At 39.9% G+C, this 60,948-nt stretch overlaps 2 protein-coding genes and 1 long non-coding RNA gene across 4 annotated transcripts; all 3 read right to left on the bottom strand.

Moving 5' to 3' along the window:
- Window positions 1-11,789: 11,789 nt before the first annotated feature.
- lrrc18b (leucine rich repeat containing 18b) lies at window positions 11,790-15,763 on the bottom strand. The gene is made up of 3 exons (XM_038735003.1): window positions 15,302-15,763; window positions 14,539-14,926; window positions 11,790-13,652 (listed from the first exon to the last, which is right to left on the bottom strand). Exons 2-3 carry the CDS (start codon window positions 14,797-14,799, stop codon window positions 13,176-13,178), a joined length of 738 nt encoding a protein of 245 aa, XP_038590931.1. The 5' UTR covers window positions 14,800-14,926; window positions 15,302-15,763; the 3' UTR covers window positions 11,790-13,175.
- A 15,563-nt stretch (window positions 15,764-31,326) lies between these two features.
- On the bottom strand, window positions 31,327-49,290 carry vstm4b (V-set and transmembrane domain containing 4b). The gene is given in 9 exon segments (XM_038736572.1): window positions 31,327-31,624; window positions 32,563-32,627; window positions 33,839-33,963; window positions 34,068-34,101; window positions 34,359-34,466; window positions 34,692-34,745; window positions 46,141-46,518; window positions 46,521-46,547; window positions 49,239-49,290. Coding segments are annotated over 9 exon segments (969 nt in total). The 3' UTR covers window positions 31,327-31,498.
- A 2,901-nt stretch (window positions 49,291-52,191) lies between these two features.
- On the bottom strand, window positions 52,192-56,475 carry LOC119915482. Of its 2 annotated transcripts, none has more exons than XR_005446953.1 (5): window positions 56,117-56,475; window positions 54,280-54,333; window positions 52,961-53,067; window positions 52,730-52,755; window positions 52,192-52,584 (listed from the first exon to the last, which is right to left on the bottom strand). It is a non-coding gene; the product is annotated as an uncharacterized LOC119915482 (long non-coding RNA). The 2 variants fall into 2 exon arrangements; XR_005446952.1 differs by having other exon boundaries at window positions 52,192-52,449.
- Window positions 56,476-60,948: the final 4,473 nt, after the last annotated feature.

Below are 60,948 nucleotides of genomic sequence, written 5' to 3'. Positions count from 1 at the left end.
TTTTTAGAAAGCAGCATCAGACCTGGTGTTAGCAGCTGTGCTACAGCAGCCTTCCCTCCTCCTCCAATACAGAGGATAATAGCCTTAAGTCCTGCACTGCAATTGAATCAGAGCTGGCCTCACGTCAACCACAGCTGCTCTTATTACAGAGCAAAGACACAGAGGGGGTAGAGGGGTGTGTATGTGTGTGTGTGCGTGCGTGTGTGTGTGTGTGCCCTCACATAACATACATGCACATATAAACACACACGAGTCAACAAGCAGTTCAAATGAAGCAGCAAAAGCAAAGATTGATTTACCGTGCACAAAAGCATAGAGTAAACCAAAAAGAGGCTGACAGGAACATAGATAGGGGTCACACAAGCTGAAATGAAACAGAGAAAGGACACACACACACTGACACACACTGACAAGAAACCAAGATATAGCAGTGCGAGGGAGGAGTGATATACACATACACAATCACTACAAGAAGCCAGAATGAGACAGCAATAAAAAGCCTTCAGTGGCAGTGTTTGGTTTAAGACTGAGGTTGGGTGAAAGCGATGTGGACACAAAATGCTGGGTGTGGCTCTGGATGCTGTTTCCCTCTGAATGTATGACCCAAATCCTTTTTTCTCTCTTTTGTTCTGTTATCACACAGTAGGATGTTGGACAAACCTTCGAAGTATTTTTGTTCATGTACATGTGTGGTGAATATATGTCAACATGGTGGCAACACAACTTGAATTATTTTGCTGCTTTATTTTTGTATGAACATACACATATACATTATGACTTTATTACCATGGACACAGATATCTTCTTCTAAAATAAACATAATGGGTTCTCTGATTATCGGAAAGCTCACAAACAAAGTTAGGCATATAACTGTGTATGTTAGGCAGATACAAATCTTCACACCTTCACATTACTTTGTACACATTTTTGCTGACTTGGGCTTCCTTATAATGCAATTTCATTCACATTTTATGTTTCACTCATGTGAGTAATATTTAAGGTAAAACAACAGACTGTATATAAGCTGTGGACGTAGCCATCGTGACATCACCCGTTGGTTTGTGGACTGCCATTTTGAGGCCTCGAGTTTGGCTGTCGAGTCGGGTTAACGGGCGTTTATGCACTCAGCTAGCTTGCTTAGCTAGGTGCATCTGTAATTCGCCTTAAGTGTCATTTTAACAGGGCTGATAACTTTGTCTAGCGTACAACAGTCTTAAAACTAAATGTACTCACCAGAGAAAGTGAACAGCCAACTCCTAATAAGCTTTTTCAACGGCGCTGGTTAAATTTACACAGTGCCGTGCGTACCAGTCACTCTAGCCTGATTGACAGGTCGCCATGGTAACGACTTGTCAATCATAGATAATCCCGCCCTGAAGCATACTCTGTGTTATGGTCTATTTTAAAATAAATGGGACCATAATTTACTAAATGAACATCATTTTGTATTGAAGAAGACTTGAAACTAGCGACTGAGACCATAAACTCATTATGAAAGTGTTTACTGAGGTAATTATTCAGCTGAGAGGTAGCCTCATTTTACCATTATTTCTAATGGAGCCGGACTTCTTTTTGCAACCAGAAAAGTCGCCCCCTGCTGGCTGTTCGATAGAATGCAGGTTTAAGGGGCGCGTTCGCATCAGATCGCTGACCAGAAGCTTCCCACTTGGGTAAAACAGAAAATCCTAGACAGCATTAAGGATTCACCTGTTAGGCTGTTCATCTTCTCAGAAGTCTGCTGTTGCTCCCGACAACAGGCACAACATGAAAACTTCAGGAGACCATGTCACCGTGCAAATCCATGAATATCAAAATGTTTTGATAAGTATGAAAAGTGTAAAGTGAAAAGTGTATATACACAGTGTTACACAAATTTTTTTTGTCAGTGAACCAGAATTTTTTTAACTCAACTGTTTGCTTTGGTTACGGATCTAGGATGTCAGTTGTCTGGTAAGTTGTATTATATAGCAACTGATTTGTCTTTATTTATTGTGGCATAAACATAAAATCCTATCTGTCTCCTCAAAAGTATCAAACTACGTTTACAAAAAGGTAAAGTCTCCCAGATTAGAAATTTGTAGGAATATGTTTAGGAAGACATGAAAACAGGGGATTAAAAATCAATAACAATACTGGCAGAGTACATACTGTACATGAAATTACATAAAACCCCTCCTTGTTTGTCTAGTGCCACAAGGTAGAGGCTTACCGTGGAGAGGACATCATTTGGTTTTGTCCTTAAATGTTTGTCTCTCCTCAAAAATCATTAAATTGCCCTGTGTTGTATTTTATTCTTTGCCACAATGTATTGTCACCAAAGTATCCCATGTAGTCCCACTTTGGATCGGATTCTTTGTTGAGTTTAAATTGAATGGAAATAATAGACTCTCTGTACGTAGTTACCTGTGTCCTCACAAGAATGTGTCTGTTAGGTCACAGTCAAAGTAAATCTGTTGGTTACAGCTCTCGCCCACTTGGAGACAATTAGAAGTGTACATGCAGACCTGAAATTAGGAAATATAATTATTGTAGAGCACCACTACCAGCCACTAAAAGTCAAACCCATAGACTCCAGTGTGGCCTGTCGTGTTTCTGCTGCTGAGCCTGGTATATGTGTATGAAGCATCTTCAGTGACATTTCCCTGGTCAAATATGGGTTAGAGAGGGTAAATCGAATCTAATGTTTTGCTTTTCTGTCTCTGCAGAGAGCTCCAGAGATCCTGCTGCAGATTCCCTTCACAGGGGCCATTAATATGTGGTCTTTGTGGGTTGTATTGCTACACAGTTGGCGGATGGTTACACACTCTATCCTGGGGAGCATGAGTATGACATGGAGAAGAGGTTTTTTTTGACAAGTGCAACATTGGTTCCTGGATGGACTGACAATAAATCTTTCAAGGAAAATAATAGTATGTACTTCAGGTGTGACTTGGCATTGTGTTTGAGTGATGAAATTTATTGTGAAATGATCAAGGTACCTGCAGTCAGCCACGTTTAATCCATTCATCCTTACTTCCTCCAGTCAGGGTTAATTAATCTTTGCAGACCCCTGAAGCAATAGCACATAAGACTGGACTTTATTTTGGGTTTTGACTTTTTGTCTTTATATGTGATCTGGTGACAGTAAACTTGGTACACGGCGACCAGCAGCTGTTTTTGGAGCTGAAAGAGGCAGGCAAACAGCCTGGTTAGGTGGCCTGAAGTGCTCACGGGCTCATTGTGTTTATAGTTTTACAGATTTACAAGCTTCTTTGTCATTTTCAGAAGTCAGTTCTCATATTAACAAGGAGAGCTGGTTCTTACTACAGGACTGTGTAGGCGATGGATGAACACACAACAGTTTGACTAACTGAATCCTTCATATTGTTTATCATCTATTATTCATCTCCTATCAATAAATCAACTTCACTTCATTTGAGTTTCCCCACTGCTATTGTTGTTTATTTCCAGCAAGTCACATAAAATGCAAAGCTCTCTGTAGATGTCTTGCATTTTGACTAATGAGCAAGTCAGTTTTTGCGAAAAATGCATGTGGTCTCGATGCAGAGTGCACGCTGTAACGTGTGATCCTGTGATAATGATTTCTGTGTTCGACATATCACACCACATGCAGCACTGTATGTGGATTTTTTGACACCCCAGCGTGTATAAAGGATAAATGGCATTGACTCAAATACTAAGTTATTCTACCATTTTATGTCTACAACAGACTCCTTTTGCTTTCACAAACCTTCCCAACGTACCCAAGGCAAATTATACATGTACTCACATAAAAGGGATTGACTGTATTTGAAGAAAATCATTATTTATTTTTAACTGCAGATTGTCAACAGTGTCCTTGAGTACACAGAGTTGCAGAAGGCTGGCTTCATTTCCAAGATGATGATTTTCAGAGGTTCAAAAATGTATGCTGATGCCCGGCATAAACACATCAGTTGCAGAAATAATAGAAACAGGGTGTCCTGTTTCCCCCTAAGACCAATCACCAAAAGAATTTGAAGGGACAATGTGTGACTTTAAGAAAGTCCATGGCTGCCACACTTGTTGAACAGTGTGACCGCTCCAAACTGAAAATGTTGAGACTTCACTTTCGCACAAGGTCTCAAATTTCAGTGGGATCAATGCACAGGTACCGTATTGTCAGCCGACTGCATGCTGTGGTTGTAATGTAATATACTGTAACTGTTGTAGCGCTAGCAGGTGCTGGAGGTTAATGTCTCGCCCTAATTAAAATGCTCAGATCAAAGTATTGTTAAGCTTGGCATTATGTAGCCGGAGCCTGTGAGCCTCGGCTCAGGCGGAAGAAAACCTTGGACTACAGCCAGATCACAACACACGTTTGCAGGGCCCATGTGAGCAAAAACTTAAAAATCTGTCTGTGAAAAGATTTTGTGTTCATGTCAGTCACGTCCCTGAAATATGATTCAAAAGATTCATAATGAATAGCGAACGTCAGACTGCCCTGCCGTGTCTAGATCCAGACAAATGCAATAATGCAGGGTGGAACAGCTTTTTCGTCCACAAAGAATGTTTTAGTCTGGACTTTGGACTGCTTGACCTGTGAGAGTTCATGGAGAAACCTGTGTTCCCCATTAAAGCGCCTTAGTATGCAGTATTTTCTTCTTAGCAGTTTTTATGCCAATGTGTTGGCACAGAGCTAGCCACTGTAGTCCCACTTTTGCAACATTGTCACTGAAACAAAACTGAACGGAAAATAAGTTTACTAAGTTTACTTCACCGATTGTTTCCTAACAAGTTTAAATATCTATATCTGTTGGCCGCAATCTTGCTCACTTGGAGATGTTTGAAATTACACAAGCAAATGTAACACCAGAAAATATAATGATGGTGGACCACCAGCAGCAGCCATTGAGAGTTGACCTGATTGACTTGGGACTGGCCCATCATGTGTCTACTGCTAATCCTAGTGTTTAGACTACTGGGTAATTGTAGCGCTCTGAATGTACCAGGTTTAATGTTGGTTGAAGACTGACAGCATGAGAGGTGTGATTTAGCCGTCACACCTGAAGGTATTTTGTCTCTCTCAGAGCTGGGTATAAACACGGGGCACTGGCGTGATCAGTGATGTGGACCTCGTGCAGGACATGTTGCAGCTGGATGCTGACCTGCAAATTAAACCCACTGACATTCTGCAACATCCCTTCTTTACAGGCGGCCTCCCTCACAGCTTCCAGTTAATGTGTGCTCAGGTCATATGTGTTTTTCCTGCAAGTCTCCAGCTCTTGACAAAACTCTTCCAGGTTTCTTCATGGTAAGTACTATTTTCTCACAAAGGGTACACTTATTTTATTTTATAAAATATGCTCGCAGACTGCCATTGGACAGTTTGAAGAGACACAGTTCATTTTGAGTCGGTTGAGTATATACAATAAGTTTTCTTTTTTTTCTTGCTAATGTAGTATACATCCAGGCATTTCTTACATAAACAAAACCACCAGGAAAATTATTATTTTACTCATTATCATGAGAACTGCATAAAAAATCTCTTACTAAAGTTTCTTAAAATTACAAAGATTTCTGACATCTACTGATTATTTTCTTGATGACGCTGCTTATTTAGCTTCCAAAAACATGTTCTCCTACTATTCTCTGCTCAGCTGCTCTCATAATATCTCCTCTCCTGTCCAGTAACAATAAACACATGGATCGTCAAATAATCAAGATAAACGTTACAAAGGAGAGGATATTACAAAGTGAACCACCACCATCTATTCTGATGAGTTTTTCGACAGCTTCAGGGACTTTGATTGAGGTTTTCAACGTAATGAGTCCCCAGAACCCACGGGGGGATCATTTGAGTGGGTCCCAGGGAAATTTGGTTTGTCCCCATGAAAATGTGTTTTTAATTGTAGCTGTTAGGGATGGGATCGTTAGATCGTTGTCGATAATACTACTCTTATCAGTTCAATTGTTTATCAATACGCTTATTGGTTCTTTTTACTTTATAAAAGTATTTTTTTTGATTTAATGGGCATTTTGAAGTATCGCATTAGAAAAAGTTGATGGAAATGGCAAAATTTGAAAAATCATTAATTCCACAAAAACACGTTGGCTTGAGGTGGTTTTTGCCTTTGTTGAAAAAGAGTGAATGTGCTAAATGGAAGATGGAAACACGAATAAGTTCTGACACACACGAACAAACTGCACCTGTGTCACTTTGGTGTGGTTTAAGTTTGTCAAACATTTTCTGCTGTCATATTGCCTGAAAAACCTCTAAATGCCATCGCATAGTCATTGTTCGGTGAAAGAAAGCACAACAATAAATGGAATTTGTGCATGCTGTTGATGAAAATGCATGATGGTTAATAATAATTGTGTTTATCCTTCCCCCTGTCACCATTGAGGTTAAAAAAAATGTCACTGAGGACGAACCATGCTCAGGTTCCAGTGTTCAGAAAACCTTTTAAAATATTGATACTGAGGATGATTAAAATTTCATATTGGCTGGGATGGGACGTGCTAAAACCTACCAGTGGGAGTCTGTTGAAGGTGTGACTGTTGACTTATCATTATTTATTGATTTCCACTGACCAACTGTGAAAGGCCTCATCTGCAGCAACGAGGGGTTGTGTCAACATTAACACTGCCTTTTCAAATAATTATATTAAAATCAGATTTCATTTCCATCACAACACTTTATATCAATAATACAAGGGCTGGTCGATATATACCTGAAGGTTATTTTGTTGACTTTGATTTTTCCATACATATATATAGATTTATGTTGATGATTATATGAATTATGCATTAATGTGATTCTTTTAGATTTATCAGGTACTTCCTACCTTATTGTATATATTAACATTTCCTCGAGAAATGTTCAAGAAAACCGACTATACAGTGTATAGATATTTATCAATATTACAACAGAAAACTGCAGATATTGTGATAGACGTTTTTAATCTTTTTGCCCAGTCCTGATAAACTCAAACTAGTTCACGGTTGTGAATACATTTAAAAACAATATTTTGTCAATAAAGACATATTAAAAAGTACATCTCAAAAGAAATGCATAAGGAAGTTTTTATTTATACTTGGCGATGTTATCAAGAGAAGCTTATAGGGCTGTCCCGAGCCCGTCCTCCACAGATAAGCGACCATATATGTCGTTTAAGCGTTTATTCGCTTATCACGTTGTGTGTATAGCACAGTGTATAAAAAAGAGAATGCTAACAGTAGGGTTTTTTTGTACTTACATCTTAAAGCCTCTGGGGAATTTTAATAGTGCTATGGCTGATAAAACCCTGCAGTAGGAGTACCAGTCAAAGTGTTTTGCACATTTTTGTCATTAAGATCCTCTAATAAGTAACACTCCAGGGGCTGAAGTTCTCATCACACATCCTTTAATTAGAAGAAAGAAAATGAAATTGGTGCTCCTTGAGAGAGTAGTGTGACCGACTGAAGAGACAGGTGTTTTCCCATGAGGTCTGTCTGCTTTCTCATTTGTCTGTCTGCGCCCCCCACACCCTCCCTCACTACTCTGTCACTGACAATTAGCACAGGGCCATGACTTCATCTGCTAATGTTACGAGAGAAGCAGACTGTAGCGCATGCAATATGGATGGAAGCCTTCTGCCTGTCTGTGTCTGTCAGAATGTTCTTACAAGAGCCCGACCGATATGAGATTTTTAAGTCCGATACCGATTTCGATATTTGAGGATTTTAAAATCCGATAGCCGATATATCGGCATGTATTTTTTTCCCCCTTACTTTAAGAAACGCAGAACATAAACTAACATTATCCCTAACCTTTGTTATGTTGACACCTCACCAAGATACCACAACATAATGCAGTTTAAAAATAAACTGGTATTGTTAGAAATAGTACGTTGAACAAAAAAGTACAACAAAATATATTAAAGTTTTGATAAATACTACTACTAATAATAAACATTAAATAGTGTATGTATTGTGGGGGCCAGCAAAACAGAAACTATAAAAAAGAACCGATACAGTACTACTACTAAAAATAATAATACCATATATCATCTCTCATGGGATAGAAAATAATTATATATATTTTGTGTCATGCAGTAGTTATTACCTTACATATAATCTGCCACAATGACTACTTTCTACATCTAGTTTATAACCTTCACTCTGTTAATCCTATCCAATGCTACAGAAACGATTTCCTAACAACCCTCTGGCTCTATGATACAGTGAGGCAGTGGCCAGCTGCTGTTCCACTTGCTTCTAGTAGGGCTGGGCAATATGGCCAAAAAGTCATATCCCGGTACTGTTAAGCAGAATTCCGGCAAAAAATATATTTTGGTATTTTCTGCTAAGCGGGCTGGGGAAGCGGGGGGGGGGCAGTTTTAGCGGGCATGTTTTTACTATTTTTAGTAACTTAGCTTGTTTCTTATTTCACCGTTTTAATTATACTTCATTCTCCATCTTAAGTATCACTCACTTATTGAATTTGCCTCCTTCAGTTCTTTTCACACTCACAGATCTGACGTACCTCTGCTGCAAAGACGCCATTACTAGTACCAGCTCAACTCGCCTCGACTTGACTCGGTTTGGCCATTTTCCATTGCATAGTACCCAGAGATGGCACCCGTCAATGTAGCTGGTCGTCATAGTGATGCCACACACAACTGCTGCGACGTAATGTTCAATGCGACACACACACCAGCAACCCACAAACAGCTGTCTCTTGATTTAAGTGAAAACGTTTCAACATTACTCAATATGTAAAGACAGATAAGATGGAGGTGATATGAAAACCTGGCAGTGGTAGCAGGTACAAGTACAACTTTTACACAATGGAAAACCAAATAAAGGCGAGGCGAGTTGAGCTGGTACCGTGCCATCTCTCTCTCCTTGTATGTCCGCTGCGGTGACTTTCTCCATCAGTAGTAGGCTAAGCTGTATAAAGTCACTGAAAAAACTTTTCCTCCGTCATTCCGTTCACAGCAGCAGCTGAGCTGCATGTTGAGGAGGCGTGTTGACGATGTAGCCTATCATAACAAAACCAACTTGGTAGCTACCGAACGACATCTGACTGGTGTGTTCACTGTTGCTTTACCTGGTCCGCGCTTGTAAAATATCCACACTGTCGCGACTTGTAACGTAATCACTGTGTTTCTTCGATAAATGCTACAATGACTCGCATAACCTTTTGGCTTTTTCCCTTTTGGCTTTTCTACTTTATTGAGTAATGTATCTTTTTTGTGCATGTAATAGCTTTGCAAAGTGAAAAAGCCCAAAGTCCAGCCCAAATGGAAGAAAACTCTGCTCTGAAATGTCTGAAAACAGCTCGTTTGTAGTCCAGCCTATCCTTCCACTTTCTTGTGATGTAACAAGAAAATATGTGTCATAATGCTCGCCGAGCTACTAGTCTGACTCGCCCTCAAAACACTGAAAAACACTGAGCTGGAGCACACACCTCTCCTCTCACTTCCAAACACCATCTACCCTCCAAGCAGTCAGTGGACATGAAGTTGTTACTGTGATGTAGAGACAGAGCTCAGTTAAAACTTTATGGATGAAAGACACTTTTGTTACAGATTAATAACTCACCACTCTGAAACTCTTGCTCCAGTCCATATTGCCAACCTGGTCGGCAACATGTAGCCTACAGCTGAATCGAAGCTTTCTCTGCTTCTGATTGGCTAGTAGTCCTTAACTAGGAACTGCGCATGTGCAACAAGATTTAGCATATTAAAGCTCATTGTTTTGGTTTTACAGCTCACAATTTTACTGTTACGATTCAGTCACTGCTCTCATCAACCTGGTTTGCGTACGCAGAAGGCAGCTGTTTCCACCAAATAAGCTCTGATAAGCTCTATGTACACTCCCTGCCCAGCACCAAATCGGCAGACACTAGCTGTTGAACATAGTGGAGCATTTAGCCACTAAAAAGATGGAGACCAAAAACTGGAGCTGGCAGCCCAATTACGGCTATATTTACAGTTTGTGGCGCTGCCCTCAAGTGGAAAACAAATTACTAAATGCAGGTTTAAGTAATTTGCATTATTATAATGTCAATTGGACAATGCAGGGAAAAAGCAAAATGTAAATGGTGGAACAACATTAGGGCTGCAACAAATGACTATTTTGCTAGTTGATTAATCTGTGGATTAATGAAACGAATAATTGACTATTCGGATTATGAATCGCAAAACGACACAATGCCTCTCATTTAGCTATTAGCCTTTAAATTAAACCTGAGGTTGTTTTAGGCATGTGCTAATTAACAGTCAAGACAATAAAATAAATACTGCTTTCAAAAATGCATCTTTTAATGAACATTTCTGCTGCAGCAACAGAAAGTTCCACTGAAATCACGTCCTGATAAGCAACTGATCTCCTGTTTAGTGACGGATCAGCTTTTGCGCCAGTACTAAAACACTCCAGGACAAACTGACACTGTATACAAAGAAAGGAATAACGTCACGCATTACATTAGCCGTATTTAAACATTTATATAGTTTCCCCTAACTCAACAACTCAAAAAACTCCACAGACAGGAGAACTGTTTTCTCTTCTTAGTATGAAATTGTCCGGTGTTGCCTAATCTTGCGCACTCGGCAGCAACACGTTCTCCAGCTGGGAACGTTGCCATGAGCGATGCATCGTTTATGATTGTAAAGTCAGGGCTAATCTGGAATGTGAACGCGGCCATTGTGTATCATAATTATGTGCTACTCACAGCATCATTACTGTAACAATCAATCAAACTGACCAACTGTATAGAAAACGATTCAGATCATAACGTGAAGTAACACACCTTAAACGTGAAGCTAGCTCGCTAACTAGATTACCGAGACGAGTCTTCATCATCCACAAACAAGACAAAATGTTTCGCGCCTCCTCTTCAGATGCTCCGGTGTTTCCAGCAGAGCTCAGCTTTGCTGCAGTTCACGACCTTTCTGGCTGAGTAAAGAGTGAAATGCTGCCACACTCTGGAGGATTTAGTTTGTGAAGGTGCTACTGCAGCGCTGATGTTGATTTAGTAACATTACTGTTCACATCACTTTACTCTGTTAAGCTGACTTTGTCACTATGGCCGATGACGTCATGAATGAATCAATTATTAAATTTTGTTGGCAAAGAATTTAATAATCAATTTTTGTCGACTATGTCGATTAGTTGTTGCACCCCTAAATAACACTGAGCTAGTGGAGGGCCCTGTGATGCCTTTTTGAATTCCTGGTTTCATTCCTTTTAATGTAACAAAGTCCAAGTGCCCTCCATCTCGGCAAGTGAAGGAGCTGAGGCCATGCAATCTAAATTAATTAGATTCTATTTGTGGCCACATTGCTTCGCCTCTACAGCAATTCTGTTCCATTCATTCTGCCTGCCTGTGTGTGTTGGTGTGACTGATGGAATGGCTAAGGGAAATAAAGCAGGGAGAAGAGGAAGAAAAAGACAGCACATCTATATGTGTGCAAATTGATTTTCAATACCACTGACAGTGTTCATGTGTCCGGGAGCGTTGCCCAAAGAGCATTAGACTCTTCAGCTGTAACGGACCTCCCGCCGCAGCTGCACCCTCACAAGCCAACCGATCAAGCATTTAAAAATACTTAAAAATGAATAAACAGATAGAAATACAATCGTTTCACCTCTGGTTGTTGAGGAAGGATAAAGTTGAAATTTTTGTGGTTGTGTCCTTCTTATTACCATTAGCCATGCTGAATAGATTTTAGTTTTTTAATGGATGAGAGGTAAAGATGAGAACAGAGAAATAAGTCAAGGATTTTAAATGTTAAACTTGGGAACAAAGAAGGATTCATGAAGCTGCAATAATTTGGTGTAAACATTTATTTAACTGTGACAGACGAACCAGAAGATTCCATAAGATTGACACTGTACAACTATAGCAACCAATAACAGTAACACCTTTTCAGATAGGAGAACAAATTAGTCATGAACATCTGCAGCCAGGTCACCAGGTCAATACCAGGCGTCTTACTTATTAATAAGTCTATCTGGTGGAATCTTAATCCAGTCTACTCAGCACTCTTCCGCCCAGCGATGTGTAAAAAAACTGGACGACACGAGCCTCTGAGGTTATTCGATGTTTTCAGATTCTATTGACTGTTTATGTTGACATAGTGAGGACACTGAAAATGAGGTGTGAAAGAGAATTGATCTTAATCTGGTAATAAGATAGAGAGGGATAAACGGAGGACAGGAGCTATTGTCCCCATCCGCTTGAAACAATGTTTTCCAATTTGACCCCTAATATGTCCTGAAAAGTGACTCATGGTGAAAGCAGAGGACTGTGTGAGTGAAATACAGAATGATTTGAAATTACTCTTTTTTTTAAGCACAGTCATGCTTGTAGCCTGTAGTAGTACAATTAATCCTGCTAATTAAATTGAAACAAGAAAATAAATGTGGTTATTTAAAAGGAAATAATAGTAATATAAAAAGGCATCTTTTAGGATTATAATGGATAAATGATGCTTACTAAGTTAATATACTTAATTTCCCACAATGAAGACAAAGTGCAATGTGCAGAAATCAGCACTGCATTTATTCAAGACCTTTCAAATAAACACATTAGCATTTGTGATGGTGCCTACAGTGTATTGATAGAAAACCTTTACTGGGATTAGTCACATAATTTATTGCCTGTTAAAACATGCAGAATCAATGACAGCAAGGTGCAGTAAAGGGTTGGTACAGAGTGAGTATTCGTGGCATCTGGTAACCTTTGCTGCCCTCTAGGCCAAAGGGATTGTCAACACATGCAGTACATTGTATTTACTGTACCCCATCTGCATGCGGGTCACAGTTAAGCAACCGGGATCCCAGCTTACAATTGGATTTATGCTGTTTGAGAATATTTTTACTCAGTGTCCTACCATAAACCATAACTGAGAAAATCACAAAATTGAAACCAGTTTAGGTTTCCCTCATCAAAGAAGCCCATTGAATATTAAGCCAATTTATTTTAACAACTGAAACTTTATTTTGAAAAACGTTTGAAGGCTGAGATGGCCTGCTGGTTAAAAATGCTGTTGAACCCGAAAACAAGAGTTTAAAAAAGCATCCATATCCCTGACATTCAATGTCAACAATCAATGACAGCTCCATAAATGTCACCACGCTTGTGCATCATGAACATGTAGTGGGTGTTTGAGTACGCTCCCTACTTGTCCCTACTTGGACTGTACTTTTTAAAGTGAAACCTATCTCTACATCTCCCTGTCGTCCTGGGTCTCCAAGGTGGGTACATGGAGTAATGTGGGCTCGGTCTTGTCTGCAACATCCCCCAGCTTCTTCTTACCGATTTGACACTTACTCAGGCAGTCGTCACACAGGATGCTCTCCTTAACCAGGTAAAGCCTCTCTGCTATCATGAGTGACTCAAGGCCGAGGTCCTGCTCAGTGAGGATGGGGTTCCTGTCCAGGTTGACCCGCTCCAGGTTGTTCAGCCTCACGAGGCATCCAGGGAAGCGAGTGAACCGGTTGTCAGAGAGGCCGATGTGGCGGAGCTCCTTCAATGTACCAATGGAGGTGGGGAGAGCGTCCAGCTGGTTGAGACCCAGGTTGAGCGTGTGCAGTTTCTTCAGTAGGCCGAGCTCAGCAGGGAGGCTGGTCAGCTGGTTGTTACACAGGTTCAAAACCTGCAGATTCTGGAGACGGCCGATAGTCACAGGGAGCTCCTCCAGCTGCAACAAAAACATTAACACGTTCTGTAGTAGTGTGATTCCACACAGTTTACTAATCAAAATACTGTTATATATCTTCTCTTCTTGTTCTCATGAGCCCAATATCTCAAACCAGCTGCATCGTCACATCGTCAAAAAAAAAACAAATACAGATAAAGCTGTATAAAAAGGAGTTTTTATCACTTTTTTTGCTTGCTAAATTACATGTCAAATGTAACCTTAACACAGACACAGTCACAAACAAAGCTCGATTACCAACTGGGCACCAGACCCTCAGGGGCCTCCATTTGCATCGAGATTTCTTAATTTGATAAATTGCACATTTGTTCTTTTATTGTGTAACTTAGAGCACAACAAGCATGGTATGAACAGAAATCAAAGGGGCCTTTAAAATGACACCAGCATTATTAGATATTTCTGTGGCCATGAGTTAAAATCAAATTTTAGATTGCAAATATTTCTAATAAAATATATGTCCACTACCTGATCACTAACTAATGCACACACCCCTATAGGTGGTTAATCCAGCCCTGCATAAAACATACAGTGGCACACAAACACTAAATATACAAATATGTGACTGTAGAGAGACACATTGTGTGGTTCACCTCCAAAACCACTGGAATTTACACTTCCCATAATGCAAATTAAAACCTTCCTTACATGGTAAACACAATCTCAGTGGTGAGTGCAAGGATTGGTGCAATGCTCCTTTACTTAAAATCCTGACAGCTGGCTTTTATGTACTTCATTTGTGAGCTGAAGTAAAAAAAACAAAAAGACAATTGAGTTTCAGTTGGCATGTATGTGAATTTGTGTTTTTCAGTTAAATAAACCAGAGACGCTTTGTTGAAGCATCTATTCCTTAACTTTCTGTCCTACTCACATAGTTGCTGTGCAGATCTAGGAAACTGATGTTGATGAAATGGTCAATAAAGTCCGGGAGCTTTTTGATCAGGTTCCTGCTCAGGTCTAGTTCATCCATGTCATACAGCTTCTGGATACACTTTGGCACTGTGGCGATCTCCTTGAAACTGAGATCCAGACGCTTCCGCTTACCGTCCAGGGACACCTCCACGCAGTTCTGAGCCATTTTCAAGGTGAATGTCTTACTTTTAGCCCGTCCGGTTTTCTTTCCCTTGGCCATTCTGCTGCAAGGAGACGCAGGAGCGTGGCGGTTGCTGTAGTTAACAGTACTCAGTAATGCGCTGTGACACAGGAGTTGACAGTGGAACTGGCCTGCGAGATTATCTTACCCAACACAGTCCAGCCAGCTGAAACAGTAGATAGTAGATCTCCTTAGATAAAAGACCTGTAACATTATCACCCATTGCTCCATGACAAAGCAAATTAACTAACATTTGCACTGGCTTTATTCTAGTATATTTACAACGTGTAATCACTGAACAAATGTCAGATTGTGTTTGTTCAGAAGATTGACTGCATTGACTGGCACTAAATAACTGTGGGATTTTGACTGCATCAGAACAAAAGTAAAGGAGAAGAGGAAGTGCTTAAAACAGATTTATGATCATTAGTAGTGCAAGATAAGCGATTAACAAGAAGACACTAAGAGACATGACAAGGCGATCAACAGGAGGTACCTGAGTACATTTTAAATTTCACATTTAGAATCTTTGATTTCTTACCAGCATTAGCGAGTCCACTTCCTTGGATCCGGCACACTGACTACCAGGAAAGAGACAAAAGGGACTCCAGACACGTCACTTGAGTGTCTCTTTCTCCAGCCTGAGAATTACACTCTACATCAAGATGCCATTGAAGAGAGTTGTAAATAAAAACTGGTCAGATTGTTGTAGTTGTGGCTGTCTGTCAGGTGGTTTGCAGCTCCACCGTGGACTCACTTGGCCACACATTGTTTTCCTTTGTTCCCAGGCAACTGCTTTGGTCTCAGCAGACTTTATGGCTGCGAGCAGCTACAGCAGGACAGTTTGTTCTCATGGTGTCTGTAGTTGGAAGACAGTTTTAAAAAATGACGGTAACTGTTTCTAGGATTGTTCTGTTTTCAAATAACAATCACACACGATTGTATAAGGAAGTGAATGCCTTTAGGGTTGCCATGTCTCCAAAAAAATAAAAAATAAAATAAAAGCAGTGAGACTGAAATGCTGATCACAAATAGGTTATTTTGATGAGCACCAGTGGAAAGTATCAGAGGAAAAAATCCAACATGGTCCAAAAGAGCAAAATTATGCAGTGGATTTTGTATCCTGGTTATTTATTTTTTACTGCTTCCAAACGGCATGGCAAAACATTAACTATTACAGTTCTACTCTAAGAATAGTTTTCAAATCTCCAGACATATTGTCTTTCAAAGACCTAACTGAAAACTATAAGAAATATTGCAGTTTACATTTTACAGTATTAGTAAAAAAAAAAATTTCCAAACAAAGACATTTATGTAGCAATCTTTTATGTAAAAATGTAAATTGGGAGTCTTTGCTATTGGCCTATAAATTCTGCCTATCATAAGGCAAAGTCTTACTATTATAACAACAACAAAAAAAAGGCCATTCCTTGTTTTATGTCTCAAAATGAAGCAATAGAATTAAGCAATGGATATTTTAACCTATTATAATTGGTCCAAAAATGTCCCTCATGCTCACTCATTTCTGAATGCTTGTTTATGATGGAAAAATATATTTTTTTAAATACTAAACATTTACAATTTGTAAACAATTAAAAAAATGTCATGTCCAGAAATTTGGTTTGCTTACAAATGAAATGCACATGGAAAAAATATATACAGTAAATAGAAATATTACAGAGTACAGTATACTGAGCTGCTTAACTGTGCTGTGTTGTTAAATAGTTTCCTGTCTGACCCTTTCCCCAAGCTATGATACCATACATCAGTTACACAGCTGCGTTGAGCTCTCTCTCTCACACACACACACACAGACTTCTGTCAGCTGTAAGTATAATGTATCACATACTGTAGTCGCATCTTAGATGTTACTCAGCTGTGACCTGTCTAAATTTAGTCTGGTTGGTGCACTTCATATGATGCACTTTCACTTGACGTCAATGCCACACAGTACATCCTACATGCCAGTAGGGGGTGCTGTCTTTGTACAAATTCACACAGTATCAGGACGTGTAGACATCCATGCTGCCGGGTGAAACATCTCTGCCATTAGATTTCATTCTGTTGTTTGGGAAAATTAGAAATCTGTTCAGCTGTAACGGACCTTCCGCTGCAGCTGCATGCTAGCAAGCCAACCAATGAGCAAGCATTTAAAAATACTTCAAAATGAATAAACAGATAGAAATACAATCATAGAGAAATTATAAATAAGCAGATGAATTTTGATGTTTGCGATATAAAACAGCGCTGGAAGTCATGTAACCAGGCCCTATTCAAGGTCTGATAAAGGGACCAAGTGTCTCCAGATGTACCAGGAAGGCATCCAGTCCATGATATCCGGATAAACAGACACAGACAGGCAAACAAAGACAAAGACAAAGATCTAAAATAGGTTCCTGAGATAGCATAACTAGGTTAGTTAACTTACATATAGGTGTATGTGCAAACAAATGTGGATTTTTCTGCAATAAGACCATTGTCACCACTAACTGTACCTCCAAAATATCCATAATGGACAATCAGAGAACAGAAAGCGAGAGGCAGAATCTGCGTTGTGTTTAAAGGTTTGACATGTCACAGAGTAGGAAAAGATAAGGATGAAATGCCAAAATAATAAAATGATTTACACCAGCTGGGTGTTCATGTTTAAAGATGTGAGAGGAAAACTTGCACGTCACAGGTCTTATTGTTCTGGTTGTGCTGCAAATGGAGCCTGCATAAAACCAGGTCAGCCCACTGTGTGTGTTTTTGTTGTTTAAGCTATAGAATAGCATCACTAGTGCTGACGCCGAGTTCCTTGGAAGCTCTGCAAGGCACCAAGATTGCTTAGATGGCATATTCTTAAAGTTAAAGCAGCGCAGTACCTGATTAATTGTGAATCCTAACCATGTTTCTTATCATCAGAATTTTTGTCTAAGATATTATTTTGACCTGTTAGTATTTTTATGTCTGCATGCACCAACCAGGTCAGAGCAAAAGCAGCCATATTGTAGAGTGCAGAAAAGTAGCATACTCTAAGCCTGAGTCATTTCCCTCAAAGTGTGAAACACAGGTCAGGATATATGCAGGTCACACCAGAGGAAGTGGCGCTGACCTAATTGGTTGAGGTAGTGTTCAGATATAGCCTGACAAACATTTTAATCACGTGTGCACTACAGGCCACACACAAGTCAGGTTAAATTTTGTTCCCTTTTTTGTCTGATTTGATTTTTATTAGTCAGACTATATGAACTAAGAATGTTTGCTCTATTAACAGAGGGGTCAGAGATGTTGATTACATTCAGCTTTATTACAGATAGTTTTCATGTATACAACTATGGTAGTCTACAATATGAATGTATTCTTTAAGCATCATAAAGTGATGTGAATCTGGAACAAGCTTGTTGTAAGCCCCCCAAAATGGTAAGCTAATGACAGAATTAAACATCAAACAGCGACAGAAATAGCAGCAGCTAATCAGGAAATATAGAAATAATAATAAAGACAGACCCAGCATGTCATCTATGAACATATTTGTTATTGCTAATTTATACTGTACAGAGTCATAATTTACGGTGGCTCCGAAAGCTCACAAGAGGATTGTTTTTTGAGGACTACTTTTGCAGTACCTTGCCATACTTTTGCGTTACATCGCAAAAGTAAAAGTAAAAGTGCCTTTTTCTTGCGCAAGCTGGCACTTCTCAGAAGACCCTCCCCATACTCTGTCTTGCTGACCTAGCTGGGCAGTGGATCTCTTGGTCTGTCTGTCTTGCTTGCCAGCCACTTCCAGCACTGTGAGTGTGAAATACAGCTGTTGTTTTTATAAACATGTGTTCTATATGTGTGTGCACCAAATGAAACTCAGCTTTCCAGCAGCAACCTCTGTGGTAACCAGTCAAGATACTCATTTTTAGTAAGGATGGACTGATATTGATTATTGATTAGTTCAAGATCGTTTATTGTCATTCATCCACATACCAAGTAATGAACAAAATGCTCACGGTCCAATGTGCTAAAAACAAAGACACAATAGCCTAATTCAAATTACAAACAAGACACAAAACAAAAATTAGACATGCTGGCCAGCCAAAAGAAAGAATTGTTTAATATGCAGCCCCTATCTGACGTATGTTCACCTCATAGCCTATGTATAGCCTATTTAAATAATAGCAGCATCAGAAGTAGGGTACTTAACATTAGCGAAGGCCTGATGGCTACTTAAATAATAAGCTTCTGAAATATAAGCCAGTAGGAAATGCTCGGTTCAAAGTAAAATTAAATAAGCTGATCCGTACTGGAGTGTTGCACTGAGAGCAGCTATGGCTCAGAATTAACGGAAGAAGGAAAGTATTGTGAGGGAACGCAATCCATAGTACATTTTGAGGTAGTCCTCAAAAAAGAATCCTCTTGTGAGCTTTCAGAGCCACCATAATAATTACTCTCCCTAAGGTTTCCTGCCCAAAAGTTGGGCATGTTTTACCCACAGTAAACACTTTCCTAATGAGTTTATGGTCTCAGTCGTTAGTTTCAAATCTTCTTCATTACAGCATGTTGTTCATTTGCGAAACAATGGTCCCATTTAGAGGAAAATAGATGACAAAGCAGGATATGCTTTAAGGCGGGACTACCTTGTGATTGACAAGTCACTACCATGGCGACCTGTCAATCAGGCTAGAGCTAGAGGTGAATCGTATCCACTGTGCTATGTAAAGTTAACCAGCGCTGTTGAAAAAGCTTATTAAGCGTCGGCTGTTCATTTTTTACAGTACATTTTGTTTTACGCCTGTTTTTTGTTTATTAAATGAGCATTCTGGTTAAAATTGAATTACTGATGCACCTTGCACTTGACACTACTGTCAGAATATTCCGAAAAAGGTAAATATTTTAGAGTAAACAGCTTTTTAATGTGTTGTTTTAAACGCTATGGATGGATTTAACACATCACTTTGTAAATGATACTGTGATTGGTGATATTACTGTTTTTTGGTAAAATCTATTTTCACTGCATACTACTGGCAAAAACAAATAATTTGATTATGTGGAAAATTGTGGATGTCAGCTGTGTAGAAGTCCAATCTGGCCTCATTCCCAGGTCATCAAATACCTGCATTTTGTCACACCCCTCGACATCTCATACAGACTTTCACCCAGAAGACTGGGGTTAGGGTCCTGTGTGAAACCATTGACCTTATTTAAGGGTTCAGTTAGGTTTTAGTGGTATCTAATGGTGTGCATAGTAAATTGCAACCTGATTGCAACCAAAGGCTTTCTCACTGTTCACCCCTCCCTTTCCAAGCGCAGAGGAGAAGCTATGGTGGGTGACAGGCTCTGTCGGCTCTTGTGACAGATAATATGTGTGGTCCTTCATTTGTCCAAATTTCACTTCTTTTCTTACTTCTAACAAACCATACAACCACTGATACTACTACTTCTTCTTCTTCTTCTTCTAGTCCTTCTTCTTCTTGTGCCTAGTCTTCTTCTTCAACGTAGTTTTGAAACGTGCTCCAAAAAGCAGTGTGTCCGTTTGGGCTACTGTAGAAACATGGCAGCGCAACATGGCGACTTCACTGTAAGGGTGTATGTAGATAGAAATGGCTCATTCTAAGGTAATAAAAACGGTTCATTATGTAAGGTCTTCATACACAGCTGAAACAGAGTTATGTATGATATATTGCGTTTCTGTCAATAGATCCTCCTAAATATTACACACTGAACCTTTAAAGTTATGTATGTGATGTAAGTCACTACTATTTATTGCAACTCAAACAATGATTCTTTCCTAAATCTAACCAAGTAGTTTTGGTGCCTAAATCTAACCAAACTGGACCGTTTCACAACGTTAACAACGTGTTAAGGCTAAATGGTTGTGCGACGTGGGGAGCGCCCAGGTGTCAACACATGTAACTACTGTATATGAATTGTGTGAATTGCAAAAGAAGTGATGTATTTCACACTATGTCAACATTTACAGGATACAGACAGTTTGAAAAGGAACACATAAATGGTGCCAGAAGGATGTGGCCCATTCAGGATCAGACACCAACCACCGGCGACTTTGTGATTCTTCCTTTCAAGCTTGCATGCATACTTTGTCTTCTCTATGAACTATTGTTTAGGCTTCTAACCTGAAACAAGACGTAAAGCTGCTTTTGTGCAGAGAGATGAGTGAGAGCTTGCTGGACATGTTTAGGAAAGCTGGCACCGCGGGGGCAGCGGCATTCGTGTGTTTATTTAAGCTCTGAATGGATGTGGCTTTCCTTTCCTCTCAACTACGTGACTGTTGTGTTGTCTTTGCTTCAGGGCTGCAAGTTCAAAGGGCTGCTTTCCTTTTTGTAAAAGTTTGTCCGTGTTTCATTCAGGAAAGCTTAACATGGACTTGACATAAGATTCACTAGGCATTTAAGAAAGTGTTTTTGGGTGGGTGAATTAGTCATATGGTGGTTGTTTTCATTTGATGAACATAATGACTGGGTTGGGATTAGTTTGTTGGCACTGTGTCTTCAGAAAAGTCTTTAACTGTTTCAAAGCCTAAACTAGAAGCCATAAAGCTATCAGTCATTACTCATGAGTGCACCAAATAATCTTCACTAACTTGCCATTAGAAAATGGTCTCAAAGTGTGACCTAGGACACACATTATTCCCAGGAATGAGAACTGTCATTTGGGATAGGCCAAAATCTCAGAAAATAGGTGCTTTAATACAGTACAGTTCATAGTAAGAGGTGTAATTAATAATGATTTGTTCCTTTGTTCGTGCATGTTCTGAAAACCTCTATCACATATACTGAAAAACAATTTTTATTAACAAAATCTTAGCATAGGTTCTCTAGCACTAATACACCTATATTTGCCCTCGTCAATGGATGCCTAGTTTTCCTGTTGTTAGATATACTGTTTTAGTGATACTTCACTTGTTTTATTAAATTATGAATAATGATATTTGGAAATATTAATCATAAGCTCTCGTTTGGGGCATCACCTGAATCGCCGTCCACCCAAGGCCTTCAGGACTCCTTGGGTATAGCTAACAATTATGACTAGTGATCAGTTAGTTGATTGTAACGCTATAGTTTTATTTAGCTAAGGTTACTCTGGGATTGAGAGTCTGGGGGAAGCGTTGATTTACAGTAGTTTAAACTGTCATTGATTGCATTACATTTTACATCTTGGTGCTCTGTGAAAAACTGATCATGTAACGCTACACTTTTATTTAGTTAACATTTCTTTTTTTGTGTTGCAGTTGATTGGCTAAATATTTCCCTGTTTTATTTCTATATTGGAAGTTCTCACATTTTAGTTGTTGGATTAGAAATCAAGTTTTTTAAATTATGTATTGTCAAGTTGGGTTTTGAGGTTATTAAGTTCTTTTTTTATTTGTTCTGTGGGGTTATTGGAGAGAAGGTTTGCAAGTTGTTTAATCCTTTGTTCTAAATTGTTTTCCAGTTGTTGTTGTTGTTTTTTCTTATATAAAGAATTGATGTAATTTCCCCCGATTACTGGTTTTGCCAGTTTCCCATAGTAATGATGGTGATATTTCTGTATAGTCGTTCATCTCCATAAAGGATGGCCATTCTGAGGTTATTAAGGTGTTAAGTCAGAGTCTTGAAGTAAGGATGCATTGAAACGCCATCTTGGAGGAGGTCTGGTACATGATTGAATATTTATAATTAGAGGGACGGGAGCATGATTGCTGAAGGTGATGGGAGTTAATTGTGGTTTCATGGATATTAGGGATTAATGAATTGCTTACTAAGAAAAGATCAATTCGGGAGGAAGACTGGTGAAAGGGTGAAAAATAGGAGTATTCTTGTGATAAAGGATTTTTCATTCTCCAAGCATCGGCAAGTCCATAATCATGTATTATTTAATTATTTCAGTAGAGTGCCAATTCCTTGTACTGAGGTACTTGAGCGATCAATTGTGGAACAATAATGACTAAACAACCAGATTGCAATCAATCGGAGGTAGAACAGAAGTAAAACGCTTCAATGTGAATTTAGTTTGGCTCTTGTGAAAAGGATATAACTAAAGGAATAAGGGACAAATGGATGCAAGTTATATTAAGATAACTAAGTTCAATTGGCTTATGAGTTTCAGGCTAAAGGACTAAAGGCTAAAGGACACCAACTCAGCCACAGAATGTGGTTTATTTTGCCTTACTGCTTGTTGTTTCCCCCACCGTCCGTTGTTCGGAGGCTCACAATTGGCTGGCTCTTTTCGTTGCTTTCACGGCCTCTCAGCAGGCTGGCACGCTGCACAGGCAGCTCGAGATGGGCCTTGCCAACGGGGATGCCCTGGAGTCCTTCTGGTTGGTGGTTGCGGGAAACTCTTGCAGTAAATGGGCCGTTAGTCCTGGCTTGGCTCTCTGAGTTAGGTAGGCTACTGGTGTCGTTCTCAACTCAGTTGACTATCCTCGTTGGGAGTAGGCTAGTGAAAGTTGATTCAAATATTTTGTATAAAACTTAAAACACAGGCAGGGAATGAAATTAAGACTTAACTTTCCAAATGATTCTTTTAGCTTTTCAACATAGTTGCTAAACAATAATGACATGGTAATAGACTACTCAAAATTGAAGAGGCAAGGGCCACTAAGTAACTTTTAAAGATTATTTAACTAAACAGAACAACAAAACAGCCCCCATGCATTGGCATGGGATGTGCACGACCGGAGGTCTCTGCAGCGGGTGATTGAAACTGCTCAGGAGGTCATTGGTACCAATCTCCAGAGCATCAGTGATATCAGTGAGGTGAGGTGCCTACACAGAGCCCAAAGGATACTAAAGGACAGTACTCACCCAGCCACAGCATGTTCACCCTGCTGCCTTCTGGGAAGAGATATAGAAGTTTCTGCTGCCACACCACCAGACTGCAGAGCAGCTTTTTTCACCCCAAGCTATCAGACTTTTAAAACTCAGTATCTCCCAATCTCTGGCTAAACTATTTTAAAATGGCGGGTTTGTTCAGGACACCCCGTCTGGCGCATGCAATGATGATGCAGTGAATAGTAAGGATTCTCTCTGACCCATCAGTAGTAGCAGTTTTCACATCACCTTCTGGTATCACCTCAACTTGCTTGGAACCTCGACAGAGGTGATGCCAAAAAAGCTACCAGGTACCAGATTTGTCCAGTGGAAAACAAAACTTAAATCCTATTTTCACTCACCTTTTAACTGTGTTTTTCTCTCAGCCAACTGCTTCAGTCTGCACTTGCTGAATTCTCCACTATGTTGACCAGCTAGGTGCTAACGTCTAACATCTGTCTGCAGTTTGGTGCTGGGTAGGTAGTGTACAGTGGGTTTATCAGATATTTTTGCAGAAAACTGCTGCCGCTGCAGCTGAAAATACGGTGATGAGAGTGGTGAGAATGAATCACAACAGTAAAGTTGTGGCTGTAAAATCACAACAGTGATTTTAGAGAAGCTCAAAAGCTTGGTAAAGCTGAGAGGAACTGCAGAGCTGAGTGATAATTCGTAATTTCTAAGAACATCTTTCACATTACATGTAGTCATTTGATACATTCATATCAAAATATTAATTAGAGCTTTTAGAAAAGTACAATTACAAGTTGATTTATAGTCACTCAAATGTTTCAAAGAAACACTAGATGACAGGTAACAAAGCAAAGCACTCCAGCTCCATTGTCACGGGAAATCCTCATTCTGACTTCATCGGCTTCATCATTTACAAGTTTGCACCCGCACCACTGTTCTCACTGTCTGTTAACAAGCTTGAAAGCCATTGTGGTATGATGTCATCGTTTCGGGAACCCAAACGGGTGAAAGATAGCCAGCCGGTGAGCCTGAGACGGGCTGTTTCTCATTAGTTTCGCTTGGCCTGCAGTAACAGCAGAGTGAGTCATCGCACAGAGCGATGGTGCTCTTACTGCAGACTAATACATCTTGTAGTGAAAATGCTAGTAATCAGTTACTGTGTGTCTGTCAAAGAAACCAAAGTGTGAGACAAATATAGAAAAGCTGTTGGATTCAATGGAAAATGGGCATCATCCACCACTATTTTTAGTAATTATAGTCACTAGTCAAGACAAGATATTACAGTATATTATAGCTAGGCTGGCTTGCAAAGAGGCAAACCATCTTCCCATCCCATTTTCATAGCTTTGTTGTTTATTATCATCCAATAACCTGACCTGTCAGCCTGGCATATTCCTCTAAGAACTTGACCGGACTTAGTTTATTAAGTTTATTTATTAAGTAACTTAAAAATAAGTAACTTATTAGTGATATGTTTTATATTTTTAAACTCAATAGACTTTTTTAAATAGTTGCAGGCTCAGTTAATTGCTTCCTCAAAGGATGCAGTTTGTTCTAAGCTGCCTGTGTGTTCCATAGTGTTTACATGAAGACTGGAAACCCATTGGGTTCTGAGGCTCATGGGCAACGTCCAAGTGGGCCTGGCTGAAGACCTTAACAGTATGGTTTGTGTGGACCTTAGAGTAGTGCTGTATATTTACAGAAGGGATCAAAGAGGAAGAGGTCACTGGACATGGATTGACCGTTCAACACTGGATTTTGGATCAGAGTTGCTTCCAGGACATACAGTTCCGAGCCTTAATTTAATTCCTACTTCCTGTGATTTCCACTTGCTGAAGTCTTTCATTATGATCTTTTTTGCCTCGAGGCTGTGCAGGGTAGCTATGCATTACTGTAACCACACAGGACATGATGTTTGTAGACTGTGGTTACTATGCATTGTATTTCTATGGGCTGAGATGATGGTATGCATAGCACAGAGCGAGCACAGACACACGCAAGGGTTTCAGCTTTAACAATAGGTTTTGTTTGGCAGTTTGGCAGTTACTGGTGACATCAGTTATTTATTTTTTAGGGAGTGTCTGAGAAAGCCTGCTGTTTTGTGCTCAGACAGAAAGCTAGCGTCAGTCTGTCCTACACCTTCAACTCTATCTGCCTTTCTTTCCCATACAATTATGGAATTTCTTGCACCTCTTTCTCCCTATTTAATCCCTCAAATCCTCCTTACAATTCCTTCCCTATCCTTTTCAACAATCCCACCCATTTAAACAATTTTATTTACCTTACTGATCATATTTTATTGCTATTGGACGACTTCCCTCCAAACCAAGTCACCTACTGACCTGTCAGCTGCATGTGTTTTATTTGTGGGTGAGACATTTTTACAAGACCTCTGGGGATCCTTTTGTCCCACGCACACACGTGAGTTTCCTCTCTCTTTTCCTTTCCAAAATAATGTGGAGGTTGCAAGTAAATTCAACCTAACATTTAAATCTCCCCCTCTCTCATTACAGCGCCTCCACCACCACAAGAGCAGCTGACACCCATCCAGGCTGCTAACGGCTGCACCTCTTTTGTGTTGCCTCTTTGTGTCAACATGGAAGTGAAAAATAACTGGAGCAGGGGAATATGAGCTACGATCACAGTATAGATATTGCTTTTATTGATGACAGTGAACACATACGTGGAAGCTTGAAGGTTTGTTGAATTTCTTGCTTTAGAGTTCAGGGCCCTTAGTGCAAATATGCTTTTAACCGATCCATTAGATCAGTCAAAATATTTTCAGTTGATCTAGGATCATACATCTTTCATGGAGTTAATGGGGCAAGGTATTAGCAGTGTCCAAACAATATAACTTTAAAACAACAATAGTGTATCAGCTTTCTTTGGCCAAGAGAAGAGCTTTTTAAAGCAACTAGAGATGAAGAGAATCAGCTTTGTGTGATTGTAGCACAGCAATGCTTCATTTATATTAGTATCTTGTGACACATTTAACTTTAACAAAAAAATTGGGATATTGTACTTTTCCATATTGTGATGTAATATTTTGATTAATTCTTCAGCCCTTCAATCCATCTATTAGGTCTTCAGTTATTTCACATAACAAAGGACACATTTTGACCTGGGACCTGGGCTTACCAAAAATGGGGTATTCATCCTATGAGGGACATACATGTCCCTATAAAATATTAATGACAATACATTTATTAATTTTTGTGGAGATTGACCAAAGTGATGGACAAACAGACAGACCTACAACCCCCTGCCGCTAGCATGACTAAACACACCTCTCTGACAGCATACTGCTCACATACACTTTTATATTTATTTCACTTACTGATACACACTTTACAGATGAAATAAAACAAAATGAACAAGAGCAGAAATGCTGGAATGTTAATGAATGCAGAGGTCAGTGGTGGGCAGAGAGAGGGATATGAGAGAGGGAGACAGCAGAGAGACACAATTCACACACATGGTTCTAGTTAGCGGACTCCCATTAAGGACAATGTGGTCTGGAAGAGACTTTACATTTCACAGTTTAAGGGCATTTTTACGATACTTTTGCCCGCCACTGAAAGGTCACTTTCAGTCGATTTTCATGTGGATAATACACACTGTGCAACCGAAATATACATAAGACAACAACAATGGAAAATTGAAATGGTGAAATGGAGGTCAATAGTGGTTTGAAATGAAATGTAATATATAAGCAGGGAAACAAAGAATGTTAAAGTCCAAAGCCACCAGTTTGCTGTAAATATGGGTTATACATTTGCGGTGATAGCTAGAAATCTCTGTGCTATACTGTATTTGTTGGGATTTTCAAGTGACGCCATATTGGAATTCAGCCTTTGGGCTACAACTGCTGATTGAGACACAACCATACAACCTGACTTTATAAAAATTTTCAAACAAAGATACATAACTTTTGTCTTTTTGTGACCTGGGACTCTTTTATGACACCATTCCAATACATTTCATGTGTATATCAGCTGTTAGCAAGTGAACCGTAGTTGCTACATAGTTGTTACATACTAAATTAAATATCATTTATAAGTTAATTCTTAAATGCTATACAAAAGAGTCAAATCATTTAGTCAAGTGACCAAATACTCTCTCACTATTTCTACTATTAGGTACTGGTTATCAGAGAAAAGGCTGGTTTAGCTAATGTTTGACGAAAGGTGTGCAAAACATGGACATCAGCATTCAGTGGAAAGTGAGGCTTGAGTATTTTGAGGGGCTCTGTCTCATTGGTAGAAAGTAACTAAGTATGTTCACCAAGTACTGTACTTAAGTAGCATTTTGAGGCACTTACACTTAGACTATTTCAATTTTCTGCTACTTTACACTTCTACTCCACTGCATGTCAGAGGGAAATATTGTCATTTTTACTGCTACTGTTACTTTACGGATTCAGATTTTAGAAACATTAAATAAACTGATGAATCATGACACATAATTAAAGAAAAAAACAGAGGTTCCCAAATATTTTTGTTTGTGATCCCTTAGAAAAACTCAGGTCAGGGCCCCTCAGATTTATCTGGTGTCCCTTTGGAGGGGCCCAACCCCTATATTAGAATCCACTGTTGCATCAGTAACAATAACGAATAATATAATAATATAATATATAATAATATAACACTCACAGGGGCCATTTCCCTGTGGAACGAGTACTTTTACTTTCACCTTTTAAGTACATTGTATACTGTACTTTTACTTTTAAGTAGGATTTTAAAGGCAGGACTTTTAACTGTAATGGGGTTCTTTAATATTGTTGTGTTGGAATCTTTGGAAGTAAAAGATCTGAGTACTTCTTTCACCACTGCTCCATCTCCGTGGATAACTCTACATTAAGATAGTGGATGTCTTGGAGGAAGGGAGGGACCCGGTGCCTTTGTGTCTGGGTTTCAAGTTCACTGTTTAAAAAACTCTCCTTTGCTTTTCCATGCATGAATCCAGAGGATCATTAAATGGAAAAAGAGGCATAAGCACTTTCACACTCCGATTCATGCAAAGTGAGAAAGCAAGGAGACCATACAAAGGTATGTGTGATTACAGCTGATAGGGCTTCTAGCTCTTATCTCATCTCAAACAACAAAATCACCTTTTAGATTTGTAGTTTTAGATTTGAAGTAAACTATAACCTAAATTTAAATAATGAAATTGTCCAAAAACAGGTCTCAGCTTGCCCCTGTTTGTAGATCAGGTGTCACATTATTTGCAGTTTTTTGGATTTATAGTATGTGTGTTTGAACCTAGAAGGGCATTTAACCTACATGTAACTCCATCCTTGTATGTATGTATATGTTTGTGTGTATGTGTCGCTAACAGCCTGTTATGTTGATGTTGGCACCAGATGAAAGGGCTTGCACGGTCTCACATGCCTGTAAGAGGGAGGTCGGGGGTCTAATCACTACTTAAATATCAACTCTGTGGAGTTGTGGTCATTATAAACTGCAGCCTGACACACAAAAACAGAGTGAACACAGATGTTGTGAGGCAGACAATGCTGGGAACACACTAGAAGTTAATCACATTTGAAAATGCATTGATTCACATCCATAACAACGGATGTCTTTAATTTACTTTTTTCCTGCCTTCATAAATCTACTTACCTTAGAGTGATTTCTGTAAGTGAGACTTAAGAAATTTCACAGGAACCAATTTCACATGACATTTTGTTGCTCCATAGAGTCTCTGTGTTTTTCCATTTATTAAAGTATATCCAGAATAATGTGCATTTATGAATTCAAAGGAAGGGCGCAAAATTTTTGGAAATAGCTTACATGAGAAGATCAATATCTCTCTCATGTCTGTACATTAGGTTTGAAGCTACAGCCAGATACAGCAACTAGCTTAGCTTGGGAAAGTCTGAAAGAGAGGAAGGAAGGGTAAGCTGGTTTTCTCCAAAGTTTAAAAATACACTTGCCAACACTTCTAAAGCTCACCAATTTACTGACTGTATCTTGTTTGTTTGATCCACACACATGCTGAAATGTCACAGTGTGGTTTTAGACAACCCGTTCTCATTCCCCGACTCATCACATATGGACGAATGGTCAACACCCATCAGCGTCGGTTTGTAACGCAGATCCCTATAGTGTCATAGTTCAACGCAGTGGAGGGCCACAACCCGGACTTTGAACCAGGAGACTGGGGTTCGTGTCCCATGTGAATTAAAAAGTCAACATTTGTTTGTATTTAAGTTACGCGAGTTACCTAAATTGCATATGTTTCGTTAGTTACATTACATGTTAACTAACGTATGTAGTTATTTTAACCCAAACCATGATCTTTTCCTAACTGTTACCAAGTACTTTTTGTGCCTAAACCTAACCAAATTACAACGTTTCACAACTTTAATAGTGTGCCGTTTCAAAATGCTGATGTTTTGAAACGCTATTTTGACTTATTTTGAAAGTCTAACCGACGTTGCATGTTTATTGTTTCTAACTTTACCGGACGTTGCATATTTGTTGTTGCTAAAGATTGCTAACTTGACAGCAGAGCCTTATGCCGCATTCAGACAAACTGCAAATTTTCGCCTCACGACGCTTTCCTCACGTTAGTACATTCGCAGTAAGTGTTCACACACAGCGCGAGAAGGTGATTTTAACGCGATAAGGTGAATAAACACAACTCGCCATTACTACAACTGTATGAACCCGAAGTAAACATTTTGCTGTGATTAAATAGCAATAAACGGATCAAACTAATGCCGAAATAACTACAACATGATGCAGATTTGTTAAACATATGAATTCATGCTTTGTTAGGTCTGCCAGCAAGACAGCAGGACAACAACTTCTAAAATCTTTATTTTCTGAATGGAGTTTGGATCGATCAGGGCTATGCTAACTTGGTCACAGTAAAGTACAATGATAGCTGGAATAAAGTTACAGACACGTTTTCTGAACTCACCAGGTAGGTCAACCTCCTCGCTTTCTTTTCTCCCAGCAATGTCCAGTTTTGTCCGGTTTTTATATAAATATGAAGTCGTACGACGCTAACAACATTGGAACCGGATGTGCACGGAAGCTAGCTACTGAGAAGCTCCAGTGAAGATAAATCAACGTAGAAATCCCAAAAACAAAAGTAAAAAGATAATTTAATAAAAGCAGTTAACTCTGCGCTCCTCCCGCGAGTAAAAGGCGTAGTTGTCAGAGCAGAATCCGACAGGTTTCGGGTGTTATTTCTCCAATGGTTGCAGCGCTGCTTCCTACTCCTCTCCCCCAAAATCACGGCTCTAAGTGTCTTTGCATTGACTTTGTATGTAAACTCACCGCCCCCAACGCTCGCTTCGCTTTTGGTCTGAAAGCACCGTTGAAACGTCTAAAAACGACGCTAAAGAGGTACCCAGGGCGTTAAAATGCTACACCACAGGACCAAGCGTCCATATGTGATGAGTCAGGAGTGAGAATGTGTTGTTTTAGAGGGGCCTCAACTGCCTTTTATAACTTTTCTGCAATAAAGCAAATAAGCATTCCCTACATTTTTTCCCCTTTAAAATAAACCACAAACAAATAGCAGCATTATTCTTATAAAGCAATAGCTCACTTCACATGCTCCAGAGCAAACTCATCTGTCACTGGCTATAATAACCAAAAACCACAGGACATTAACCTGCTGATATTGATTGATATGAATGGGGAGGCTCAGATTAACTTGTTAAAATCTCCAGTCTCCCCTCCGACTGACATGATGGACATATCTGGTTTAAATCAGCACCATAGTCTTCTATTGTGTTCCCAGTTTAAGCTACACAGGATTCAAACATGGGTGCAAAAGAAACATTCTACATGAAAAATACTCCAGTATACAAAACATCTCTTTTTGCATCTTGGTCTCATAAAAGGAACTTATATCAAAGAACATATGCAATTTTCCCCTTCACAAACCATTTTGAATAAAAAATAATACAGACTATAAATAGACAATACTTTTTACACAAGGCACAGTTACTAGTGGTGTGTAAGTTTCTCTCATAGCTGCTGCTCCTCAAACAGAATCTGAGCGTACACCGTGCCGCTACATGTTGCCTTGGTTTCCGGAATTGGCTTCAAAAGATCCAGCTCTGCGTAGGTCAGATTCTCCTCCAGTATCTTCGGCTGGAGATGTGGAGATTGAGAAGAAAGAGGGCAGGGGGAAATAATGTTGGAGGAGAGGGAGGTGACAAGGCAGGGAAGTGGCATTGGTGATTAGAAAATGAGCAAGGAGGTTGAGAGAGATTTTTATGTCAAACTCTATCATTAATCTTAAGCTTCTTGAATATATATATGAATAGAGTTAACTAACTAGTTAAACTAGTTTAACTGAGTTAAAACTGAATCCTAAACAGCAGTTAGCATATATTTTATGCAGAGAAAGCTAGAAAATCCTAAAAGTTAGATGTTTTCCTCTCTCCTCTCCTTTCACTCCATTTCATTCTGCTTTATAACTATCACCTTACACAGTTCCTGGTTGCCAAAATTCAATTACCTCTTGCCGCATTATGTGTCATTAACATTTAAAAGTTGCCACATAGCCACTTTCCAGTAACAATTACAAAATTAAACCCAGGTTATGAGGCATAGTGATAATTGTAATGGTAATGGGAAACAACAATGGTAGACTGTCACTATGACAGCCTCGGTATGGTATGTTTTAGGCAAAACGTCCCAATGCAGTGTATTAATAGCAAGTCATATATGCCACACCAGCCAGTCCAGAGGTTCCTGTCCTGTGTTAAACCACATCACATCACGTCATGTCATGAAACCCAAACTATGATCTCTTCCTAAACCTAACAAAGTAGTATTGTTGCCTAAACCAAACTGCAGCTATTTCACAATGTCTTTACTACGGTCATTAACGTCACAACTGTTGCAGTTTTGGGGAACGGTCATCTATGTTGTTTTTGGAGTCATTGGCAATTGACCTATTCTGTTGTTTAGGCATGAGGACGTGTTGGCCACACACTTCATGTGTTGGTTAGACGAGAAAATGATTGCTTAGTAGATTCCTGATTATCATCAATAAAGAACGATGATTAAAGTAAACAACTCACCAACACAATTTTCCTTGGTTGTGGTTTTAGAAGTTTGGGTTTCCGTGTTTTGTCTCCAATGGGAGCTGCAGGGACAAAACAAATATTAGTGGTTTAGCAGAGATCTGTTACCTGTGATCTGTATAATATATGTATTTATGTGTGCAACAAGAACCAGACCTTGACGTGATCTCCTTCATGTAGTGTTTAGACATATTGTTGTGAGTATAATAGGGAAGGGGAGACCCTTACTGGTTCTCATATCTAAAATTCAGTAAATAAGGTTGGTGGTCGTCTGAGTGGGGCTTTGAATAATAAACAAGAACCATTCACCTCTTTGGCTTAAACTAATGTCTTTATTATTATATTAACAATAGATCAGATAACTTCTGAGTTTAACAGCATTTTTCAGCTCGTTGTTTTGGTTTTATTGCCTGCAATTTAAAGGAATTGTCTGACCATTTGGGAATCACACTTATTTAAATCCTTCCAGCAAGTTAGATGTGAAGGTACTACTCTGATGTCTGTATATAAAAACAATGTTTTTATGTGCTATGCTCTGTTGTAACTATGCTGGAGTATTTTTACTCAATAAACAGATATGTCAATTAGTGAGCTTTGAATGCTACTGAATGCTAATGTTGCTTGGTGTATGCTAGATGTGTAAAAGGCAATTGTTTGCAGACAAATACCCCATAGTTATTTTATACGCTGACATTATGTAAATGTTGTGTTGACAGGTTGCTCTGCTGCCCCCAAATGGCCAGAAATCAATTAATACTGCTTTAAAAAATTTACGTCACTTGCACAAAACAGCAACCATCAGCAAAGTCTGGCTTAAGAAGCTCCAAACAGCAGCATGTTCTTTTCAACACAGTTCCGACTAAAATTTTAAAACATCAACACTGAGTTTGGAGCTCAAAATATCTTGCGTTTTTTGCTTTCAGTTAAAAAATGATGCATTACATTCCACATGCTACCCTATTATTCAATAGGTTATATATGGAAGAGGTGGACGTGGACCTCTAATGCCAGCCCATGTTCATGTTTGGAAAGCTAAGCAGAACACAGTGAACCTCGAGTTAAACCTCAGTTTGGACTAAATCGCATGCTCAGCTGTTTCTGCTGGTGTGTAAATGAGCCATGTGCGAGTCACGTGTCTTTTGTTGACAAGGTGTGGTTCATCTGTGATTTGACAGTTTACATCTACATAAATACAAAAACAAAAATGTTTCATTTTTTCAACATGTTTTAGACAAAATTGTAAGTTTAAATGTACCCCAAGACTCTTATTTACCTTTTGCTGGTATCTCTGGCGGTATCTCCTCTTGGTAGTCTCTGCTCCTTTTCTTCCTGTACCTCCTCTCCTTCTTAGGCAGAGCAGGAGACACACTGACCACACTGGTGACTGTCTCGCCTGAGCTGGATTGAGACCAGATTACCAGAGGTTCAGTGCAGTTAAGAACATTTGAGTGTTTGTTAACTTTTTTGGCTATGTGTGAGGCTGTGTCGCCCTAAACTCTTACCTGTTCTGAGGGCTTTTGACCAAGAGGTAATTATCTGCGGAGAGGTAACACATTTAGAAATGTAATAACTGATGGTGGAGACGAAGGTTATTGTACTTGTTACTGTACCTGTTAAATGGAAACTTAAAAGCTCTATACAAAGTATGTTTTTACTTTAAAAAACATGAGGAGTTGTAGAGAAAAAAAATGGAGAAAACAAAGAAAGCAGGATAACAGAGAAAATGGAGACATCAGAACCAGATTGATAAAGGTCAAAGGTCAGTGGAGAGTTATCTTGATGTGGCTGCTAACCTTTTAACCTCTGCTTCCTCTGTATGAACTGGCAGGTTATCGTCACTGTGAACATGCACATACACAGCAGACCCACTGAGCAGATCAGCACTGCACACAGGTACACATCTGAAACACAAAAACATGTACACACATTAGTCCAACAGTGCTTCAGCCTCATGCCTGTTGCTTGAGTCTTCACACAAAAAAGAGAAAAAAAGTACATGTTTTGCTGAGCTATTTAAGGCACTGAACTATATCCTTTGGGTTAGGCTTTTTTTGCCTGCCAAGAACTATACAGTGCCAGTTCACCACAAACACACACGCACTCAAACACACTAAAATATGACTTACCTTCAAACAAGCTCCACAGGCCATCTTTGGCCTTGGTGGCCGGTAGGACATGCACTACATGGAGAAAGACAGAGAGAGAAGAGAAACGTAAAGTCCATAGTCATCACTTAGGCCTCCCTACAGCCTGATTACACGCTGGCTAGAGTTTAAATAGAGCTAATTGTAGGAAGACAATGAGCCGAGATTGGCCTCCTCCCTGCCTGATCCGGTGTCTGAATCACTGTCCAAATGGCTCAAACTTGACTTTTACTGGATGAATTGGTTTTGAGTTAGCATCATTGTAAACGTTTACCTCCATTCTCTGACTGTTACCCTCTCTTTTATCTTCATAACAAATTGCTTTGGTAGAACAACCTGTGCCCATTCTGACTAGCTATATCCACACTGTGGCTGCATGTCCCACCTCAGACTTGTTTTTGAGCATGAACATCAAAATGTTGCCAGGAACATTCAGATCCCAGTCCATTTGATCTACAGACATTTGAAAATATCGTATTTATAAGTAAAATTCATGGCCTGAGACAGATGGTGAAATATTAGCACTACAGCAGCTTAGCTAACAAGCCTTATCATGGAGAGCAACAAGACACACATTTCCAGCCTAATTGCAATTTGTGATGATGCCTCAAGCCATGCCCTTATCGATTATGCATTCCCAGCCAGGAATTTAACAGAGACTTTGTGGTTAAAGTGGTATAAACTTTAACTATTAGGCCACCAGGGTGCCCTGGGACAAGCTCGCTAGCTCATAAATGTTAGCTCCATGAGTTGGCTGGAAACTCTGTCGCTGGTTGACTTTTTAATCTCTTAGCAAACTCTTAACTGGCTCAAATAAAATTATAACACTGCAAAAGGTATTAAAAAATTATTTGACGATTACGTATGATATTTGATGAACGAGTTGTTATGGTGAACAACAGACTTAAGCTGAAGCATACAGCAAAAAAGTTTGCATCCTCACCAGTTAATGATCACAAAGTTAGCTAGCCCATGTATGATAGTCATATATGTTGTTTTTGGAGTCATTGGCAATTGACCTGTTGTTTAGGACGCGTTAGTTTATGCATTGCATTGAATGAACAATATAAATGTTTGAGGGAAGGATTTAGTGATCTGTCAGTTCAGACAAAACTTTTATGAGAAGCTCATCAAAAAAAGATGTGACTTAAATTGTCTTTTCAGCTTCACCATATCTTAGATAGGACATTCCAGCATGGAGTGGTTACTGTTACACCCCAAAACAAATCCAACATAAGAACCAATGGGGAATCAAAGGCTTGTGAATCCAGACTAAATCTGTGTAATGAATCCCAGCTACGTGCTGCTTGTTTCCAAAATAGGCAAATATGTTTCCCATACTCAACGTGAAAACTCGCACCACACACTCACTCATTTCTCCACCCCATCTGACCACAGTAGTCTTAACACCGCTGTACTCTTGCTGAGCTGGTGGTAGGAAGCTCGTGAAGTGACACCCACCAGGGCATCTTGAAATACCCCAAACCACCAGCAGCTGACGACAGGCAGGCTCGCCACGCCGGCTGGAGACTTTCCCACAGGCAGACTGACTCTGCTGTGAGCTGACTGACTGACAAACTTACTTCAGATGATTCCAAAATGTATCTACACAGAAGGAGCTAAATTAAACATCTATCTCTCATATCTACTCTGCCATGCCTTTCAGTAGATATTAGTAGTAGTAACCCAAACCTTCCTTCTGATAGCTAAAAAAAATGGGAGACTTAATACAGTACTATTTGAGCAAGTGTGCACTACAACAAATGAGAAATATACACTTCCTCCATCTGTAGGTGAATGAAAGGAGAAGGTGTTTTCTGCAGGTTATGGGCAAATAGATTTATGAAAAAGTGGATGCACACTGAAAGATAAAAACCTAAGGACACTTGAACACTTAGGATGACCTCCCAATCACAACTTTAATTATAGAAAAGATGAAATTAGGTAGTGCCATAAAGCTGTGTGGAGCAGCCTGAGCATGAATTAAACTGTCAAACATCACATAAAGCAGTGGGATATTTACTGCCAAGCCTGCAGTTCTGAAAAAAGAACGAGATTAAATCCTAGAAAAGTGTTTCTTCAAAATGCAGGATCATGCATAAACCTCTATAGTCAAAGGATAACATTTATTAAAACTTAATGTCACTACAATACCAGCAATAAACAACCCAATCTACATTTGTGTTGATATCAACCATAGAAGAGGTGAATTGTGCTTGGAGTTCCAAAAAGATCCCTCTCCTCTGTTAATTTGCTTTCAGTTATCAGGTATTTTCCAACCCTGAAAAAAGTGACTCACAATTTCACCTAGTTTGAACGCTTTCCTTAATCTTCTTAATATAAAAAAAATGTTGGTTTAAAGGCTTTTATGGACTCAACAGTCCCCAGACTGTTCTCTCTTGGGAAGATACAAGGTAGATTTATTTGTCACATTACAACAGGTTGTAAAGTGAAATTGAGTTAGTAACTCCCTTCTGATACATAGTAGACAATATACAGTAATATAAAAGCAATTACAAAATGGTGAACAGAAATAATCTATATTCAAAGATTTCTTTGGATTCAATCCCCATCTGACTGACCATATGTGAACTAAATTCTGCTGTTAGGAAACACTATCATCTTTAACGGGAAGATAGACAAAACAGAATTCAAGGCTGTGAATTCATATGTTTTTTGCAGAATATTTATATTGGAAATCTGAGTAGGTTTGTAGTTCAAATGGCAAATTATGTGGACAAAAGAAGATGAAATGCCTTTCATACTAGTTAAGTGATTTTTTTTTTACCAGTTTGGCTATCGTTTGGTCAATAGCATACTTTCAAACTGCCTAGCCTTAAAATTTCTAAACAACTCAGATATTAAAGGCAAACTGAAACTCAGTAAACACTTGGAGTAAAGTATGTGTTAGCTTCCAGAAGGTGTCTTTAGAAACGAACCTGTGGTGTGATAGGCTACATTCAGACTGCAGGCCTTAATCCTCAATACCGATTTTTTTCCCAGATCCGATTTTTTTAATTGACAGTTCACATTATTGCTTAAATGTGGCCCATATCAGACTCCAGCGTGAACTATCCATGGCCTGCAAGTGACCCGCATGCGCAGAAGAATTAAATGACATCACACACAGCACGCTGTCGTATGGAAGTAAAGAAGGAGCCACAGACGTTAGCTTCGGTTAGCTCATACGTGCTAACCCTCCTGATTTTCACAGGACACTACTGTATTTCATTGTCCTCTTAAGGTTTCCAAATGTTTCAACTTTCTGCCCTTTCCATTACATTCATTACCGTTTCTGGCACAACGCATGACATCAAAGTCGCATGAATTCTGATCAGAGTGTCCAGACTGAGGTTGAAGTTCAATAAATCCAATCTGTATCGGATTTGGACCACATGTAAAAGTAGCTCAAATCCGAACTGGAAAAAGATCGTATTCCCTGTGACTTGGCCTGTTCACACTTTGGCCTTCAGTCTGAACGCAGCCATAGTGACTTATCGGTGATCTACATCGTGCAATTTGGGTGTTATTTGCAAAGCTTGTGTGAAAAGCATTTTTTATATAACACCAACATTGTAATGTCCCCTTTTCTTGAAACCACCAGTGTATGTTATCGGAATCAGAATCAGAATCAGAAGGAGCTTTATTGCCAAATAGTGTTTTACACATACGAGGAATTTGCTGGGTTGATGAGGTTCTACACGTAGACAAACATACAGTTGACTTAAATAAATGTAGAAATATATGAATAATATGGAATGGAAGAACAACGTTGCAGATATATACATGTGCATTATTCTGGGTCTGTGCCATGCAGAAGTAACGCAACGGAAGAGAATATTGTGTACATATAAATAAACTGACAACATAAAAATATACAACAACAAAGATCAACAATCAACAACAAAGCAAATGATGCGCGGTAGCCTGCCCTTGTCCCTGTCAGTGGCAGCAGCATACCAGATGGTGATGGAGGAGGTGAGGATGGCGTTGCAGAAGTGCACCATCATTGTCTTTGGCAGGCTGAACTTCTTCAGCTGCCGCAGGAAGTACATCCTCTGCTGGGTCTTCTTGGTGAGGGAGGTGATGTTCAGTTCCCACTTGAGGTCCTGGGAGATGATGGTGGCCAGGAAGCGGTCCACAGTGGTGACTGTTAGGACATCACAGCCTCTGTAAACTCATCCAGATTGTTGGTAGCCTTCTTGAAAACATCCCTGTCAGTGCAGTCCAAACACGTCTGAAGATCCTCTATAGCTTCACTAGTCCACTTCTTTGATGTCTTCAGTATATTATTATTATTGTTATTATTATTACACTATTATAGACAGTAGTATTGGTGGTAAAACTACTGTAATACCGGTGTATGGCACAAAAAGGCCGCACAGTGAAATAGAATTTAAAACAGACTTTCTCCCGCTTGTTTGAAATGGCAGATGATTTGATTTAAAGACCTGCACTTCCTTCACAGTAAATTATTCACAGCATAAATCTTGATAACATCTATGACGTTTATGATGTGTTTTTGCCTCGGGTTCTGTGTAGCTCTGTCAGTGCAGCAGATGGAATAATCAGAAATGGGATAAATGTGGTGTACTGTATGCCATAAAACTGGCTTCTGTCCTTGTCTAGAAAAGGTCTTCTTTTTACAGCAACTTTTGAATGGCTGAAGACTGCATTGGACTACAGTGGAAACATTGAGACAAACTGCTTTTTGTTCATCAGAGCAACAGAGTTGCATTCATTTGCTGCCTGTATGTTAGATGTGTGGCTCTTTTTTGTGCCCCAACAAACCCAAAACTGTAAACATCAATACAGAGATGTGGACTGGAGTGAATAATGACCCTCTGTGTCTTCACTATCTACTGACAGCCACTGCTGTAATTTACTGGATTATAAATGACTGGAGATGAATTTAAGAACACAGCAACATTTAGTGTCTTAACAAACCTTTGAATAATCCACCCTTTTACGTACTGTTACTACTACTTTACTAGCATCTATCTATACATTTGCTCACTATGCTCACTATGACCCTATTATAGCAATCAACATAGGCCTATTTTGTTGGTTTGTTATTCATTTGTCCCACTTTTGCACCACTTTTAGTTTGCTGCCAATATAAAACCCATAGTTCTGTATTCTTACTATATTTAAAGGTACAATGTGTAAGAATTGAGGTTGCTCTCCACCTGTCGAATTCATACCAGATAAAATAAGAGGCAGTATCACATCAGGTCTGCTGCATCTGCCGTTAGCTCAATCAGCAGCCTTCACATTGTGTTGATAATGTAACTTCATTTTTTGAAAGTGTTAATTCTAAAAATCTTCCTATATCTTATATTTTGTATCTTTAAACACATGCCACATCCTTGTGCTATGTACCATTTTAGAAATACCCTTGTTAACTTGCAGTCGCCCACATGTGTTATAGGAATAAGTTTAATTAGTTTTTGCCAAGAAGAGGCTGTGTCCACTACGCTCTGCCCACATTTTTTCCACCAAGCTCTCTGACCTCTCTTGATGCGTTTATTATAGTAAGTACAGTAATGGGAGTTTGTTTGTGAGACAGATGTGGAAACACCTGGTTGCTTAATGTTATCTGTCCGCAGGAATTCCATCAGTTTGACGTCACAAACGCATACATTTGTACACACAAGGGCTCGGTCATCTGCTGCTTCTCATGTGAAGTTGGGACCAGTAGTAATGGTCCCAGAGGGACATCAGATGTGTAGCTGATGTTTATCATAGCTGTCCGCCATTGGTGTGGATACTGGCGAGTCCACTAGAAAGGAATAGTGCAGTTGTCCAGTGTTGTTAGAGCTTTGGCATATCCATTAGAATTACACAACCTAGATCCTGGGTAGTGTATTTCAAAGTGTTCATAGTGGTATTAAGAACATTCAAAGGGTGACAAAATTTAATGGGTTACCTTTGAACAGCCTATATGACGAACTGGCGGCATACCATTTTAAAGATATGGGCATTTACCAGACAGGGTTTAAAAAAAGAATGCTATTTAGTTGCATTATCATCATCATAGCGTTACAGTCTCTCACAAGTCCCCCAACGTTATAGAAGTACAATACTAAATAGAGTACACCTTTAAATTGATTTTACTTCCTCAATAAATATAAATGTAACAACCAAAAAAGTTATCATGCTTTCTGCTCCAACAGGACACCATTCACTAAATTTTTTTTCTTTCTTTTATTTTCAATAATATCTGAAAATAATTACCTGTATAGTTTAAAAATAACAAACAATTAGTTCTTTTTAAACTTTTTTGAGTGTTTTTTAATAAATAGGTTCGATTAAATGTGGAAATTGTCAGAACCAGATTCTGATGATGTTTGGGATTTGGATTAAGAAATTCAGTCCCAACTGTAATCAATCTCGAATCTTTGTTAATTCATTCAGCAAAGGGACTCATATACAGAAAGGTGGCAATAATACAGGTTACAATCAGTTCTGAAAGTAGCAAAGTAGGGTTTGAAATAGAAAATAAATCAAAATCCATATATATAACAACTGTAATATCCAAATTGCAATCGCGTTTGCAGGGAACAAGGAAGGTATTCTAGGTCTCCTCTCACTCCTCTTGTGTAATGAAAAATAAACGCTCTAGTTTTATTTTCTACATGTACTGCCATTTATATAATTGCAGTATTTTTATTAATAACTCTGAAACCACAAAGGACTGGCGCTTCCTTGGATGAAAATAGCTCCCCACATCCCTGACCACGAAAGGTTAAGAGCCAGACACGAGCCAGCTGCCCACTCCACTGTTACCGCAGACAAACATTCAGACTTCACCTTCCTCAGCACAACTATCTCTCTATTTCTGCTGAGTGTCTCTGGACTCTGTCTGATCTACATTTGGGAGGGAAACTCCTTGTCAGGGCCAATGTCAACAGCTCTTGGTAGGGACTGCGCGTCTCCCCGGGCCCAGACTTGCCTGTGCACGCCCCAAAAGTCACCGCCTGTAGGAGCGCTTCCATGGAAAATGTGGTGAGCAAGGTCTAGTGTTATTGAACACTTAGAGCACGACAGCAATGTGCTTGAAAAAGAGGATCAATCTTAGATTGTTGCAAGGATGAAACTTTGTGATGCACTCCTTTGTTAGATAAACCCCTCTCAAAGCAGCAATTTCACACAAATGCCTCGTCAAATTATTAGCCTCAACGGCCTCAATCTTTTGATGTAGCCATCAAGCGCGTTTTTAAGATCCCTTTCACAAGATTCTCATTTGAAAATGAGTCAACTGGAAACATTAGAAAGTCAGCAGGAGATGACGTCTTCATCACTCATGCAGCTAATGTTAGCTTAATTAGCTAGGTAGCTGTAGCTGATGAAATCTGCTACAGTTGTCATTTGTTGGCTGAGAAGCCTGCACTTACCTCGAGGACCAATTGTTTAAAAAATTGCACAATAATCATTGCAGAGTAATAATAATAAATAAATCTGCCTTAATTATCATTGTAACAGTAACCAAGGGGGTGAAAACGTCAATTAGCACTGCAAAAATCTGCTCATGGCTGTGAGAACTGCATTTAAAATCTGGCACATATGAAAAGTTGGAGGGGGACTTACAAAGCTTTTAAAGTGTTTGTGGTTTTATTGGCGGGTGCACGGTGACCTGCACGGTGCGTTTGCTGCCGGGCTGGGACTTGCTGCTGGTGTTTCTCTCCGCGGGCTTTCGCTGTTTTGTTCTGCCGCTCACTTTCTCTTGTCTCGCACGCGGGACTCGCAGGGGGCTGCCGGGCACTGAGTGTCGCCGTGCTCGCACAGTGCGAGCGTTGGGCTCGTCACTTGTGCATTGATGTTGATGACTATGTGGCATTTGGGCATTTTGTTTGACCGCTGTGCGGCGCTGGGGTGCTGGAGCACTGGGCTATGTTGTGTGCGCGCCGCGGTCGGTCCGGGCGCTGCTCTTCCGCGGGCTACGCCTCTTGCGTTCTGTCGGCATTGCGTTGTCAACTGGCATTTGGATGGTCATTTTTATATATATATATTTTTTTTTTGGGCGTCTGTTGGTTGGGTCAAGGTCTTCCACGTTTGCATCGCGGTGCATCTGGGAGTCTTTTTTTGATTGATTTTTTTTCTCCCACCCCTATTGGCTATTGGCTACTGGGGTTCTTGCCTGCCTGTTGCTGGGGTAGGTGTGGCACAGTCGTGGCGTCCCACTCTCACTAACAACTACATTCTTTAACAGGCTTATGCGCACACACATGTACACACATACAGACACTTTCACCCACACGCACACAGACACACACAGTCTCACACATAGACACAAACAAATTTAGGTTGTCCCTGGTAGAATTATTCCTGATGCTTTTCTTTCAGTTACTTCTTTAAATTAATTGTTATTATTCCAGCTCTCGTGGCTGTGTTGTGTTGCTTATTTAGTGTGCGGACTGTTTCTTGTTTTCATTTTTCTCTTAGTTGTCTTACTATGTCAGCTGCTTATTGCTGCTGTTTGGCTGGTTGTCTTTTACTATATATTATATTTATTGTTTGTTTGTTTGTTGTTGTTGTTTTTCTCCTCCCCAAGCCCCCCTCTCTGTTCTATTGCAGGTTTTGTTGCTTTCTGCAATTGGTGTTTCCCTCTCCTATTCCCTGTTGTCCCCACCTTCCATCCCACTCCTCTTGCAGGTATTGTCCTTTCTCTGTGCTCTCTGTTTGTACCCCCCCATCCCCATGTCTGCCCCCTGTCCGGCCCGGTGATAAATCAATACATAATTAAATAAATAATAAAACAGACAAAGGAGTATATTAATACTCTCTTGTTAAAGTAAAATATGTCTGGCACAACATGGTATCCAGCTCATCATACTCTATACCAGGCTGCTGGGCAGCACAGGTTTAAAAGAAAATAAAAAATAAAATAAATAAAGTGTGTTTGTGGTTTTATGAAAGTGAAGGGATTTCTGGGCAGTATCTGGTACCAGTGGGTTTGTCATCCGTTCCGTTGTGTGATATGTCTGATGTGCCAGCGGTGGCACTGAAACCTCGCACTCTGTCTGCTCTTTCTCCAAGATCATCTACTCAGTCAACGCCACAACTTATTGCAACGGGAGATCCTTTTATCTACAGACTTGCGCCTAACCAATAACATTTCCTCTCCCCCAAATCAAAAACAGGTCAGTGCTTTTGCTCAGTAAACCCACTTCACTGCCTCTTCAGCCAGATGAATGACATCATCCAGTTGTGGTCAGAGAAAATGCTGCTACTGGAGACACAAGACTTCTCCATTAAGATAAATAGTATCTTCAGTGTACTGTTATTACAATTTAAATTTACTTGGGGCTCCTCTTTAGGTCTTTAAGCCTATGAACAATGAATATCACCCCATTTGCAGGCATTTGACAGAATTACTAACAAAAATGTAGTGGCACAAAGAGGTGTTATGTCCATTCCATCTCCTTTAGAGCCAGTCATGTTTTTTGAGGCCTAAATTGAGATAGAGTGAGTTAAGAAGGTATCCATGCTCTTTTTCAGAAATGTCCAGCTATAGCCTCAAACAGCTTCATGTTTTTACAGCTGGGAGCTGCTCAGTAGCTGGGACACCTCTCTGCTGCTAGCCACGAGAGATCTCTGCAGACAAACCTGGCATTTGTGTCAAACGTTTTGTGGCCTTACTATTATCAAAACAGCATTTGTCATTGCTTCTGTTGTGGTTGCAGAAAATAGCTGTTAAGTCTCCGCCCTGCACCATCAAAAGCAGCAACGTCATCCTGTGAGAAACTGGGCTACCGGGTTCTCCTACCAAGAATGAATTGGAGAAGCCTAATGCAGAGCTTCCCCACCTTTTTGGCCCAAGACCCAAACTTTAGTTCTGACACCGATTTCTCTAAGTTATTTAAAACAATTGGATACTTCTCAAATGGCAGATGGGATTGTGCAGCGTAATGAAAGAACATATATAATATATTTTATTGCTTGAATTTAACTGAATGAATGAACTTAATTTCCTCTGTAAAAACATATATTTTCATGTTCCATTCTGACTCCAAGGTTGGGAAGTGATGTCAAAGAAGCTATTTAATAATACATATAAAAAGGAAAGTTATGTTAATGAACAAGTATCTACTGATTAGTTTAGAGATATCTGTGAATCTGACTAATTTTCTAAAGAACCATTCCTGATTATCTCTGATGAATATTATATTTATTAATAACTATTTTTGTGTTTCCTCAAGTAAAGTGGTACATCATTACCAAGTTGTTAATTGCCATTTTTTTTGGTTAGTATTTAGGTTAGTATTGCATTATATTTTTGCCTAAATTTGTCTAGATCGGCAAATAAGTCTGTCATCGGCCCACATTTTTTTCAAGTCATTACATGGCGGGCCGGAACATAGTCAATTGATATGATATATTCTCACATTTACTGTGTGTGATTAGCTCAGTAGGTAATGCACAGCACTCCTGTTTGGAGAGTTGTGTGTTCAATCCTAATGTTCTTAACTCGTATTTTTTTTCTTCCTTTTTCAAAAAATTTATTGTAGAGATCGTATTAGATATTACAATTAAGCGTGAGCAGGGGTGTGTACATCACAGCGATTGGTCCACATCAACTGGCTTTTTCAGTGGTGTGTCAAGTAAGCCAGAGACTCTTTAATTTTCTTCGGAACTTTTCAAAGTAAAAGCTCTCACTTAAACATGACATGAAGTACTGCTGCAAAAATGTTCTTGCGCTTTTATTTTGTAGGCACAATCACTTAAAGTGATTATGTGAGTAACTTTTGCTGTCATGACTGAGATCTGTTTAAGCACCAGTTGCTATATTTATATTTTTATATTTTTATCAAATTAATCTGGCCACGGGCCAGACATTATTGCTGGCGGCCCCACTTTGGCCCGCGAGCCGCCTATTGCCGACCACTGGTCTAGATGTTCAAACTGGTGAGAAGCCGTGGTTTGTTTGTTCACATTAGAGCACCCATGTCCTGTTCTTTCATTGGTTTGAACCACTATCCTGGCTTAGTCATTTGGCAAAATGCTGTGTGAGTGTTTGGAAAACACTGAGCATATTAGTGAACAGTGGAAAACTGGGTTTCTTTAAAAGATTTGATATTTCTGTCTCACATAAAAACATGTCGCTGATGGAAGCCATTATAACTTTACATAAATCCAAGCCGGCCATGTCCTCTGCTCTCTGTGAAGGAGCAAACTACCAACTGTTTAAAGCCCCCTTTCATGCCTAATTGTTTCACTGAAAAGATGGAGCATCCCTTTAAGAAACTCCATAAGCAATATTTTTACATTTACAGAGGTGTGTCAGCTGTTCCCTCCCTGGCTTTAGGGAGGACTCTACTAGTTCTGGCCTAAATGACTTATCTGCAGTTGAAGCTGGGTGATGTTCACGGAGAGCTTAGCTGGCAAATCTGCCAGTGATAAGAAAAGGACAGGATAAAAAAGCCCTCACCTCTGAGCTCAGTAGCAGCAGTGGAGTTTGTTGAGGCCTTCCAGCGGTTCTGGTGCTTTTTAAACTCCTGCACCCGGCACATGTAGAGCCCCCGGTCCCCCTCGGACACATTCAAGATTAACAGGTCAAAGACCTTCCCCTGTTTTACCACCGTCAGCTTCAGTTTGGGCCATGAGAAACTCTTTGTGTAGTTGCCATAGAAACGTTCCTTCCTCATGTTGATGCGAGCGATGAGGAGTTCGTCCTCTGACCGGTCTGTGCCCGCTGGCAGGAAGGTCCATTTCACCACTGGTAGAGCAGCGTTACGCCGCCTCTGAGACACAACACAGGAGAGTGTGATATTTTGACCCTCCTGGGCCACCGTGAAGGGGAAGGGGTGATAGTGACGTTGATGGCCGAACACAAATCTGAAGAAGCAAGATTTATACATTATTTCAGAATCTGTATTTGGAGCAGTATATAGTATCAAGATGTCTGGATTTGTTTGGATGACTGATTATCTCTATTGTACATTATATATATATATATATCTGATCACATCCAATCCCTTATAACCTGAAAAAGATGTCAGAGAAGTGGATGTTGGTTATGTGTTAATATTACACATGTGACTATTAAAGCCATGCTCCTCTCCAGTATTGACTGCTTGATTGAGTTGAGGCACCTCTCTAAACACATTTTCCTGTCTTTCCATTGGTTTGCTTTCCATTTGTTATGCTACAGCTGGTTTCTACATTGTAAATTGTAATGTCAATGTAAGTACTGAAACTAGTTGTACAGAATTCTTTACTTACTTTCTTTTTGATTGTTAATTAGATGTTCTAATGTAAAACTCACTAAATTAACTGAAGTTAACTGAACTGAACTGGAGTTATTCAGTCAGTTCCTCATATGACACATAATGTTAGCAGCTGCATTTAGAGCAGTATGATTTGTTCATTTTTATTGGAAATGACCCAAGAAAAGACTTTAAAGGTAAGAACACATCTTTTTCCTTTTCATTTTGGTCTGCTGTTCAGGTTAAAGCATTTGAACCTCATAATGACCGCACTGACTATATCACTGCCGCTCCCAGTATCTGCCGGATGATGGCACAAATCTGTTGCTTGCCAACCAAAAGAAAGAAAGAAAAAAAACTGTTTTTCTATTGTGTAGTTTTTTTATTGTGGACAGATGTTTCCGAAAATGACCTGAAAACACCAGTCTTTTTGACATGTAAAAGGCAAATTCAGATTCATGCACCTTAGGGTGGATGTAGCCTGACAAACATGCTTAAAGACACGTGATGCGTATGGATCAGGAAACTCTAAATAATTGAAATCTTTAAAGAAAATTTTAAAACAAATATAATTCATATGTTGTGGTATAACTTCTTATCTTCATTTGACATATTAATTGAACAGTCAGTGGCACATTCATTTAGCTCATTAATTTAAGCCTCAAAGCTTGAACATAGATGGTTTTAAATGTGATTATTTGTAATTTTAAAGTGATTCAACTATTATTAATTAATTGATTTATTTATAGTATTTGTCTAAGGTAAACAGCATCATAGCAAAACTCAGTTTAAACAGGTCAGTGATTCTTGACCTTCAAAACAGCAGTTGACCAAAAATTCACCACTCAAGGTCCACTTCCTCGCTTGCCAAATGGTCACACATTTGCTCAGTTGTCATGAAACTGGAGATGTTCAAACTTGATATAATTTTCATGATCTCAGCTTTGTCAACTGCCTTTTTCACAGTCAGGAAGGACCTGTTCATTGCTACTGTTCAACTCTTTAGCCAGGAAGTCCTAACAATGCTCGGAATAAGGTCAGGTCAAAGATAGGTTGTCCTGTCATGGGATTCACTTTGGGATTCACCACACATTGATTTAAATCAGATCAGTTTAAAGGTTTCTGTATGGTGCCTGATCTGTGTCAAATGTGAGGGAAAAAATGTAATTCATGCACTCTACAAACTTTACTACAAACTTTATGCATCTTTATGACAAATTACTTTACAGTAAACAACAATGTAAGGGGAAGTTTCCTCTAACATTTTCCCTAAGATGAAAGAAGTACTCTGATTTACTGTAAAATGGGGGATGGGAGCCCTTTCATTCAACTTCCAAAATCACCATAAAGTTAAAAGATGGCATGCATTAAAAGTAATGACTGCCTGACTAACTGACTCTCTTTAACGTCTCTAGATCACTAAAGCAGCATGAAAAAACAACAACCAGCAACAGCAATAAATGTAGTGAACGCATGCTAAAATATCATATCTAAAATCCATACAGTCCACCTCTCTGGTAGCTTTGTTGTTGCTCAGCACAGCCTTCTTCCCAGTCATACTGACAGCCGTGGTTGTTTTTGGCAACGTGACGACATACGTCGGATGAATATTGAGGAACAAACTTTACTGCTGCATGTGTTGCATGACAATATATCACACGTTTTTTTTTCCCCAATGTTGGGCAATTTTACAATCCACACTTTCCATGACACGCAAGCATTTTAGTGTCACACAACTCAAATGCGTTCAGCTCAGCACGTAATTAAAATCAGTACCTTTTCTTCCACTGTTGTCTTTCATTTAGTTTTGAGTGACAGAACAAAACATGGGAAACATAAATGCCTAAAAAGTGTTTTTGTGTTGCATGTTGATTCTGAAGTCTCAAACTGGTATATTTAATCATCCATTTTGACAGAAGATCACTGAAATCACCATATATTAATGTAGGACTGAAACTGCAAGCTCTGTTTAACTTTCAAACACTCACAGGAAAAGCACCAATTTTCACTTTGCAAGTCCTGCTTATCTCTGCAAACACAGGCAACTTTGATAAACGTGTTATTTTCTTGCCAACATACCTTGCAATCTTACATGGAAGTATATATATATATTTCAGCAGAAACTGGACAGTTTTATAAGAGGTTTTAGCTAATAAAATATCTTATCCACCAAAAAGATTGTTCTCCATCACGTCACTCATCATCCCAACATCCTCTACGATTGTCAAATGTTTTCTGCAAAGCTTCTCTAAAAAATAGTGGAAAACACTTTGTCTCCACCACATCCACTTTGGTATGAAGCAAAATAAACTTTTCCTACCTCCAAGCAGTGCTCGAGTCAGGAGAGCGAATACCACAGAGGAGATGTTCATTTTCCACGGCTGCAGCCTCCATAAACTCTCAGTTAAATGCCACTGAAGAAACGAAGCCCCAGGTTTCCTCCTCCTCCTCCTCCTCCTCCTCCTCCTCCTTCCTTCTCCTCCTCGTCCTCCACCTCTTTTTTCCCCCAGCCAAGGAGTGTAATATGAAACATTGAACGCTCTGTTTCTACTCAGAACCTCCCTCCACACCCCTCCCCCCTCCCGTCACACACAGTGAAAACACATTTGGCAGGCTCACGTGCCCACACACAAACCTATACACATGCACGCAGGGCATACAGAAACAGACAGGTGAGCATGTGTGAGTACACACACACACACATACACCTCTGCTTCTGGCGAGTAAGTGGGAAATGTAATTTCCTGTGCTTGGTGGAGGGTAGGGAGGGGTGTGTTGGGCTGAGACTGACGCAGAGCAAATCACACTTCCAGCTGTGGAGGACAGCGGGCGCAGACAAAGAGGGAGAAGGGTGAGTGCCTGGGTTGCAGTCTGTGTTTGTGTGTGGGCATCTCTGTGGCCCACATTTTTAGTAGATAAATTCTGCAGTTAAAATGACTTGTTTCTCCCAGAGTTTCCGCTAGTGTTAAACTGGTATGGTTGCTCATCCTGCTAGCAAAATTGGTCCTCAAAACCCATATTGTGTCTGTGTGTGTGTGTATCTCATGTAACAGGATCCCATAGTGAATCTTTGTACAACAGTCTGTCAGCTCAGGGTTTTTGGGGCACTTTGTTGCCTTTTATCAAACCTCTGAGAGCAGCACTGTGAAGATCTGGGACACATTTGATTTACAGATAATAAAGGAGAAGGCCTGCAGGGCCTCATAAGTGCTTCTAGTCTGGCGACAGTTTGACAAACGTGGCTGTTACCTCGACAAAAAAAAGCCCCACTTTACCAATGCTCTGTGACCTTCAGCATTCAGTGCAAAATGGGGTGTGGGATTCACCAAATTAGGGACCAGAGCTCTTTCCTTAATGTTGTATATCAGAAAGAAATGAACATTTTGCAGCACAAAACTCAGCTAGTCCACACCACTGGCTGGAACATGAGTAAATATTGTGTAAATTGTATCTTAAAGCTGCATTAACTGATTTTCTGATGGAGGAGAAACTCCACAACAAGCTAAGAGCATACATCACCGCATGAAGTCACTATGGCTAATGTGTTAGCAAGGAGCTAGGTATTTACACATCCAGCAGACAGAGAACAACATTAGTATTCATTTAAAGTTATGTTTATGGTTGGTTTTATTTTCTCCTTTTAGCTCTGTTTTGGTCTCCTCCTGAGGAACTCTTGCGAGTTACCTGTTGGTTCATCACTACACGCATTCCCTTTCACATTACACATAGTCTTTTGATCTGTTGTTAATGTAAAAATATTGATTATAGAAAACAATTCTTCTTTGGGATGGAGACAAACTGGCTTAGCAAGCAGGTAGTAACAGGACTTCTACAGACGCAGCTGTACACTGATGATTAAATAGGTGAAGTAATCGCTCAAGTCGGTCAAGTTCTTACGTTTGGATTTTGCAAATAAAATGATATTTTTCATCTGGAGAAAGTGCAGCAGTAGTTCATCATATGTGCAGTAAACAGACTTCAACAATTACTACATCTGTTAGTAATTATTCTGTGTTTGCATATAGGGTTACTGGGATATTAGAGAGTTGTTTTTTTTATTGGTTCTTCTTCATCCATCTCTGAGCTGGGGGAAGCAGTTTCACAAAGTTGGCAGTAGACTCAGACTCCTAATTACAATGATATAGATCATATTGTACAGAGTTGAAACTGCCAAAACACTGTATCATTAAGAGTAACAGTACAATGAAACTTTGAGATGGTTTCCAAGCGTTGAACCTCAGCCAACATGGACAAGAACTCCTGCTGGAAATTACGGCTCTGTGACAACTGGGCAATATCCATTTTCTGATGAAGGTCATGTGATACGATTGAAAGCTCCAGACCAGCTAATAAACTAACCTTGTGGTGAGACAGTGCTCAACTGCTCATATAGTGTTTTAAATGAATAATATCACTTTGGCTCTCAAATCCCATTTTCAAAATAAGTTTTTTTACGTAGTTTTAGCTCCACCAGCAAAGTTAGTATGTTAGCAATACATCTCAAAAAGTTTCCAAAACATGTGGGGGATGGGTTGTCCTTGGTTCGGAGCTTGGTCAGCTGCTGTACAATTCATCTGACAATTGAGGAATTTAAAATGTTACTAAAGTAGGAGGATTCTTCAGGTTTGCACTCTCCTATGTACTTTTTGTACTTTTTAAGTGCATTCGGTTTGTTTTTGTACATGCTCACTTCGTCCTGTACACTCTCAGACACCCACAGCACCTAACAGACACAAGCAATTTCTTTGAATACAGAAAGAACCTGCACGTGGGGAAAGGGCTATAAAATGAAAAAAGAACTGAGATTAAGGTACAGTAGAAAGGATTTTATTATGTCCATTAAATGGATGGGACTTGAAAATGTTGCTTCACGAAAAGAACTGGAAAACATTGTCATTATCCAGTTGTGATTAAATGCCCCATCAGTCATTTTTGTTAATCTGACATAAATACAAGTAATTAAAGTACAAAGAATTGTTTACTAGGCTCCCCTGGTGCTCAGATGTGAAGCCAGTAAGGAAGTCAGTTTTTTTTTTCTTTCTTGGAGGTATATATCACCCCCTTGTGGAAAATGTATGAAATGCTTACTTGTCCAGAGGCTTTCTGCTGAGTGGTGTTAAATAATCTCTGTGCAGTATGTGTGTCAGTAGAACAACTGGGTTCTTCAAGGCACAAGTGAAACAAAACACAAATACACCCACATATTCAGGCTCTTAAATAGCTGAAACCGAGTTCATAAGGCTTTTCAAACAACACAACTCTCCACAGCCGAATAAAAGTTACATTAATTCTCTTTGGATATTTATTATGAAAACCATCATGAAACATGTAATTGAGGAACAATGTTGATGTTTGTGCGACAAAACCTAAGGGGGGAAAAAGGCGCCTGGCTGACTTTTCACCCAGATGCCACTTTTGCAGGGTTCACATCATCCTGCAAATCACTCTGCCTGAACTCTAACACTTCATGTCATTGGACACCGCCGCCACAGGATGTTCTGGTTGGCTGAGATGGCTCAAAGTGAGTGAGGCTGTGGTTGAGAGTAAATAAAGGTTATAGGAACCGGTACTTTTTGATACGAACATGTGTCCTTAAACTAACAAAATACAAGAAATCAAATTTTTTTTGTGTGTCATTACAAAATATTTAGGGTCCATCTTCATGTCTTCCATGATTGCCATTTATGAATATAGACAAAAAAAACAAAATAGATAGATAGATAGATTAGTTTTGTGTTTAGTTTGATTGTATTATATCTATTATGTCAGTAACTATTCTAATTAGTTGATAAAACAATGTTGATATCTTACCTCTGAAGATCTCCTCATTCTACCATCTGTAGGTAAGAACAGTTTGACAACCTTCAGGAAACCACAGTGTTTATATTTCATACCATAGTCTCAAAATATTTTCTAATTTTCATGTGATTTAGCTATAAATTTTTTTAGAGGAATCTAAGAAGACACATCTAGGAGGAATAATTTAGAAATGTTGTGTTGTTGTGTATTGTTCAGTTGTAAACGGCTGTAATATGATCTCACCTGTGTTGTTATCAATGACTGCTTCCTGATGATGCAGACCTTGACAATAATGAAACCAGCAACTATGAACAGGCCAATCCCAGCTCCGATTAAAGCATACTTAATATCTGGAAGGAAAACAACCAGCAGACATCATACGGCCATTCACACACAAGATGCAATTTAATATCCGTGACAGGACAGAACATCAGTTTAGGGAATGCCAGCTCATGTTCAGCCCTCCTGACAAGATGAACATGAAAGGTTTCGCGGGGGATGTTTGATTTCACAACTTGTTTACTTGGTGAAATAAAAAGAGCTCAGTCATGGTATCATGCTCCTTTTAACAAACTGAATTGCGTCACCAGTGTTTTCAATTTGAATCTTGGACGTATAGGAGTCATTGAGGGGGTCACTGCTGGTCGTTGTCACCCAACACCTTGTGTGTTGACTTCTACAACAAAACACTGGCAGTCAATTATACAAATATCGCCATTGCAGAAGTCATGCTTATGAAGCATTTTCACTTTACAAACAGGTGTGAATTCAGCTGTCCAGGCTGACAGGATTCTAGCAAGTTCAACATTAAGCCTACCAGGTACAAAACCGTCACAGTGTGATATTATGGTGCAGTAATAATTCACATTAAAAAAGGATTGATAAGTGTACACCTGTCTGTACAACATAATGCAAATACCAATTTTTGACAACAACGGACCGCATCTCATCTTTCCCTTTGGAGCCTTATTATCACAGGTATTACTTTAAGTGCAGCCTGTGGTATCAACTGTTCCAGTGGTGTCCAACGTTTGCCTGTGACCTCTCATCAATAGTTGCTACCTTGAACCAAAGATTGACCCCACCCCACCCCCAATGTAAAGCTATTCAGTTATTTATCAAAAACAAGCATTGATTTGAGGAGAGTCTGGAAAAAGTGCATAATTTTGTGCAACAGAAAATGTTTTTTATGCTTTCCTCTCCTGTTAATTATCTCATGACCATTAAATACATCTTGCAACCCCCTGTGGCGGTCTTGCCCCAGAGGTTGGAACCACTGATCTACTCAACATCAATATTCCTTGGATTAGTCAGATACCAAGTTGATTAAGAGACCTCAGAACAGTAGTACATAAAACCAGACCTGTCTGAATGGCTAGATAACACTTGGGTTAAGTAATTAAATGTCAATGAAAAAACAACTTTATACTTTAAGTATTGTTGAGCTAAACTATTCATGTCATTGTGTCTGTGTTACAACATCGCCAAAACTCATTGACTCGTAATTGAGCTAAAATATACCTTAAAAGTAGCTTAAGTTCAGTTGTAACCTGTAGACCCACCTACTTTTTCTTCAGAGGCTGCTCCATCTCCTCTCACACCCATCAGCAGACACTCTGAAACACATTGTTTTCAGGTAATTATTTTTTAAGGTCATGAATACAGGAAGGACGCAACACCACAGTGATCAGATAAGACCAAGCTGACTTTCAGCATTCTGCAAAAGCAGTTGCATGATACTCAGTGGTCACGAAGCGCTTTAATGTACCTGCAGTATTCTGCAGTGCTTTTTAAACATTGATGGGGCAGTATGAAAGTAAATGTCTTGCTCAAGGACATTGTTATTGTTGTTGTTCCCAGCCTCAGGTTGTCACCACTGAGGAGGATTATAGAGTGGTCAGATAGGTTAACCTGCCTCAGATAACAACCAGTTAATATCTCATGTGTGTCCTATTTTATAGAGCCTTATATCAGTGCACACCTTTGCTTTCAACACACTGAGGTAATTAAATAATGATAAATGAATTGGACTCAATTTACAAATATTAATATTCTATTTGAATATTCCTAGCAAAGGAAGAAAATTGACACAAGAGCATAAATACAAATAATGACAAAATACTGTATATCAAAAATGACCTAATTAGTTAATTAATGTAAAATGGGATCTTACTTTAGAGAAATAGAAATAACTACACAAATCACCCCTATACCAGATTTTTGATTAAAATGAATACGTGAGTCTTGAATATGGACTAAATGTTGGCACGGTAGACAATGATCCAAAGACCTAAAAGCACAAGATGAGATCGGGTTGGTTTTACAATATGAGTCTTACTGTGGTAGTTTAGGAGCATCATTTGTATCACTGTTACCACCAGCCTCATGAAGAGACCCGTCCATAGGGCAATGAAAATACAAGTCTTAAAATGTTCCCAGTTTAATTCAGTCTAAAACACTTGGCTCTGGCAAACACGAATGCATGTTAAAAAAGATATTTGTCAGAAGTTACATTTCAAGCTAAGCTCTCAACTGAGAAGTGTAAACAATTTATGTGAGCAAGTGTGGCATTTATGTATTTAGATTCACAGCCTTGAAATGCCATTTTGAAAAAGAAGGGGTTATAATCAGACAGGCTGGAGGGTTTTTAGATGGTTCATGTATTTGAAAATATAGTTACTGCCAAATTACCCTTGACCCACTCACTCAGTGCTCAGCTGCTCTTGTTCAGACACCAGAAGAAAGTGGCATGTCACTGTGGGCGGTTGAGCTATGACTGTAACTGAGAGTGGTGCAGGGTGTTGCTGAAACAGAGCATACATGCACAGCAAGTGGCTATCTTACATTTTAAAACCACCAGTTGCATTCCTCTGGCAGGTCTGGATCCAAGCCAGTTATTACTGAGTGTGACATGAGAACTAAAGAAAATGCTATTTTTTAAGACAACAACTGGGGGGAATTTAAAGTATTTTACTTTTTTTCTTTAGCTAAGACTAGCCTTGGCTATCTAGCTTGTTTTAGCTGTTTTTACTTCTGTTTTGTAGTAAGCCTACTTTATATTCTGTTTTCACAGAAATTATACATTTCTGTGCAATTGTATTTTTTTATTTAGAGATTCTGATACTTAACTAAACAATTTTTATATGGTTTCAGAGTTTTGGGCAGTTTGCCTTATTACTAACAACTGTGAAGATTCCCTCTAAGGTCTTAGAAGAAGGTCTACCATCATCTTTGTAAATAATCACAAAGCTTACAGGTCACTTGTTTATAACACTTCACAGCATGCTGTACACACCTTATCCAATTCGTCATCACAGCAGGTGTCATTATCACATCTGTATAAGGTTGAGAACTATTGTTTACTATTTACTACAACATACAGATGTCCATTGTACTCACCGATGATGAGGACAGCCCTGGTCACAGCTGACAAATACCCACAAACCTGAAATGCACCCATCTCTCGTGGTATGGAAACTTTACTGACTACCTACGTGCTGTGAGTCTTTTCTCAGCTGTAATGATGAGCAGTTTCCTGAGCCTGTGGGTTTCAAAGCTTTGCTGATGTTAAGATTACGCATCTATCTGACTTTTCTTGAATGTCCTGTAAGCGGCTTTAATGCAAGGCCCCGTACATTTCACAATAGCCTACTCACTTTTAGCATTGACTATAAATTGGTGAGAAATTCTCATTTAAGTTTTGGACAATTATATTTTTCTGGTAAATAAATGTTCCCTGTGGTTTGGTAATTACAACAGTGGTTTGCCCAATTTTCCCTTCATGAAAGCTTGTAAACTTACTAGAACATGTGTTCCAAGAACTTCACAAACTGTTGTGGTAACTTTTAAGATGTGTGTCTGTTTTTGTTTGAATCTCTTGTACATTTATATTTTTAATCAAAGCACTACACAAATCAATTTTAGCATGCACTGCCTGCATTGAGTGGCTACATGTAACTGATGTTGTTGTTTGGGTGGAAAGATTTCTCAGAAAGATGTTGCCATGCCAAACACGATGGCCCTGATATCTATTACAGCCAGTAAATAATCATAGGTCAGGCTCTGCACTCAGACTAGACTGGATCCAAACCAGTTGGTTCAGACTTGGTGAGATATCTTGGCCACACCATGAGGTTGATTGTGAGTTTAGCAGTTGTTTTTCCATCATGTTTAATATCTTAACTTCCTTATGCGATGATGATGATGTAACTGCATTTTAATTGTGTTAATCCTCTGATTGGTCAGCTGCCTGCCGTATCAGTCCTTGAGGATATCAGTTAATGCAGTCCTGTCATCACTACCATCACACAAGGCAAATAACGGCTGGCTGTGTGATTAAGTTATGTTATGTTGGAGCTGCAGACTGCAGTCTATGCCGGCTTTAGTTTTTCAGAGAGAAAACAGAATTTTTTTCCCCAAACAGATCAAAACACATTTATCTTACATGTGTACTTGCTGAAAATTTATCTGTGAGGATATCTTTATAAACTGGCTGTGTATGTGAATGAAAGATGTGTAAACCTGAACATTGCACAATTAAGGAGCGACTCTGTAGTCAGGACATTGAACTGTTTGCTGTTAGCATGCAGCCATATTATCTGCCACGGATTTTTACATGTTATTGTGATAGCAGTGTACGTGCCTCCCCCTGCGCATGCGGAGACAGCAATGGACGTCCTGCACTCAGTCACCAGCAGGCTCCAGACACGGCACCCACAGGCCCTCTTCCTGATCTCTGGAGATTTTAACCATGCTTCTCCCTTATCTGTGCTGCCCACATACACCCAGGGTATGTCACCTGCCCCACCAAAGACAATAAAACATTGGACTTGTTTTTTGCCAACATCAAGGAGGCATACACTGTGACCCCCCTCCCCCCATAGAGAAAGCTGATCACAACATGGTTCATCTCAGCCTGTGTATATGCCTATTGTACACAGGGAGCCTGTGGTGCCACGAACATTGAGAGCTGGACTGCAGAGAGTGAGGAGGCTCTCAAACACTGTTCTGAAACCACTATGTGGTCAGAGCTCTGTGACCCACACAGGGAGGACATCAACGTCCTTAAAGACTGCATCACGGACTATATTAACTTCTGCTACGAGAACACTGTTCCCACAAGGACGGTACGGTGCTTCTCAAACAACAAGCCGTGGATTACCCCTGACATCAAAGCTCTCCTAAAGGAGAAGAGGAGAGCTTTCAGATCAGGGACAAGGCTGAGCTGAAGGCTGTACAGAAGAGGCTGAGGAGGAAGATCAGAGAGGGGAAGGCCCGCTTCAAGAGGAAGCTAAACAGACAGGAACAGAGAGACATTAGGGGGGTGTGGAGCAGCTTGAAGACCATCTCAGATTTGAAGCACCCCCCACACAGGCCGAGGGGGACCTTAAGTGGCTGAATGATTTGAACCATCACTTCAACAGGTTTGATCAATCAGCCACCCCTCCCCCCACGCAGCTGCACCTCACCTCCACACCACCGGGACAATGCACTTCCTCAGCCTTTCACACCTCCAGCTCACCTCACCTCTCACCCACCCCATCCCCAGACGGACTTCTTCAGCCCCCCTGCCCACCCCTGTCCTTCACAGCAGCACAGGTGAGACAGGCGCTAAGGAAGATCAAGGCGAGAAAAGCAGCAGGTCCAGATGGCATTAGCTCCAGGCTCCTGAAGTCCTGCGCAGACCAGCTGTGTGGCGTTATGGAGAGGATCTTCAACCTGAGCCTGAAGCTGGGAGTGGTACCACAGCTGTGGAAGACCTCCTGTGTGGTACCGGTGCCAAAAACACCGCACCCTAAAGACCCCAACAGCTACAGGCCGGTGGCTCTTACATCACACCTGATAAAGACGCTGGGGAGACTGGTACTGCAACACCTGGAGAGGACGTGACGGTGTGTCTGACCGTCTCATGTGTAGTACGGGTGCCCCCAGGGGACTGTCCTGGCCCCCTTCCTCTTCACCCTCTACACGGCAGACTTCAGACACAACACGGACAGCTGTGTTCTGCAGAAGTTCTCTGACGACTCTGCCATTATCGGCCTCATCATTGATGATGACGACAGAGTACAGAGGACTGACACAGAATTTTGTGGACTTGTGTCAGCGAAATCACCTCCTGATCAACGCGGGGAAGACCAAGGAGATGGTGGTCAATTTTCCTGGACGGCTGGAGTGACAGGGCCCCTCCTAAAGACTTTCTATGACTCTGTGGTGGCGTCAGCCATCCGCTGTGGTCTGCTGGAGCAGCAGCATCACTGAGAGGACAGAAAAAAGTTGGACATGGTGATCAAGAAATCCAGCTCTGTCCTGGGCTGTCCTCTGGACTCAGTGAGGGAGGTGGGAGACAGAAGGGTCCTGGCTAAACTGACAGCTATGCTGGACCATGAGTCACACCCCCTGCACTACAGCCCTGGAGAGCAGGCTGCTCCATCCCCACTGTGTGAAGGAGAGATACCGCAGATGTTTCCTTCCAGCGGCCGTCAGACTGTACAGTGAACACTGTTGACTCTGTGCAATATATCCCATGTACCATTATTACATCTGTGCATAATTTTCATTTGTGCAATTTTACTAATTCATGTGCAATTATTGTATAATACAGTTTTCTATATCTGACTTATGTGCATTACCCTTCTACTATACTTTTATATTACCAGTATTTATTTATGCTGCAGGAGACTGTACTGTATAAGGCATAGTCTATTCTAGTCTTATTTAATGTACAGTAACTTTGTTTTTATTTACTGTAAGAACGGTACTTCTTTGTTTGACACTTGTTTATGCTACTTGTACACTTATCTATGTCTGCTCTTGTCTTTGCTGTTGCAAACTGCAATTTCCCCACTGTGGGACAAATAAAGGTTTTCTTATTTTATCTTATCTTAGATTGACTAGACTGCCACTAATCAGGATGCACTGACATGAGATTTTTATAGAAACAAAATGTGTGTGGTGAGTTACAATGTTTCTCTGCCACTGGATCTTCGTATCTTCTACTGTATGGCTGCCTCAGCTGTCCTAGAGTTACCATACCTGAGTTTACAAGCCTGTCAGTCCCGAAAAGCAAGTTACCCCCTCTGACTATCTGTCCCAGGTCTCAGAGGGCATGAAGGAGCATGAGACAGGCTACTTGCTAGCTCCCTGTGTTTCACAGCCAAACAGAACACATGTGGGTGTCAGTCATAATGGGACAAAGACTGAATCCTGACTCTGGCTGACTGGAGTTCATCTACTCACTGTATATTCCTGTGCATGTATTTTATAATCACCAAACTGTTAGCTATTAACATTAGCATGAGGGCTAGTCTGCTGTACATGGGTATGCTCAGTATTTTCTAACAGCTGCCAAAATATAGCTACACAACTTCACTCTGTCGAGCTGGTGGCAAGCATGTGTGTTGGTTTGTAGACTTCGTCCTGCTCTATCCCAGATCACACATAGGCTTGCCTAAAGCTAGGCATACACTATATGATTTTAGAAATGTTGTTTAAATTCACCTCCAACTGTACGAGTACATTGTTAATGTAAAATCAAAGTTCACGATTTACAGTATAAAAAAAAGAGTGCACCCCTCACATTTTTGTAAATATTTGATTATATCTGTTCATGTGACAACACTGAAGAAATGACACTTTGCTACAATGTAAAGTAGTGAGTGTACAGCTTGTATAACAGTGTTCTGTCACCTCAAAATAACACATCACACAGCCATTAATATCAAAAGTGATTCCACCCCTAAGAGAAAATGTCCAATTAGCCATATAAGAAGATTGCCAAGACCCTGAAACTGAGCTGCAGCACGGTGGCCAAGGCCATACAGCGGTTCAACACGACAGGTTCCACTCAGAACAGGCCTCGCCATGGTCGACCAAAGAAGTTGAGTGTACGTGCTCAGCGTCATATCCAGAGGTTGTCTTTGGGAAATAGACGTATGAGTTCTGCCAGCATTGCTGCAGAGTTTGAAGGGGTGGGGGGGTCAGCCTGTCAGGGCTCAGACCATACGCCGCACAATGCATCAAATTGGTCTTTATGGCTGTCGTCCTAGAAGGAAGCCTCTTCTAAAGATGATGCACAAGAAAGCCCTCAAACAGTTTGCTGAAGACAAGCAGACAACGGACATGGAATCATGTCCTGTGGTCTGATGAGACCAAGCTAAACTTATTTGGTTTAGATGGTGCCAAGCGTGTGTGGCGGCAACCAGGCGAGGAGTACAAAGACAAGTGTGTCTTGC

The sequence above is a fragment of the Micropterus salmoides genome, unplaced genomic scaffold, assembly GCF_014851395.1.
Source record: "Micropterus salmoides isolate LMB-PRFRI ecotype aquatic unplaced genomic scaffold, ASM1485139v1 Ms_hic_scaffold_21, whole genome shotgun sequence".
NCBI lineage: Eukaryota > Metazoa > Chordata > Actinopteri > Centrarchiformes > Centrarchidae > Micropterus > Micropterus salmoides.
Note: the sequence above shows the minus strand (reverse complement) of the source record. Positions and strands in the feature narration are given on the sequence as shown.

Bases quoted from the DNA above. Each gene is read 5' to 3' on its own strand.
- lrrc18b (XM_038735003.1), bottom strand. From the start codon at position 14,799: ATGGCCAAGGGAAAGAAAACCGGACGGGCTAAAAGTAAGACATTCACC. The intron at 13,653-14,538 runs GTGAGTAGGACA...TTTTTGTTGCAG, and splicing joins TAGATCTGCACAGCAACTAT to CTGGAGGAGCTCCCTGTGAC.